This window comes from Mizuhopecten yessoensis, unplaced genomic scaffold (assembly GCF_002113885.1).
Source record: "Mizuhopecten yessoensis strain PY_sf001 unplaced genomic scaffold, ASM211388v2 scaffold2347, whole genome shotgun sequence".
Classification (NCBI taxonomy): domain Eukaryota; kingdom Metazoa; phylum Mollusca; class Bivalvia; order Pectinida; family Pectinidae; genus Mizuhopecten; species Mizuhopecten yessoensis.
The window spans coordinates 58,506-130,594 of record NW_018404501.1 but is presented as its reverse complement, the minus strand read 5'-3'; the positions used below and the strand labels follow the sequence as shown (position 1 = coordinate 130,594).

General features: G+C 35.8%; 4 protein-coding genes across 6 annotated transcripts in view; 3 read left to right on the top strand and 1 right to left on the bottom strand.

Moving 5' to 3' along the window:
• The window catches only part of LOC110445757 (heat shock 70 kDa protein 12A-like), an 18,948-nt gene extending 12,555 nt beyond the window's left edge, over positions 1–6,393 (top strand). For both annotated transcript variants that reach the window (XM_021490530.1, XM_021490531.1), the window contains exons 4-5: positions 3,540–3,696; positions 4,083–6,393. In XM_021490530.1, the coding sequence (XP_021346205.1) occupies positions 3,540–3,696; positions 4,083–5,152 (1,227 nt within the window). In that variant the 3' untranslated portion in view covers positions 5,153–6,393. The remainder of the gene's footprint in view (positions 1–3,539; positions 3,697–4,082) is intronic.
• Positions 6,394–9,534: 3,141 nt separating this feature from the next.
• LOC110445756 (heat shock 70 kDa protein 12B-like) lies at positions 9,535–16,591 on the top strand. The gene is made up of 5 exons (XM_021490529.1): positions 9,535–9,665; positions 11,855–12,180; positions 13,278–13,496; positions 13,876–14,032; positions 14,410–16,591. Exons 2-5 carry the CDS (start codon positions 11,875–11,877, stop codon positions 15,477–15,479), a joined length of 1,752 nt encoding a protein of 583 aa, XP_021346204.1. The 5' UTR covers positions 9,535–9,665; positions 11,855–11,874; the 3' UTR covers positions 15,480–16,591.
• Positions 16,592–18,379: 1,788 nt separating this feature from the next.
• On the top strand, positions 18,380–26,492 carry LOC110445755 (heat shock 70 kDa protein 12B-like). Of its 2 annotated transcripts, none has more exons than XM_021490527.1 (5): positions 18,380–18,572; positions 21,049–21,373; positions 22,321–22,539; positions 23,280–23,436; positions 23,783–26,492. In XM_021490527.1, the coding sequence occupies exons 2-5, from the start codon at positions 21,053–21,055 to the stop codon at positions 24,853–24,855; spliced, it is 1,770 nt and encodes a 589-aa protein (XP_021346202.1). In that variant the 5' UTR covers positions 18,380–18,572; positions 21,049–21,052; the 3' UTR covers positions 24,856–26,492. The 2 variants fall into 2 exon arrangements, with proteins under 2 accessions (XP_021346202.1, XP_021346203.1); XM_021490528.1 differs by lacking the exon at positions 18,380–18,572 and adding an exon at positions 20,166–20,252.
• Positions 26,493–28,237: 1,745 nt separating this feature from the next.
• Positions 28,238–47,468, bottom strand: LOC110445754 (L-ascorbate oxidase-like). Its single transcript, XM_021490525.1, has 16 exons — positions 47,227–47,468; positions 44,938–45,188; positions 42,678–42,778; positions 42,201–42,346; positions 38,289–38,406; positions 37,315–37,415; positions 36,300–36,406; positions 35,167–35,291; positions 34,442–34,609; positions 34,080–34,204; positions 33,494–33,633; positions 32,560–32,627; positions 32,186–32,309; positions 31,315–31,599; positions 30,720–30,899; positions 28,238–29,518 (listed from the first exon to the last, which is right to left on the bottom strand). Exons 2-16 carry the CDS (start codon positions 45,179–45,181, stop codon positions 29,208–29,210), a joined length of 2,343 nt encoding a protein of 780 aa, XP_021346200.1. The 5' UTR covers positions 45,182–45,188; positions 47,227–47,468; the 3' UTR covers positions 28,238–29,207.
• Between the last annotated feature and the right edge of the window lie 24,621 nt (positions 47,469–72,089).

The following is a 72,089-nucleotide window of genomic DNA, read 5'->3' as shown; positions in this document are numbered from 1 at the left end:
AAAGTCAGATTTTTTCCCAAAAGAATGTTGTCAAACTAATAACGCATTGAAGGATCATTATTTATGCAACCAAAACTACGGTATACATGTAAAAATATATTGATATGGTCAGTTATCAGATATTTACAGACAAATCAACAGCCGGAAGCCATCTCAAGTAATGATATTCCAGCCAAAAATGTGTTCATATTAGAATAAAAGTAATTTACAACTTTTGTATACCAAATATATTTTGATTATAAAAGGACTAGGCCATGAACTACCGGTTACAAAAATATCAATCCAAAACATGTGGTGGAAAATATTCAAAGAGGGGATCAAATGCCCCTATGGTCTAGACATCAGAATTCATGGCTTTGTGTATAGTCTATACATTATGACTGAAACTGACATAAAAGAAGGTAAGATTTGTTCCAGTTTAAATGGAATGAATATGTAATCAACAAAGAACATGTTTCGAAAATATTTTTTGGTTTATTTCTTTTGAAGACGGCCACCAAAACATTCATTCTACTGCCTAATCAGTTGTCAGAGTCCCAAACAATTTTCTCGCAATATAAATGGTATTCATAGATTTTGCGTTTGTTCGATATTTTGTTTTCATATATTTATTAAAGTTTTATGCCGTATTAACAGCTGATGACATTTACAGATAATGTTTTGCAACACGCAAGAGTATGATATGTGTTCGATGGCAGACTTGGAAAAGGAAGAAAGAAAAACAAAGATGCGAGGTTTTGATTTTTTTTTAAACTGGTGATTCTAGATTCACAAGAAAACAACTTGTTTCAACTTTGGTACAACTGTTTTAGATTTTAAAGAATCCAAAATGGCCAAGATGATAATGTATATTTGATGTATGAGCACACATTCCCATAGTTCTTTGACCAACTGGGCATTGGCAGTAGTAATTTTTTATTGGATTATTATCATTTGGTGTCGTAATGTACTGAATCCAAACATTATATTTAGTCTTGCTTTTGTGTCTGGAACAAATTTGGCAACAGATAAGGTCTTGATAGTGCTGATTCACCCATATTTTATAATCTTCTGACTCTGCTCATATGGAGAGAGCTGGTTGTTTTCACCCTCTGAGCCAAAGAGTTTGTTTCTGTGAGTAGAATCTTCATTTGATGTGCGAGTTCTCTGTCTTTTCTGTCAGTGTCCGGTGATCTTTGATAAATTGGTTCCCGTATCCAATTGAGACATGCAGTCACAATCTTTAGCACTCCTATAAATATATCAATGAATAATTTGATATCAATTGAGTTCAAAAAACTATCCAATGCTTAATACGGCAATGAAAAGACTCTACAATCCATAGGGATTTAGTAACTGTTCTGTCAATGTTAGCCTGTAGATCAGAGTATTGTCTCTGACCAGTCTTAAAATATGCGTGCATACTGGTATTAATACCAGATACCTCTAACATTGGCAGGACATCTCTAAAACTACGACCAACGACTACATTGGCGTCTTGCTCCAACCATTTGAGCTTGTCTATGATTTTTTTTGTAATGCTTGCATCATTTTGGCTTCAAGAGATTGATCATACTGTGTTCAAAATGTAACCATACGGGTGAGTTATGCTCATGAATTTAAGATAATGATTCTCCTTCTGGCCACCGTAAGACAGCCCCTGAAGCTTATTGAGAGCACCCTTTTAAATATAAAAATATATGGGCCATCTAGTATGGCAGTCACTCTGTCTCACAAGCATGTTTCTGAGAATACAGGATTGTATGAAAATATGTTCCCTACTCAAATGGTCAGGACGGAGGAACACTGGAACTATAGATTTATTCAATGATTGTACTACAGACTGAAAGGTTTTTGGAATACTAGGCAGAGAAATGTCAAGAGCGGAACACTTAATTACCAGAGATATCAGTTTTTATCTTAACCCAAAACAGTAAAAGAGCATTTTGTGCAGTTTTGGTATATACTGAAGAAGAAAAAAAAAATGGCAAATTACATATGGATTTGGAGAAACTATTCTTTAACCAACCTGTTCTAGCTTTGCAGCCAGGGTCATCCAAGAGACAAAAATTGATGTACGACACTTCTAAAAGGTCACCAATTGTTTCAGATGACCATTTTCATGATTGAGAGTTCAAAGACTCTCTTCTTTATAGGATAACCTGTGTACAAGGGTTTAGGTCATTGCCAATAAGATGAAATTAATTCATATTGTTAAAACAAAGAGAACATTTTATATGTGAACAGGATCCGTAAAACAGGTCCTTGATTGTTAAGAAAAAAATACTACGAGTGGTTTCATCATCAAAACGTTCTGTTTCAAATTCTTTTTAGTCCCTTTAAGTCAGTATATCCAAAAGCCATTATATATTTTATTTTTACATTTCGTGTACCTTTACATTTACGAGATTTCGCGAAGATAGGATGGCGACCTTCACCAATACAGTTACTCTTCATTATGAGATGAATATGAACAACTGAGTATGAAATATCCCCTAAAAGCAACGTAAAAACGAAAAGTCTGATGATAAAATGTATAAAACATTATAACAAAATGTATAATAACAAATTCTAAAAAGTGACAAGAAAATTACATTTGATCTCAAAATTGATTGTTAACAAAATGTTTATCAATCACGCCAAGTGATGAAATAACTGGAATTTGGAATTGTTTGTGACCTAACATACACTGGAAGATTTATTGTAGGCTTGCAACAATTTCGTATCCAATTACCTGTAATCAGGTACATTGCTTTTAAGTGGACGCCAGGGAGGTGTCTTATGCCCTCACCTTTTTGGGCACACTGGGTGCATTGTTGTGCGAAATGAATTCTTTCCACCACACATTTTGGAATGAATTTTACAAACATATTTGAAATAACACCACTTATTCATACTATGAAATGTTTTGGTATAATAGAATAATAAGAATGAAAAATCCTATATTTTACATTAAAATTTTCACAGAATGTTCGATTTAACTCACATTCTGGATGATAAATATATTATTACAGCACTACATGAGAGTAAATATCCTTTCCCAAGTAATACGATGCAAAATTACGATTATTTTTCAGAAAAAATAGTTTCAGGCTGATATTCCATTTATCTACCCGCATCCTGTAATAAGGTTAATTAATCATCTCAATAATTAGAAAAGTGATTCAAAGTAATCACATCGGATGTATAAGGGATTGAAAAAAGTTAAAACAACAGCATAAACTTTGTAGCATTTCTGAAACAAAATGTATGAGGTGGCAGGCTCCTATGTAATTTTAACATAGCTGGAAATAGTCCCTTTATAAAAAGCCTAAATATACCACAATTGCCAAAAATCATGATACCGGATAATATGCCTACTCCTAACACGATTTCTCACCTGGGTGATAAATCGTGTCGGGGTTAGAAATCGTGTTGCGAACGTAGCAATTTTAGCACGATTTCTCACCCGGGAGAAAAATCGTGTTGGGGTGAGAAATCGTGCCGTAACAGGGTAACATTCTGATCCGGTTATGCCATTAGGAGGGTGAACTTTACTTATCAATTCATACGTTTTTCAGGCCGGTTTACCAAGTGAGCAGTTGATTTTGGCGCTGGAACCAGAGGCTGCTTCTCTTTTCTGTAAACATCAACCCGTTCAGAGTATGGTGGACGGTGAAGGCAAGAAGATGGGTGTCTTTAGACATGGAACCAAATATATGGTCCTTGACGCAGGAGGTTAGGTCACAAAATACATTATACATCCATGAATAATAACCTTGACGTCAGTTGCTTTATCAGATAGGATTGAGCCAAATACAAACAATAAGGGTATGGTAGTGGCAGTAACTAATGCGAGCTGTCGAGCTGGTGTTTGTTGTGTAAAATTTATTCCAAAGCAAGTGCTATGGCTGACTTGATTAACGAAACGTACAAAAACATTGAAACACTGATAATGTTGTTATTTAAGATTTTGACAACATATATATAAAGGAGTTTCCAACATTCTCGAAAGAACATTTTCGTCCTAAAATCGTTCGACCTAGAACAGCTTACTAGATGTGAATATTTTTGTATGAAAAGATCATTTTCAGAAATGTTGAAATGTTTGTGTTTATCTTTAGGTGGAACAATTGACGTTACCGTTCACCAAGTCCAAAAAAACGAAACAATAAAGGAAATCCATAAAGCAAGTGGTGGAAACTGGGGAGGTACCAGCGTTGATGACGAATTTGAATCCCTGCTGTCTGATATAGTAGGTGAACAAATATTCAGGGAGTTTAAGAATGACTCCGTAGAGGACTTGCTGGAGTTGTATCGCAGTTTTGAAGTGAAGAAAAGGTCAATATCAAAAACAATGGAGGGAAAGATCACATTCACTGTTCCGGTTAAACTACTGGAGATATTCCGGAAACACCATCCCAATGACAAAATGGACAGGTTCATAAAGGGCAATCCGAAATACAGCTCTGATGTGATCTGGCGTGGGGACAAACTTCGAATGTCTAAGGCGCTCACAATCTCCCTGTTTGATCGATCTCTGCGGAACATCACTGATCATTTAGACCAGATTGTATGTCATCCAAACGTCCAAGACTTATCAGCCATACTTATGGTAGGCGGATACTCGGAATGTCCAATACTACATGACGCCGTGATAGAGAGGTTCCCAAACCTGAAAGTGATAGTTCTACGAGAGGCCGGCCTGGCTGTGCTGAAGGGAGCCGTCATCACTGGTCACTGCCCAAACAACATCGCTGAAAGGATATGCCGTTTCACTTACGGAGTTAGTTGTAGAATGAAATTCAAAGAAGGAGTTCACAAAGAAGAGTACAAATGTATAGATGAGGACGGTGACACCCGTTGTGGAAAACTTTTTGGATATCATGTCTCAGTTGGCGATTCTGTCACATTAGGAAAATCATGTCAAAAACACAGATATCGTGTTATGCGTTCTACGGATACGTCTATAACCATCTATATACATGCGTCCACTGAACCGTCACCAATGTACATTACAGACAAGTCTTGTCAAGAACTAGGTTCCCTGAAAATCAGCATGCCCGACACATCCCTAGGCAGAGACAGACAAGTCGATGTTTCCATGACGTTCGGTGGCACGGAGATAGAGGTGGAGGCCGTAGACATACACACTAATGAGAAACACACTGCTTTCTTTGACTTCCTTGGATAATATTAACGCAATCATCACAAGGATCACACGGTGTCATGTAACTTCAGCGATGGTTAGTGTTAAGCTGGCACAGCTGATGAGATTTTCCTCAGTTTTTAACTTTCACATACTGTAACATACATGTACATCTATATTTTCTTCTCATCCGATTATCGACTTGCATGTGATCCATATGGTAATCGAAGGTCAACACGACAGGTTATTGTGGTCAGACTATAGCTGCGTTTACTTTTCATATATACTGATCTATTGATGGTGAACAATGCAAGATCAAGAGATAGGGCCGAATACAAATGCCCACTTTTTCCTTAATTGCAATAATTTCATTGATATGTAGTCGCTAATGTAATGCAATGTAAAACTGCTATGTTATTGGGGTTATAAATACAACGTTTTAAAAACCATAGGAGAAAACGACATTTAACAACAATGGTATTAAGTCGATACTATTCTGAATATAAATCTCACTAACCAGGAACATGTCTTTGATTTCGATTATCAACTGTTTTCTGTGGTTTTGTATTTATCCAGAGTGAATAGATAACATTGTTTGATCTTGTCTGCGTTGAGGCCATCGCCTATATCATTGATAACATCTATTTCTGGCAAGGAACATTAAAGGTTAATTATAACTCATTACACAAAATATCAATCTTTATAAAACATACTTTAAACTGGGATGTTTTTTCGATGACGTATTTGTTAAAGACTTACAATAATTTAAAAAACTATATATAGTTTGCCAAACAAAGAGAAAAACTTTACATAGGGCCAGATTAAATGATGTTATTTTTCTGGGTTCTTCGTACCCTCGGGACCTAGTAATTATGAATATATTTGGTTTTCATAATGCAAATAACCTTTAAGATAGCATTTCTAAAACATAATTTGAGTTGAACGTTAAGGTTACATGGTAATGTTTTCTAGTAGTTCGTCTATATTTTTTTCTATTTATACTTTTAACAAGACATTTGGTCAGTTCAAAAGTTTTGTCGAAGAGGGCAGCGAATGTTTATGAAGAGAGTACCGTAGTCACTAGATAATAAATAGAAAATACAAAGTCATTGAACATGTTTGTTATAAGTATCACCGTCTTCAGTCTAATTTTATCCTCTTGATCGAATCGAGCAGGAACAACATTACTACAAAGCGGGATTCTACTGCGGAGATAGTCAGAAACGTGTTAGTTATTAAGTTACAGTTAGGGAGTTGAGTAGTTAAGACATAGAAACAGGGTTAAGTGATATAGGAAGAGCAATAACTTACCTCCACCCCTCCCCCCTTTAAATTGTGGTAAAAAATATTATTCTATTATGGCCCTTTCCCGAGGGAACTGTTCTCTTATAGTGTTGTCTGGGGAGGTATAGTGCCCGAGCCGTTAGGCGAGGGCACTATACCTCCCCAGACAACACTATAAGAGAACTGTTCCCGAGGGAAAGGGTCATAATAGATTTAGTACATCACATGACTGTACTAACTGTGACTGCAAATTGTGTCGCCTGCTTCGTTTTCATACATTGCTGAGCCTCTGCAAAGCAATCGGCATTCCCGGTCCCGAATCTCGAAGCCATTTTGGCAGACGACAACAATGAACACTTGTATATTTTGTAGATATTTACATGCATTTATATGATTACAAAATACTAAAACAATATCATTAGTCAATAATGGTACAGATTTGGACGAAAATGTATAGGTATGGAAGTATTACTCCACTTTTTTCGAACTGACTTGAAATAACGGTGTTTTTTTTTCAAATATATTTTATTGATTAAACAAAAGGATTGACCAACAGGCTTTGCCTATATAAGCTCTCTCCATGGCTTCCAGCATACTTTTGATATTTGAAGACATTGAATAATAATAATAATAATAATAATAATAATAAACTTTATTTATTGAGGATACAAAACCTGTTTAGCAAAGCTAATCTTCCACAGGGTCCTCTGTTAGTAAAATTGGTTAGTTAAAAGACAAAGTAGTATCACAGCAAATAAATGTACATAAAATAATTGTTGGTCTACTAAAACAGCAATTCATATCACGGTTCTTTCATAATTTAAACGGTCGTTCAATACAATTACAATAAAATTATCACAGAAGCACGAAATATATTCCGTGCTTAACCCATTATGGTTTTCATTAAAAGACAAATTGTCTAATTTACATATATGCTAATGTAGCCAAAGCTAAAAATTGACAGAATACACGCTAATATAGAATACAATATTTACATACATACATTTTATTTTATTTCAACTCATCTCATGACACATGGATACATTTATTGCTAGGTAATATACATTTAATTAGGCTGGCTTAATATTTTCATGTTTCTACAGAAAAAGAAAAAAAAAAATCCTTGGATTTTTTTTTACAAACTTGCGATATTGATATTTAATATAGTTGTAAAATTTGTGTCAAGAAGAATTAAATATACCATTATGAATATACACAGTATTCATATCGAATTAAATATATGGATATACATCTTGACCTTGAGCAACTAAAATTTGCTACGGCAACATGAAATAAAGCAAAACTGATACATGCATGTATGCTGATAAAGAAATGTACCAGGACTTATTTGAAGTAGACATGTCTTGAGATGAGTTGGAAAATCAAATAGAAAATTAACTAAAAGAAAACAGAAAAAAATAAAAAATAAAAAAAAATAAACAAAAATAATATGAAAACACAAAAAGACATAAATAATTATATAAGAACACAAAATAATCTCAATCACTCACTCATACACTCTAACACCACATTTGTTTCTACTGGCATGGGTTTGTTGGTTTATTTAATGTAATTTATATTTGTTTTAAATGAATGTGCAGTTGGGCATTCAATATGATAACGAAGTACACCAGTTCACAGGATACAAATATGTGGCATTTTGGTATTTCATAATAAATTATTAGTTTTTCAATATTTAAATAAATTATAACTATTGATTTACATTATTCCATCATACCTTAAGTGTCATGACCACATAAAGTTCCTGGAAATTTGTTGCCCTGTGATCAATCAACCTTATATGTAAATATATATATTCATTATCCACTATCAACAGAAATAATGAATTTATCTTACAGAATACGAAGAATACACCAACCACATACAGCTTGTATATTTATCTATTTAAACCGTCCTGTAGCATTAATGTATTTATGCACACACTCCATCAATTGATTGTTCTGTAAATCACTATTACTAGTGTTTCCATTTAGAATAGTACTTAAAGGTATTGTATTATGGAAATCTTCATCATTTAATATAAGATCCTGCATAAAAGTTTGTCGTTCTTCTGTATAGAGAGTTAAACGGTTAATTGTTATAGATAGCAGTTAACATTACAGCATCATAAATATGAGGTGGTTTCACCTGCTGTAGATAGGTTTACCGCTATAACAACATATGCGAACAATCATACTTTCCTATTCTACGTTGTTCCTATTCAGGTTTGTAACTATTTATATAAGGTTTGTAAAACACCCCTGCAGGTTGGGGATCGGGAAAAGAATACACCTGCTGTTACCCAATGCATATATCGTAGGAGGCGACTAATGTCGGAACACCCTGCAGAATTGGGGATTTGCTTTGGTGTCCTCTATTTGGGGACACAAAAGCAACTAAAATAAATCTGCTGTGCCCATTGCAATATTTGGGATCTTTATCCTTCTTTCTACTTCTAACTACCTTTTATTTCCTAGCACCTTGCTTGGCTACACCTCACTTTTGGCCTTAATCTTGAGCGTTCGCCAAGGTGAGGAATGTAATGCGAAGAGTTTAAACTGCGGCGAAAATTTTCTTGTTTACAGTACTTGACGGGCCTGAGGTTTATAGTACCATCAACAATGAATAAATACACTTATTATAAATCAACTTTACGGAAAAAAACAACATCTTTATATACTTTTTCTCGTATAAATAAATTCCTAACCTCATACAAACGGCTTCTTTTAGTGTGTTTACATGAAGTATTATACTATTTTGTTGTCTGAAGAACAAAATAAAGGCTAGTATTTCAGAAGGCCATATACATTTGCCATTGATGCCGGTGCCATCTGTTTTACATCAGTGCTTCCTAAACATGACGAATTCAAAAGAAATAAAATTCCTAAATGATGTATATGTTGATATACCCCGTTTCGAACCCTGTTTTTTTTTTTTTATCTACTTTCACTTTACAGTATATGTAGTGTATATTTATCTAATAAATAAGATATTGAGATATAAAAATTCCGTTTATTAAATCATTCAATTTCGCTGTTGATTTAACAGTTTTAAATAGCAGTTACATTCTTGTGCAACCTGGAGGTTTTATCGTCATAATATAGAATTTCCTTTCGACGCCTCTTTCTCAGAAAAGACGACACCTACTGATTGCAAGAACAAATAACGTTCTGGTCAGAGCCGTCCTAGTCAGCCCCGGATTAGTTGAGGGCACCTCACATGTTTTGTACCGTTAGATTGGAGAGAAAATGTAAAATTGCTTGTTGTAATTAAGGTAAGAATATTTCATTTCACTTCCTAAAATCCATAGCAGTTTTATTAATGAAGGAAACACACATTCTTACAAGTAATTGAATTATACATCCTCATTCATTGACCATTCAATGAGTTTCTTTGTATTTTTTCCCCCGTCAAATGATGTTTCGCGAATCTACCGATATCGTGTAGTATAAGATTCAAGTCTAAAATGAAAATGTCACTGTATGCTACATGTGTAATCACTCAAGTTTGTTTGATTGGGGTTTAACGTCCCCGCAACAGTCAGTGTCATACGGGATAGCAATCACTCAAGTAAACCGGTTCTCTGACTGGAATAATAAAACGATTTAACAAGGAAGTTAAAACGACGTTATATTTTTAGATTGAACCCTAGACTTGGACAAGTCTGAAATTTCCTCTATCTATTTTATTTTATTTACCATGCATAAATAGCAACTGATACGAACCGTTTGAAGTTTCCGGTCGCGGATGCTAATCTCCTAATTGTTATCAATGCAGGACAGGCATATTTTTTATGATTTGTTGTGTCAAAATCCAGCCTATTAATTTTGCCTTTTTTCATAACTTTAAACAAATTTTAAGAATTTATTTTATACTGTAACTATTATCTTTTGTTCTTAAATTTTGATTTCATCAAATTACAAAGTTACATATATAACTTTGCTTTGGACTATATTGCACCGTCAGAATATGTTGTTTTGACGTAATTATTGTGTTATATTGTATAATCTTCACATGGTCATCAAACACATTTTACAATGTTTTACTTATCAATAGATGTTTAATTTTGATTAACATGTTAATTCGCATCTCCTTCGTTTGATTTTGAGATTCGTTTTTCTTACGATGTAAAAATCACTGGCGTTGTCAGTTAATGCCATCCTTATAAAAATGTATATCACATGGCTAAACAATAGCCCCTAATGTCAAAAGTCCGAATCACGTAACGGAATTAGGTGTTGCAAATATTCACCAAACCATCCATCCATCCATAACGAAATAGAAAACGATACAGGTTATTAAACACAATACAGTATGCGTATACAATACTAAAAATATTACAATGTGTCTGTTAATCATTTGTCTTTCCTCGTTTTTGAAAGGTTAAACAAGACCCACGCCAAACAAATGATGTTATAGTCACCCATATTTCCAACCCCTCTGATAAATCATATTCAAAGATTCAAAGGTTGCAATGGAGCTTTACATGTTTTAATTCCAGTGAACTATGTTTAGGGAAAAACATCCTTAATGTCTTAGTATTGACTAAGCTAACCTCGCTAGCAACTTTTTAATAGTTAATGTACAAGTTTAATATATTCATATTGCATATATAAATTACGATTTTTAATTTATCGGTAGCATGATAACCACATCCCTACAACTAGAAACTGACAGTTCCATCACATCCCTAAAACTAGAAACTGACAGTACCACCACATCATTACAACTAGAAACTGACACTACCACAACATCCCTACAACTAGAAACTTACAGTTCCATCACATCCCTACAACTAGAAACTGACACTATTACCACATCCCTATCAACCGTCTTTAGATAGGCTAAGTGTGACATGGCTCTATGTCAATATATTTATTAAATCATTTAAAGCACAAAGAGAGGACGCAAAAGAGATGTCTTGATATGTAATAGAGATAACTCATATAATAAGGATAATATAAGTCACATCTATTGTTAACAATTAATATAAATATCTTCATAGGGTGTTAAAAGTTTCGTCTTGCCGTTTTGATTGGCAGCATGACGTCCCATCCTGTTTTACAATACAATAAATAGTTTTTAATTTATATTATTTTAATAAACAACCTATATAGTAGGAATGTCGATGTTGTTATACTAGACCAAAGGTGATTCCTATTAAGTCGAAATTCGCGTAAACTTAAATTCCCTTTTGAGTGTCATTATTATTGATAATGTTAAGAAGTAATTTTCTTGTATACATACATGATATTATTACTTTATTATACCATGAAACAAATGTGTGATAGTAATTAGACACAAGAGAAAGAAATGCATTATAATTCTTAGACAAAAAATATCAACTTAAGTACATCGCAAATGTATTTATTTATTTTTGGATAGGAGATTTCTTTATTTAAAACAATTAGTCTGTAGTTGTCAGCAAGAAAATCCAAAGAGGTTTTTGCTATTAATTAACAGGTATATCTTTCTATCCTGACATGGCAACAAATAATTATTTGTTCTCGGCCGCCATTGATTTTGGAACAACGTACTCTGGCTATGCGTTTTCCACAAGAAATGATTTCCAAACGTCTCCATTAAACGCATCCTGCATGACATGGACGGCGGGATCAGGGCGCCTCCAGTCCCTGAAGACGTCCTCCTGCGTACTATTCAATCCAGATGGGGAGTTTGATTCTTTTGGATTTGACGCAGAGGATAAATACTCTGAACTAGCATTCGAGGATGACCACAAGGAATGGTATTTTTTCAGAAGATTTAAAATGACACTTTACGAACAAGGAGTAAGTATATATTAACTGTCTTGACGACATGTGTGTTGAAATTAATACGTATCATATGCTCATTTCATTCCATTGTTGAGTTAAGCATTGTTTGTATTTTAGTGGCTCGCATCAAATCATCAATATTTAAACAGTTATTTACTAAAGTGAGTATATGTGACGTAACATGTACCTGGAATTTTGTTGAGGTTGTTGACCTAGTGTGAAGTGAAAGGCAATGCTTGACCCGAAACTCAACTAATGGAAGTATATGATTTTATAAACCTGACACCTATAAATTAAATATTCTGATTTTCTACTAGAGTTACTCGTCATACATTGGAGATTACATTTATGTATGTAGTGCTTTACTGATAACGATGTGAATCAACCTGTTTACCAAAATAGGGACCAAGTTCATAAAAAAATCTTTCAAATTATTTATTACTTAAGAAATTTTATATATCGACCTCACTATGACAAAAAGAGGATATCGTTTTGATTAATACAGTATTTATAATTTTGTCAAAATTTGGGATATAGAGGATAAAAACTTATCAATATTTCATAAGCAGATTTCTTATATGTTTGTTATGATATCTTTAACGCATATATTTGTCCTAAGTTTAAGACATGTTTTTTATTTTCATTTTAATTGTTTTTTTCATCCTGTCCGTCAGTGATACGTACAAGTATTAATTAATCAAATCTGAAGAATCTGATGAGAAACTTAATACATATTTATATGTTTAACGCAAAGTCTCATTGAGCTTGTTTACATCTGAAATTGTATAACATCAAACTTCTTGCTAAACTGTTTAACTGAAATTACGTCTCATTAATAAAGTTCTTCAACATAAGCAAAACTATGTTGATTATGGTTTGTGTTATGACTTGTTTTCTTTGTATTTTGACGCTGTGATACATATCTTATTTACTGCAAAACTTTGTTACATTTTTATCAACTTGCTTCAAGAGATATCGTTTACTATAGCGTCTTTCTCGTGTTTAACAGCAGGTGAAATATATTCTTCTTCTAAACAACTAAATACTTTGATAACATACGAAACAGTGGAGAGCTTATAATCTTGATGTAGCCATGATGTTATATTTTTTAGGATATAAAGCGAAATTTGGAGCTGAAAGATATGAACGGAAAACAAATGCCAGCTTTGAAAGTGTTTTCAGCCATCCTTCGATATCTGAAAAATCACCTACTAGGCGAATGCGCGAAACAAGGTTTTGAAAGCGTGGAAACAGATATACAGTGGGTGCTGACAGTCCCAGCTATTTGGAGTGAACCAGCCAAACAGTTCATGCGAGTGGCAGCAGTGGATGTAAATATAAAAGATAATCAAAAATAACTTGATTTTCGTAAATGATTAAACATCCTATTTATTTACAACAGAATGATTTTCACAATTGAACAATGTTTAAGAAACACATTTCATTCTTTGTTATATTGAAGAAAAATATTGCTAAATACAGGTTTGACTGTATGTATATAGACCACAGCTTAAGATTTACTACACGATGATATCTGTCGTAAATAACAAGAGTTTATTTTACAAACGAATCGATTGCACGTAACGCACGAGTGGATATGTACGTCGACGCGATTTATTATGTAATATCAAGACACTCGGGTTATTTTTTTTTGTTACAAGCCCGCAGTTGTTATAACTCCTGCAACATCATTTTGAATTTATATTTCAGGCCGGTTTACTAAGTGAGCAGTTGATTTTGGCGCTGGAACCAGAGGCTGCTTCTCTTTTCTGTAAACATCAACCCGTTCAGAGTATGGTGGACGGTGAAGGCAAGAAGATGGGTGTCTTTAGACATGGAACCAAATATATGGTCCTTGACGCAGGAGGTAAGGCAACAAAATTCATTCTACATCCATGAATAATAGGCTTGACGTTTGTAGCTTTATCATATATGATGAACAATAAGGGTATGGCAGTGGCAATAACTTATGCGAGCTTTCGACCTTATGGAAATATATGCAAATTAGTTTGTTAGACCAAGTGCTATGGCTGACTTGCTTATTGAAGAAAGTGCAGAAATATTGAAACACTGATAATGTTCCTTTTTAAGCTTTTAACAACCTATGTAACACTTTCAAAAGATCATTTCGGTTCTAAAATCGTCCGACCTAAAACGAAAAAGAAATGCCTGCTTACCAGATGTGAATATTTGATATAAAAAAGACTGTTTTAAGAAATAATAAATGTTTGTGTTTATCTTTAGGTGGAACAATTGACATCACCGTTCACCAAGTCCAAAAAAACGAAACAATAAAGGAAATCCATAAAGCGAGTGGTGGAAACTGGGGAGGTACCAGCGTTGATGACGAATTTGAATCCCTGCTGTCTGATATAGTAGGTGAACAAATATTCAGGGAGTTTAAGAATGACTCCGTAGAGGACTTGCTTGAGTTGTATCGCAATTTTGAAGTGAAGAAAAGGTCAATATCAAAAACGATGGAGGGAAAGATCACATTCACTGTTCCGGTTAAACTTCAAGAGATATTCCGGAAACACCATCCCAATGACAAAATGGACAGGTTCATAAAAGGCAATCGGAAATACAGCTCCGATGTGATCTGGCGTGGGGACAAACTCCGAATGTCTAAGGCGCTCACAATGTCCCTGTTTGATCGATCCCTGCGGAACATAATTAAACATTTAGACCAGATTATAGGTCATCAAAACGTCCATGATTTATCAGCCATACTGATGGTAGGGGGATACTCGGAATGCCCATTACTACAGGACGCAATGAAGGAGAGGTTCCCACAACTAAAAGTGATAGTACCACGAGAGGCCGGCCTGGCTGTGCTGAAGGGAGCCGTCATCACTGGCCACTGCCCCAACATCATTACTGAGAGGATCTGTCGTTACACTTATGGAGTGTCATGCACAACGTCCTTCAAAGAAGGAGTTCACAAAGAGGAGTACAAATATATAGATGAGGCCGGGGATGTACTTTGTAATAACTTTTTTAAATGTCATGTTTCAGTTAGCGATTCTGTCACATTAGGAAAATCAGGTAAAAAACAAACTTATACTATCCATAGTTCTACGTCTAAGTCAATAAACATCACTATTTTTGTGTCCACTGATCCGTCACCAATGTATATTACAGAAAAGTCATGTCAGAAACTAGGTACCCTGACAGTCAGCATGCCCGACACATCCCGGGGCAGAGACAGAGGGGTCGAAGTGTCCATGTCGTTCGGTGGCAGGGAGATAGAGGTGGAGGCCGTAGACATACACACTAAAGAGAAACACACTGCCTTCTTTGACTTCCTTGGATAATATTAACGCAATCATCACACGAGTGTGTGAAACTTCCGCGATGATTATAATTAAGTCGGCACAGCTGATGAGACATTCCTCAGTTTTTAACTCCCGCACACCTGTAACATACATGTACATCTACATTTCTCCCTATCCGATTATTGCCTTGTCCTTTATCGATATGGTAATCGAAGGTCAACCTGATAGGCAATTGTGGTCAGAATATAGTTAAAAACTGCATTTACTTTTTGTATATATTTATCTAATTATAGTGAACAATGAAAGAACAGGATATAGGGGCAAATACTGACTGTCATTGATATGTAGTCGCCAATGTAATACAAGGTATGCGTAGAACACATTAAAGGGAGTGGCAACTGCTATATAATGGGGGATATAGATACAACTTTTTCTTCGTGATCTCGTGACATAGTAATTATGAATATATTTTGTTTACATAATGCATATAACATTTTAGAGATATTTTCTAAAACTGGTTTTTGAGTTGAATTTTTTATGGTAATGTTTCCTAGTAGTTCGTCGATATTATTTTCTATTAATATTTTAGACATTTGGTCAGTGCAAATGTTTTGTCGAAAAGGCCATCGAATATTTGTGAAGAGAGTATTGTAGGAACTGGATAATTAATAGAAAAAATACGAAGACAGTAGATCATTACTGTTATTAATATAATCGTCTTCAATCTAGTGTGGTAAGTCTACTTCACAACGTCAGTTGCTTGTTTCGGCGGCTAATTGTATCCTATCAGTCAAATTGAGCAGGAAATAAAGACAGGTTGTCATTGTATGAGTAGCATGTTTAATGTTGCAGCATTTTGAAAGTATCAGCATTTATATAAATAGGGATTCAACTAAAGGATATATATAGGAACGTTTTGGTTGTTTAGTTAGAGTTCCGTAGTTAAAACAAAGGAATAGAGTTAAGGGATGTAGTTAGAACAGTAAGTTAACCCTCTTTACCGAGTGGTATGTAGTTTTATGCTTATAGACAGAGATTTGGGTTGAGTTGGAGTATCTATAGTGAGACTTTGAGTCAATTGACAGAAGACTTGTATATTTTGTGATGGATTTGCTATATAAGTATGTTGTGAATAAAGCAAAATATATAAATGGGTCTATTGTGTTTGTTCAATGGATAGTGAGCGTGTAGAAGCACTGGCCAGGATTGTCAGTATAAGATATTACTAAACAATAATGTTACCATGGTATATTTTAATCAAACGGGGAAGTTCCTTTATGACGGGTACTGCGCATGGGGAAAAGTAAGCGCCATGCAATTGTTTGTACAATAGATTAAAATGGGTCGTTTTTAAATTACACATTGAAACACAAATTTGAAGCATATTTGCGATAGTAAGATTCCCTTAAAGTGCATGCTGTAATTTCAGCAGTGAACAATGCTGTTTCTAAGTTTTTTAAACTGAGTAATAAGATAGTTACATGAAGGTACATATTAACCACTCTGTTAGATAATATGGTAATATTTCGTACATTATTGGGTATCAAGGTGTTACCTTCAAAATTTATTTATTTATTACAGAGTGTTAGAACATGTATCAATAGAAACGAGAAACAAACACTGTTTATGTTTATGACGGTGCTTAATCAGGAAAAACTATGAGGAACAAGAGATACTTAAAACGGCAGTGTTTTGTCGCTGCGCAATTATGAGGTGCAACGGGGAAACATTAGTTTGAGATATGCATACATTTATATGAATACAATATCATTTTTCAATAATGGCACAGATTTAGGCAAAATTTTATAGATCTTATAGTTTTCCACCACTTTTTTTAGAACTGTCCTGAAATAATGGTTACTGGTTTTAGATAGCAGTAAACCGTACACCATAATAAATATGTGGTAATGATACCTACTGTTGACAGTTTGCCGTTATATCAACACGAGCAATTATTTGTTCCCAATTACCGTTGTTGCTGTAAATTCAGCCCTTCACGTGTATTTGCTATATATGGTATACCGTGTGCTCGATATCCGCTGTCATAATAATTTCGCCCTTTTTACAGAAGGCAGTTAAACTTCGGTGAAAATTTCTTCGTTTACAGTACTTGAAAGGCGCGAGATATATAGTACCATCAAACAACGAATGCAATGACTTAACGGTAAAATAAAACATCAGGAAACTTTAAATCTTTTTCGTATAAATCTATCAACAAATTTCATTTTTAGTACGCACACTTCAATGATAAACTCATACAGAGGTCTGTTTGTGTGTTTATAGGGGGCACTATAGTAAAATTAGGTCTTAATCGATTAAAAGAACGGAGTAAAATCAGCTACTATTTAAGCAGGTCATACTGATACAAATATATCTTTATGTGCATCTCAATGTCTGTAAGTATTGTTTCATGAAATATGATAAACTCGGAATTAATAAAAATCCTAAAATGGGACGGGTTTTTTATCCGAGGATAATTGTTTGTAATAAAATTTAAACAAAACAGAAATTATCGAAAATTGATTGGTCTTTGTCAATTTACTAATATTTAATACTTCACTGTATACAAGTTTTGAACAATCAATCTCATATAAAATGCAAAACTTAGTTATTCAATAACAATTTCATCTGGTTTTAATAATTCTGTTTTGTTCAAGTAACTTATTTATCAAATAAAATGTAAAAAAAAAAGCATTACAAACCGTTAAGGATTATGCGATCTTACTCTTTAGTACTGTAAGTATCTATCTCCATTTCACACTGAAATTACTAGATCATTATGAGCGTATATTGGCTATAAACAGAACTGCCCTAACCATTGACAGATCCTATATTGAACCCCATCTTGTTTATCTACTTTCAGTTTACCATACATGCAATGTATCCTTGCTAAATATATAGCATATTCACAAATAACTTTTATTCTGGTATTAATTGTATTCAATTTTCGTTGGTATTTATATGTATACTGATTTATCCTTGTGCACCAATGCAATTTCTCGTTATATTACTTCAAACATTTCCTCTCGTCGCCCCTTTCTCAGAAAAGGTGATAACGTCTGACTGTATAATTAAAGTAGCTCTAGTGATGATACAGGTAGGAACGTTAATGTAACTCTAGTGATGGTACAGGTAAGAACGTTGATGTAGCTCTAGTGATGGTACAGGTAAGAACGTTAATGTTGCTCTAGTGATGGTAAAGGTAAGAACGTTAATGTAACTCTAGTGATGGTACAGGTAAGAACGTTAATATAGCTCTAGTGATGGTAAAGGTAAGAACGTTAATGTAGCTCTAGTGATGGTACAGGTCAGAACGTTAATGTAGCTATAGTGATGGTACAGGTAAGAACGTTAATGTAGCTCTAGTGATGGTACAGGTAAGAACGTTAATGTAGCTATAGTGATGGTACATGTTAGAACGTTAATGTAGCTCGAGTGATGGTACAGGTATGAACGTTAATATAGCTCTAGTGATTGTACAGGTAAGAACGTTAATGTAGCTCTAGTGATCGTACAGGTAAGAACGTTAATGTAGCTATAGTAATGGTACAGGTAAGAACGTTAATTTAGCTCTAGTGATGATACAGGTCAGAATGTTAATGTAGCTCTAGTGATGGTACATGTAAGAACGTTAATGTAGCTCTAGTGATGGTACAGGTAAGAACGTTAATGTAGCTCTAGTAATGGTACAGGTAAGAACGTTAATGTAGCTCTAGTGATGATACAGGTCAGAACGTTAATGTAGCTCTAGTGATGGTACAGGTAAGAACGTTGATGTAGCTCTAGTGATGGTACAGGTCAGAACGTTGATGTAGCTCTAGTGATGGTACAGGTAGGAACGTTAATGTAACTCTAGTGATTGTACAGGTAAGAACGTTAATGTAGCTCTAGTGATGGTACAGGTAAGAACGTTAATGTAGCTCGAGTGATGGTACAGGTAAGAACGTTAGTGTAGCTCTAGTGATGATACAGGTAAGAACGTTAATGTAACTCTAGTGATTATACAGGTAGGAACGTTAATGTAACTCTAGTGATTGTACAGGTAAGAACGTTAATGTAGCTCTAGTGATGGTAAAGGTAAGAACGTTAATGTAGCTCTAGTGATGATACAGGTAAGAACGTTAATGTAACTCTAGTGATTATACAGGTAAGAACGTTAATGTAGCTCTAGTGATGGTAAAGGTAAGAACGTTAATGTAGCTATAGTGATGGTACAGGTAAGAACGTTAATGTAACTCTAGTGATTATACAGGTAAGAACGTTAATGTAGCTCTAGTGATGGTACAGGTAGGAATGTTATTGTAACTCTAGTGATGGTACAGGTCAGAACGTTAATGTAGCTCTAGTGATGGTACATGCAAGAACGTTAATGTAGCTATAGTGATGGTAAAGGTAAGAACGTTAATGTAGCTCTAGTGATGGTAAAGGTAAGAACGTTAATGTAGCTCTAGTGATGGTACATGCAAGAACGTTAATGTAGCTATAGTGATGGTAAAGGTAAGAACGTTAATGTAGCTCTAGTGATGATATAGGTAAGAACGTTAATGTAGCTCTAGTGATGGTACATGCAAGAACGTTAATGTAGCTATAGTGATGGTAAAGGTAAGAACGTTAATGTAGCTCTAGTGATGATACAGGTAGGAATGTTATTGTAACTCTAGTGATGGTACAGGTCAGAACGTTAATGTAGCTCTAGTGATGGTATATGCAAGAACGTTAATGTAGCTATAGTGATGGTAAAGGTAAGAACGTTAATGTAGCTCTAGTGATGATATAGGTAAGAACGTTAATGTAGCTCTAGTGATGGTACAGGTAAGAACGTTAATGTAGCTATAGTGATGGTACATGTTAGAATCACACTGAGAGGTCTGTGGTAAGCAGTTCTATTTAATTGCCATAGTTTAAAAGATATGATTACATATTGAAAGATACGTTTTTTTAAATTTAATTCATTCACATCGCATACGACTCAGTATGTAAATATCACTAACGTTATCAAAGTATATACTGTATAATCACATACCTGAATACCACAGCTGCCACTGTCAAAGTCCGAAACAGATTACGTAATCAGATGATGCACTAAGCCAACATACACATATAACAAAAACTGATAATCGGTAACACTAAGAAAACGCATTTCATTACAATATGTGTATATTTTATAATAAATATTACAATATCGTCGCTTATAGTTTGTTATTAAACATCGCACGTATGTTACAAGATACTGTACGAAATACATTGATGAGTGGAACATTATTGGTTTCTTATAAAATCGCCATAATGACACAAAGCTGACAGTGCCATCAAGTGTCGTAATGTAGTCGATGGTTAATGAAATTAAGCTTATAAAACAGAGCGATGTCTAGTATACAACTAAATACTGCCTCCATGTCTACGGAAGGAAAAGGGAATTCATATCTGGGAACTGAAAGTGTTATCACCAGTGTCTCTAAAATATCAATATTGTATTAAAAGTGTTCCAGGGAGTTGCATGCCTACGTAGGTGGATTTCCCCTACTCAGCAGATATGCATGAGTGATGTAAGTATGACCAGTGTGTAGTTTCAGAGATATTGAATAACGTTTATCGTATTAATTGACAGGTGCATGTTTACAACTGACATGGCCTCAGATAAATATTTGATTTCGGCCGCCATTGATTTTGGAACAACGTATTCTGGGTATGCGTTTTCCACGAGAAACGACTTTAAAACGTCTCCACTAAACGCATCCTGTTTGACCTGGACGGCGGGATCCGGACAGCTCCAGTCCTTTAAGACGTCATCCTCTGTCCTATTCAATGCAGATGGGGAGTTTGATTCTTTTGGATTTGAAGCAGAGGACAAATACTCTGATCTAGTTTTAGAAGACGAACACAAAGAATGGTATTTGTTCAGGCGATTTAAAATGGCACTATACAAAAAGAAAGTAAGTATTTATTAACTCCAAGCTAATTAATATCACATCATCAATAGTTTCATTTTTTGAGAAGAAAATAAAAATAGATGCTTATTACGTTAACTTCGTCTGTAATATTCCGGGGTGGGTGAGTACTGTAAAAGTTGTTGTAAATTCCCATTTTCGATATTTACTCAAAAATACTAATTTCTGAAAAATAATATAGATCCGAAGAATGCTAGAAAATGTATCCTTCCTTACTGTATCACACTGTTCCGTAGCAACCAGACTTTAGTTGGCCCCTAACACGCTGACGGGTCGTACAAGGACGAAACAGCTGTATGATGCAGTGTAATGCCTTTCTGGCATACTTTATGACTACATTTAAAAGCACATTTGTGTGTTTCGTTTATCTCTTTATATCAAATTGACTACAATGATTCCTAATGATAAATTGAAATGACGTTTCAAACACTTTCGAAAAACATTAATTCGTTCACTTTCACAATATAAAACTACCTTGTCATACTGCTATTAAGCAAAAATATAGCAATAACGAAATGAAATGATTTTTTACACAAACGATAGTTTGCGTCTTCGTCATCACCTCCACAAGCTGGACTCCGAAATCTACGACACCACCTAGCGAGCAATAGTTGCATTATTCCCATTTATGAATTGGACAATACTTTGCTTTGATTGGTTAAATTTGGGACGGCTATTTATGAATGAAATTTTCTTACTTCTTATTGCCACTTCACAACCGAAGCCCATTCATGAATAAGTGGCCAATAAATGCTGCAGAAATAGTACATAAGGATGAGGTACAAATTTAGGTCAATAGTAATATTTTAGGGCGGATCACCACATTCTGATACATGTATATAAGTTTGATGTCCATTCTGTCATGTAACTATATCCAGTGTTTGGTGCATATTTGTGAAACAACAGCTGTTACAATAATGTTATTTTTTCAGAATATAAAGCGAGATTTGGAGCTGAAAGATATGAACGGAAAACAAATGCCAGCTTTGAAAGTGTTTTCAGCCATCCTTCGATATCTGAAAAATCACCTCCTAGGCGAATGTGCGAAACAGGGTTTTGAAAGTGTGGATACAGATATACATTGGGTGCTGACAGTCCCAGCCATTTGGAGTGAACCAGCCAAACAGTTCATGCGAGAGGCAGCCATAAATGTAAATACATAAGTGGGAGAGATCATTTTTCGGTTTTCTATAGCATTATGTAAATGATTTAACATTTTATTTATCAAAACCAGGCGGGTTTTAATCACTGATGTTATTAATTTGACATACCGAATGAAACAAAATATCGAACAGACCACCAGACGGCAAAGGATATACAAATTTAGCTGAAACATTGGTAGTTAACGTTAAAACGGTCAATGGGCACACTTGTTATCTTCTTTCAAATGGAAAGTGGTTGCCGTAGACCGCTAATTGAACCACCACGAACGTTTGCTAGTGGCGTGTCCAAATATAGTAAAATCGCTCGGGACCGTTTCGAATAGAGTGTTTAGAGTGAGTTGGTTACTGTAGAAAGATCTGGTTATAATGCAGGCTTGACTGTATGTATACAATTACAACTTCAATACACAGGGCCATAATTTAACTAGAAAATATCTGTAAGAAATAAATGCCCCCGCTCATGGATGGGACGGGACGCGACGGGACGGGACGGGACGGATATGGGCAACACTATATGCACCCCCCCCCCCCCCCGCCCATTTTATGGCGGGGGCACAAAAATACCAAACGCTTTTGTCTGGCACCGAAAAGACACCGCAGACGGAATAATGACGTCACGTTACCAAGGCGTAAAATGGGGTCTTACTATTTGTGAACAGGTTTTGTTTTTATTCACTGATTTCAAACGTTTGTAACGGTATCCATATGCCTTAACATTTGTATTTCAGGCCGGTTTACCTAGTGATCAGTTGATTTTGGCGCTGGAACCAGAGGCTGCTTCACTTTTCTGTAAACATCAACCCGTTCAGAGTATGGTGGACGGTGAAGGCAAGAAGATGGGTGTCTTTAGACATGGAACCAAGTATATGGTCCTTGACGCAGGAGGTAAGGTCACAAAATACATTCTACACCCATGAATAATAGGCTTGGCGTTTGATGCGTTATCAGATAGGATGTTGTCAGATGTGAAAAAGAAGGCATGCCAGTGATAATAATCCATGCAAGCGTATGGGAATGTCAGTGGTTGTTGTATATCACTTGTTCTTAAGCAACCAGCCAGTCAAAGATGATGATTACTTGTTATGGCCAAATGCAACGGCTGATTAGGTTAGTGAAGAAGTGCTCCTACCTAAAATTTAATAACCTATGTAAACGCGTTTCTTACTTTCTAGAAAGAACAATTCCGTTCCAAAACGTAATATATAAACGTGCATATGTGTTTGATTGTTAGGTGGAACAATCGACGTTACAGTTCACCAAGTTCAAAAGAACGGAACAATAAGGGAAATTCATAAAGCAAGTGGTGGAAATTGGGGAGGTACCAGCGTTGATGAAGAATTTGAATCCCTGCTGTCTGATATAGTAGGTGAACAAATAGTCAGGGAGTTTAAAAATGACTTCGTGGAAGACGTGCTGGAGTTGTATCGCAGTTTTGAAATGAAGAAAAGGTCAATATCAAAAACAATGGAGGGAAAGATCACATTCAATATTCCATCTAAACTACTGGAGATATTCGAGAAACACTATCCCAATGACAAAATGGACATGTTCATAAAAAGCAATCCGAAATACAGTTCCGATGTGACCTGGTATGGGAGCAAACTTCGATTGTCAAAGGCGCTTACACTATCCCTGTTTGCTCGATCTCTAGGGGATATCACTGATCATTTACAGCAGGTCGTAAATCATGCAAGCGTCCAAGATTTATCAGCCATACTGATGGTAGGGGGATACTCGGAATGCTCATTACTACAGGACGCAGTGAAGGAGAGGTTCCCACACCTAAAAGTGATAGTTCCACGAGAAGCCGGCCTGGCTGTGCTGAAGGGAGCCGTCATCACGGGACACTGCCCCAACATCATCACTGAGAGGATCTCACGGTACACTTACGGGGTAGCGTGTAGAACGCTCTTCAATAAAAGAGTTCACAAAGAAGAATACAAGGTTGTAGATGAAGTCGGTGTCGCACGGTGTGATAACGTTTTTAAACGTCATGTTGCAGTTGAAGAATCTGTCACTTTAGGAAAGTCCTGTGAAACAAATGGGTATTATTGCGTATCGCGTCCTACGGATACATCTTTAAGCATCAATATATATGCGTCCACTGAACCGTCACCAATGTACACTACAGACAAATCATGTCAGAAACTAGGTACCCTGAAAATGAGCATGCCAGACACATCCAAGGGCTTAAACAGAGGGGTCGAAGTGTCCATGTCGTTCGGCGGCACAGAAATAGAGGTGGAGGCCGTAAACATACACACTAAGAAGAAACACACCGCTTTCTTTGACTTTCTTGGATAACAGTATCTCAAATATTATTTTTCAACGAAATTGTTTCAATGAACAACTGAATCAAGGAAAAAATGGCATCAGTAAATCATTGATTTATGTTATTGACCAAAATAAAAGGATATGAACAGTTTATCCATTCATGAATTATAATATATTTGTTACCCTGAAATAATTACGTGCAAATTAGGAAGATGTGAAACTACTCGTACAAGAGGAATATGGTATCTTACAGGGGGAATATGGTATCTTACAAGGGGGATATGGTATCTTACAAGGGGGATACGTATGCAGTTGACCCTAAAAATGCTGCGTAATGTATAGTTGTTTATATACTTCAGGCAGTGTAAACATATATCGTCAGTATATCAATATGTATCAGTTTGTATCTCAAAGACATTATAGACAATACAGCATGTGAAACCTGACAATAAATGAACTGCTATATATGTCGTGTGATTTCCATCAGTCATCACATCGATTGTCAAAGTAATACGTGAATAACATTAGCGGAAATTAACTAAATATTACATTAATATATTGCATGCACATTGATACAATAGCATGAATTAATTGGTATACATTGTTATGTAAACCTTACTAAATACTCCTGATATTCATCCCATACATTGTTATACCTTTTTATATGTTTTGCATAATGAGTTGTTTCTGGATCAAATTACGGTTACGAGGAAAAACGTAAATTGATGATATTGTGATGATTTTACTTATGCTAGTGAAAATAAACCTATATCAGACAAATTCCCTGTGAATATATTTGTTTGAAAATGTTATCAACATGGTGAGCGAACATCAGTTTACTTAAAATTGAATTGGAGTGATACTTTGCTACTTATATTTTCGTGTATGAATGATGCACTAGTGGTGTCGTAAATGAGGAATCAACGAGTATACTATCTTATTCAAACATAAATACATGTATTTAATTATGACAAAATCAGGATTTTACAATCCTTTGAATTTCTGTTCTAATGTTAGAAAAAAGACGTTTAAAGAGTTGCGCTTGGGTGTGACAGTGTTTTATATTCAAATTGTTTAACTGTTTAAATCCGAGGCTGCATTCGTCCGCTCCTTTGCCATGGTATAACGTTTTAACGGGCATGCAGTTTTTAGTGAAGCGGACGTAAAACTACTCAAACAAACAGGCGAGTACTGTACGTGACTGATACGTATGGAGGCATACATAGTACTTATTAGAATAGTTCCAGACCTAAACTCTAGCCATTTCCTGCTCATGTTAGAAATATCTTCCTTGTAGTGTTATTACTGTACTTGTATTTATTGTAATTGTCATCAAGATTTTCTTTAGACTTGTTCTGTTCTCTGTATATATGTACAAATATTTCTGACTTCAAGGTTTCAATCATAGATCTCTCTTTATTGCTTCATAGGTATTTTTTTAGTTTATTCAGGTCTAGCAAGGCATTAGGTCGCGTGGTTCGGAAATATCAAATATTTTCATTGGGGTTGGTTCAATACCAATTACAGAAAGCGTTAAACAGTTATGCTCCCATTGTAAAAGGGTTATCAAACGATGACAAAGTTAGTATTGAATCACATTGTTTTCTAACTGAATGACCTGATTTGTATGACCACTGAAATAATTCCTTAACAGCAGTTAATAATAAAACGATTGAATATTTCGAGTATGGTTTTCTTTGTTGGTGTTGCAGGATATTGTGTAAAAGCTGTTTTTCGCATTTAACCAGCAATTTTAATATTGTCAGACCTCCAGTGAGAAATGTGACGGTGTGTGTTATGAGACTACCGTTTAATGCCTTCGAGATTACCCCTAAACGATACGAGAGGTCCATATCCTTCTTCTGACGTTGTTGACGACCCAATCTACCTCTTTGGACCGAGCATGGGGGATATCCGAGACCTGGTATTGTTGTGTAAATAGTCCTGAAGCAGTTTTAATACATTGTCTGTTTCTTGTTACTGAATATTTTCACTACTGTTAGTATTTATTGGTATAAGAAACATGTTACGAAAATTCATATGATCAGCCAAAGGGGCTATATTTGTATGTATGAAGATCGCATTCTTGTAAAAGTTCACCATTAACAGAACTCAACATGGAGCCCGACAACATAAAATTGGAAATTTTATAAAACATTAAAAACATGAACATACACATAGTATATACAAAAATGGTTTTACATGTCGTGTAAACCTGCAGGTTTCGGATATTTTCTGTAAATGTTTCATATCAATCTTCTAACATGAAACAAATATGTACTTTTATCACATCCAATTAGTTATGGTGCACGCTTTAACTGTCCATAACATATCTGTTTGTCAACGTTTCAGATTGACAAAACGAGAGTCGGTCATTCTACACATGTTGTTGTTGTTCGATGGTAAGAGTTTTCTCCTCTGGGCTGCTGCCAATATAAGACATATACATTTTTGCCAACCAGTAATGTTGAATACAAAAATGTTTATGACAGAAAAAAAAAAGAACACATGGGACACAAAATCGGTGTCTGTCCTCGTATAAATCTTTATAAATCAACAACACATACACAGACAAGAACTACACAAGAACATAAAATAGGTTGCTCTCATATTGTCATCCCAAAATAGCAACACAGTTATTGACTACCTTACCCCTTCATTTGAATAGCAACCTGTATGGTAAAGATAACACGAGACACCAATGTGACCTCATATGAATCATAAACAGCTTCAAAGAAATTAGGGATGCATGATAAACCATGCCTCGTCATCAGGACGTACCCATCAGGACGTACCTATCAGGACGTACCCATCAGCACGTACGTACCCATCAGGACGTACCTATCAGGACGTACCCATCAGGACGTACCCATCAAGAAGTACCCATCAGGACGTACCCATCAGGACGTTCCTATCAGGACGTACCCATCAGGACGTACCTATCAGGAAGTACCCATCAGGACGTACCCATCAGGACGCCCATCAGGACGTACCCATCAGGACGTACCTATCAGGACGTACCCATGAGGACGTACTTATCAGGACGTACCCATAAGGACGTCCCTATCAGGACGTACGCATCAGGACGTACCCATGAGGACGTACTTATCAGGACGTACCCATGTACCTATCAGGACGTACCCATCAGGACGTACCTATCAGGAAGTACCTATCATGATGTTCTCATATTTCGAATAGGTTCTGGCTTAGTGAATCAACAGGGTTAAGTATGGGGTAACAGAGGTATAAAAATATGTGTAAGCATTAATGAATAATGCTAACAAGGTAAATTGGTAACTAGATTTCTATTGTATGTTGTTTTAAAATCTATCAAAAGACAGAAATAATGATAAAAAACAGACAGAAATAAAAATGTTTTTTAATAGATTAGCATTTAAAAACGTACATTTTACTGAAGAACATATTATTATAGTTATATAACTTGTTTAAAGATTATAATTTTCTCGTCGAGAATTTAAATGCGCGGATACAAATACAAAAACGAAATAAATTTAACTATTACATACAGGTTGGTAGGGATGGGAGCATTGTACAATTTCCTTTTCATTTTTACGGATTATAATGTCCGTATCTGAATACAATTTCTACCAGCAAAACAATATCAAGATACTTAATATGATACTTTAGCCGTTTTTCTCGATCTTTACCATAACGTGACCAATAGGGGTTTCGATTTAAATATCTTGAACTTTCACCTTTAAGCATTACTACGTCCCTTTTCTTCGATGCTAACATCCAACAGTTGATTCGGTATTCAAAAAAATCTTGTTCCGAATATCATGATTATCATTATAGATGTTAACTGCTGACGGACAAACTCACACATCAGTGTTCCAAATATTTATGTTAAAGAAGGCTGTGCGAACGTTTTATGGAAACCGTCATGACCCCATTGCTAAATATGCTATTAGTTTGAATAAAATGAATGTCATTTATTTTGCTGATTTTCATTAGTGTTCCTTTTTTAATTCGTTGTCATTCACCAGGTTCTCGCTATTAAGACGTGAAATTACTTGGATTTGACCAAGATTAACATGGCTTATGACGTTGATAAAGCAAATGATGCTTATGTTTCCGAAACACCTGGTTTAACTCCACTCTTACTTTTCAAAAGCCTCCGTGTTAATCTTTCCTTTGTAATATTTTGCACATTTTTCTTCGATTTAAATTCTAATAGCAGTTTCAGGGACACTTCGATTTTAAAGAAAGATATTTTGCCTATCAAGATAAGGTATGCATGTTACATTTAAAAAAAACTTTGATTGATAATATGCTCGATCATTCGACATAAATAATTACAGTATTATGTTTACATTGTTATAACATCAATAACGTTTAGCTCAGAATTTGAAATGCTAGAGTTATGTAAGTAAGAGCTTTTCTTTTGAGCTACAAAGTTCATCATTTTTAGAGAAGAAAACTTCCGGTTCCGGTTTATCATTGATTTCAATTGGTCGTCTGTAAGACGGAGCTTTAAGAACAAAGCTTATTTTAGTACGTCTGCGCTTCCCCACACACGCGACAATGAGCGAGGCAACGTTGGTGACCGCGAGGATACAGATGAGGAGAATATAACTGGTCCTCTGGTCCACAGCGCTGATCTTATCAGCCTTGTTAGAGGTGACACACGCACTCCCGTCATTGTCTGATGCCGATACAGACGGCCTGGAACCTGCAAAGTAAATACTGCATTATCACACATGATGTTAATAGCAACAGAGGTGTTAAAGTGGTATGGTAACATCCAATAAAACCTATTCTGGTCCCACACCCGATTATCACTCCAGTCACATCTGATCACACACTGGACATACCCAGTCACCGCTCCGGTAACACCGCGTCACCATGGAACACCTGTTTCCAACTTATGTTTCCTTTGTCCATATTTTGCCCTAGTTTTATCGATTTCGAGTTCGAATTATGTTGTTGTTAATGCTGAGACATTTTCTCTCTGTGTTTTGTTTTTTGTAATGTCCTTGTGTTATCTGATACACCCCATCACAATTCATGTCACACCCTGACACAATACTGTTACATTGATGTACCATCTTGTTACACCGGCCATGTCACACCCTGGCACACTACTGTTACATTGGTGTACCATCTTGTTACACCGGCCACGACACACCCAGTCACACACTTGTCACATGCTTGGTCAAATCCATTCACACCTAGTCACGGACACAGTTTACACCTGGTCACACTCTTGCGATCACTTTGGTCGTACTTCTTCACATTATTTTGGCAACAGCTTCAAAGAGGGAAGCAATTTATAATTGAGGCGAAAGCAATATGAAGTCATAATCTTTCTCCTCGTTACTTTCCCCCTGCTTTTGACATAATACACAATCTAATACAGATCTACTTTAAGTATTGTCACCTGTATCTTAGAACCATTTGAATAAAGTTTTATTTTGAGGCCATTCCTTTATTGAGCATTTGTACTTGAACAAAACATGATGTCGATGTTAAACTACAAATCGAATTAAACATTAAATACCACATCAGTTTCTATATAGAACACAGAGGTTAAACAGGTTTAACAACCTCTGAAGTTTTACAACTGTATATATAAGATTACACCAGCGTTTGTCGTGACTTTGCTTTGCTAGCCCTCTATCAGTCGTGTGTTAGTCTAAAAACTAATCACTCCTGCAGACTCATACCCTCGACAATTTCCGTTCCTTCCTTACGGCAATGAGGAGACAGGATTGTAGTTTGCAACACTTGATCGATCTGGCATGCCCAGAAGCACTCCGGACATTATGACAAACGCAATATCGGAGGTGCAAACGGAGTGAACATCTACAATTGTCTCCAGAAATACCTCCGATGGAGAAATAACTTTAGAACCAATTTAAACTTAACTGTACCTAAACGTGTCGAAAGACTGGTATTATCAGTCAACTTTGTTTCAGTGGCTGGTCTGTAATCTCCACAGGTGGGAAATCCCACGGGTAGAGCTGGCATGTCGGTAATCTCTCCATCCTGCAAAACCAGGGTCATTCCTGCTGTCTGATGGACTTCAATATGGCAGTGCAGGAACCAGTAACCTACAAATACATAAACAAAACGTTTGCGAATATCGTTAAAAATGTTGATAGTCTTCTTGATATCTTCTTTAACAGTTTTATTGTCTATTGTCGCATCTAATAGATTAATGTGAACAACATGTTAAATAACGACCATTGATACTTAATATAACTTTCTCGAGTATGATATACATAGTAAAAACTCAGACGACATAGCTGGTGCATGTACAATTTAATGTTGAAACAGATGCTTGGAACACTATATATTGATTTCTTACATGCTCATGTATAGGAAGCACTAAGACGTCATAGGTGGCACATGTATAACCTTAGAGCAGATCAATTCAAAACGTCACTTCTTGTGGCCACGAATGAGGTACGATTTATGTCAAATATTCCACGAAATCTGTGTACTGAGTGATTTTGATACACATACCCGGATTGTCTGCAGTCATACGCATGACAACATAGCCCTGTCTGGGTATGCTGACGGTGTCCTTCTGGGGAGGATTGTCTAGATTAACGCCTGGGACATTACCAAACTGCCACGAGGAGTTACTCCACGTGGCGTTATTACAATTTGGAGTGTCACACCGGATGTCCTGGCTACGTTCTAATATCTTTCCATTCTGTTGATCGTATTCCGGATACACCACTTTTATTATGTGTGCATGATGACCGTGGATGTGGATCGGGTGCGTTAGGCCATAAGGACTATCGTCTGTGAGGCAAACAAAACAATTTTAAACGTCTTATCGTTCTTGTTTGATTATCTCGTTACAATATTGAAAATATATGCTTTCAATTCTAACGTTTACACTCAACACAATATTCGTTCTTTCGGGGTGGTTGCTGTTGGCTCATTTAAGGAATTGTTTTATTAAATCGTGGAACATTGTTTTTTTTGGAGGATCAATGTCATGTGTATTTGTTATGTGCGAATGGCGACACACGTCAATCATAAAATATGTATGTTTGTATTAAAGCCATTACATCATGCCTACAGTTTAACGGAAAGACGCGAACAATTTCCGAATTGAATAAATTCATGTGTAATAGTTCTTTCATGGGGTTAAGAAGCATGTTAAGATGGAAGGTTCATTCTCAGGACAGCTAGGGTTTAATTTCCCATCTCGTGTTGCGTGTATGATCATTCTTAAATAGTACCAGACACTTATTAAGAATGAAGAGGATAAACTCTCATTAAAGTGAATAACAGTACTATATGTACTAAATGTAGTTCTCTATTTCGCCTTCACTACAGCATAACGTTTTATAACCACAGAAGCGTTATATGTTACACTTACTCATGTTGAGAAGAACTAGTTGGACCGTGTTACCCATGCCCAGTTTGATCACGTGCGTACACGTGCAGTACTTGTCACAGTGCTCCGGACACTCTGTGAACACTCCGTCACCGACAGGGTACGTCTGTTGACACAAGAAAAAGTGAATTCCCTATTATATTATTTTACTTCATCTAGTTACATATTGCTAACAGGCAATATTGGCAGCATTACATGGATTTTAACCATAACTACTAGTAAAAGAACGGAGTACAAGATGACTATTTCGGGAGCTGTCATATAATATTATCATATACATTTGTTGCAAATGAAGATCTATTCATTGATAGTTATGATTTAAGCTCTATCAGCGCGTTATACAAGAGGAGGCTCACCTGGAGTGGTACAGAAGGCCTCACAAAACCCTTGTTGTTGACAGCCGCGGATATAGGTGTTCTACTCCCTATAAGACAATACCAGGCATGTTTAATATGATCTTACAGCATACTTACCTTGTTATATTTAGTTAATGGTCTTTAATTGAAAGTCTTATCATTTCCATTACAATAGAATTAAACATTGTTAAGATTGGGAGAAGGATGTCATCAACTAGTACACAGACTATCACGACATACGATTCAGACTGAATTGTAATAGTTTATCTAAAATACCAGCACGAGGGATTTAAAAACAATATAATCAACTTATCTTAAATAATAGTAACATTCTATGTTCAACGTTTGATCAGAGAGATATGTTTCGTCAAGTGCGAGAGTAGTAGGAAATTGAAGTCATAATATAAACCTAACCTATGTTTAATGAGATACTGCCCTATGTTTATCATATTATTTACACAAACATAACTCCAGTCATAGTTTTGCAGTACATTGTATGAGTCAAACATCGATTTTCTCTTATCCTTAATTTCTTATTCACTTATCCTCAGTTCTCATTCACTTATCCTCAATTTCTCATTCACTTATCCTCAGTTCTCATTCACTTATCCTCAATTTCTCATTCACTTATCCTCAGTTCTCATTCACTTATCCTCAATTTCTCATTCACTTATCCTCAGTTCTCAGACAGAACAATTTCTCATTCACTTATCCTCAGTTCTAAGACAGAACTATTCCACAAATTCTCAAGCTCTAAAAGGTTTGTTTTTCGCATTTCCTCGATTTCTGTAAAGAATTATTTTCATATATCCTCAAATTAAAACAAAATGATAAAATGACTATGTGTGTGTTTCATCTATCTATATATAAGTGCCATTTGTGAACGTGCTTTGACTCGTTGAACATAGCATGTCTTCATGTTTGTATTACTTACTTGCATAAACAAAGTTAAGGAAGAGTTCCTGAAACCTCTCTGTCGAGGTGACAGTAGGTACGGGGTTGATGGTTTGTCCCTCTGGTGTGGCCCTTAGATCCGCCACAGACGTACACTGTATGTTATACTTAGAGCTGTACCTACAACCATGATATAATACTGAGGACACAATGGTTCTGATTATAATATGTATACATAATTGAAAATGATGAACATTTTAATATTTTAAATATTTAACATCGTATTTTAGAACTTTAGTTGGAGTGTTCAAGTAGTCAATAACGTATGTTAACAGTTGATAATTGGAATTGTATACGGTTTCATGAGAAAGCTATCATCGATTCACAGTTAAAACAGCTCATTTGTTAACGTGAGGAGATATTTATTAATTTTATCGTCAACGTTTAACGTTTGTTTATGCATGTTAGATATCCGTAGGGTAGATGATATGATGTTCATTAAAATTTAGATATATCACTCTGACCAATCTCCTGTCATGCTATTTACCTACAGTACTGAGTGCTAAAAATTGTGTTTTTGTTTTGGAATAAAAACGAGGGTAATGTGACGTCTATGGCCCACTTACAGGAATAGGCAGTTGACGACCTTACACGGACTGTTCTTCTCACAGACGGCCTTCTGTGATTGTGGCAGTACAGGATCGGCGTCCTGGTACTGTAGCACGGCTAAGCCTGAGCTAGGGGACGATGTCTGTCAAGTTTAAATTTAAGAATGCTTTACACAAGCATTAAATCATTATTCAAAATATCAAGACAACTTTGAAGTTTTTTAAAAGTAATGCATATAATTCATACACATATTATGATCCGTTGATAAAGATAAATTTCAATAGAGTCAGTCTTTGGTTTGACCCTGTTTTAGTTTATGATGGTTTGCACTCTTTTATACTGCCTGAACAATGTTACTGGTTCTGTTTCCTAACTCTACCTCTCCTTTCAATGGAGTATCCAAGGTTTCTGTGCGTATCCAGTAGGAACCCGGTCGCTGGTCTGCACGGATTATGACGTCAAAACGTTCACCACTATGCACCACAACAGATTCGGCTTCGAATTCTGTGACGTCATTTCCGTCAGTAGATATCACTGTCAAAGGGTGCTATTGATTGAATAAAGATAGTAACATATCAATCTGGAACCGACAGGCAGCGCTTGATAAAGTGGAGCTTAACATATGGGCGCAATGGAGTCTTGTGTTCAGAATTACCAAAAGGTTTTATAAGGAAAATTCCATTCATTAGCACACTCAAGACATTAATAGTGTATATTTTCAGCTATCTAAAATGGACGCAAGCAAACAAACAATACCGCCGAATAATTACCATTTTCAAAGTAAAAGAGAAGTTACCATTAGCCTACATTATAAAACTATTGAAATGCAAATTTCTACGTCGTGAACATTTAGTTCAATGCTTTTAAGCGAAATTATAAAATATTTTACCCAATGAGGATAACCCTCTACATCACAATGACAACCTGTCTTTGCCAGTATGATGTTAAAATATACTTGATTTTTGCCGAGTTCACTGCTTGTTCAATGGAGTTATCAAAGCAGATAATAATCTTTGGCCTAGTATATTGAATTGAGATTAACACCACAACAGACCCATAAAACTGAACGTTATGTTTTATTTAATAATCTGTAATGTTACTTACCTGGTCTACTGACACTCGGAAGGCATAAACCATGGCGGCGTTGATGATACGAAACTGATACACGCCACCAGTTTTTACGGTGAACGATTCGTAAGGTAGTCCACCAATACTTTCGTTGTATCTTCCTGCATGTAAGACATGAAAATAAGTGTTTATTCTCTTATGTCGAATATCCTTGTGACACACACATAATGACTGATATACAACTCATTAAGGTCGTAGGTTCGAACCAAACAGACTTTGGGAAGACGATTACAGGATTGATCAAAAGATCTTTTCAATTCTTCAAAATCCACATTTCATTTACTCACCTTCTGGAGTAACAGTATCACAATCAGACTTTTACACTGATAGCCCTGTAACACTGATAGCCCTGTAGCACTGATAGCCCTATAACCCTGATAGCCCTATAACCCTGATAGCCCTACACCACTGATAGCCCTGTAGCACTGATAGCCCTATAGCCCTGATTTAGTGTGATTAATAGCTTGATTGACCAACAGGTAGGACCGGTGATAAAACGTTGTTTAAAACTATTTCTGTGAAATTTCGAAATCCAATACAAAAAAGGGCAGCTCCTTATCATTACAATAAATGTGTATTCGGCAAGATTAGCTGGTGTATCGTTTGCCGCAAAATTGGAAAATGAATAGATAGGCTTTCTGAATTAGCAAGCAAGCCTAGCTTTATTTTGCAGGAAGCAATATAATTGTGTTTGCAGACAAAGATTAACTTGGTTTGTTTGAAAACAAAACTACATACCTATCTTGCATATCTTTGAGTATGGTCTTGACAACGGGGTCAGTTTATTTTATGTTGGATCACAAGCAGCTAACCCTTTTTGAATGATAGACCTGATAGTTTTAAGCCGCCCAGAGAGTGATTCTACTTCTGCACTCTCTTATAGTGTCCAGTCGGAAGTTCGGGCATCACAAGACGGTCAGCTTAGTTACTGTACGTAAGATATGTAATTAGGACACGACTGACATTGGACTGTCCAGTCGGAAGTTCAGGCATCACAAGACGGTCACCTTAGTTACTGTACGTAAGATATGTAATTAGAAAAGGACTGAAATTGGACTCAGTTATTGGGTATTTCCATCAAGACATAGTTCAATAACATCACGGCCTACCTTTTCCGTTGATAATAGCAGACTCAAATGGAATATCTCCAATTATTTCCCCATTCTGACCATTTCCAGGTTTAGTGCAACCTTCTTTGTCAAGTCCATTGAAGTACCTTGAAATATATAAAATAGTAATACCCTACCGTCAAAACATCAAAAATAATCAAGTAGTTTTCACATCTAATACTAATATGCTGTTTAAATATCAAACTGAACAGTAACTTGATACCATAATCGGTTCTACAGTATAGGTTCACGTGGACCAGAATTAAACAAAAAATATCACATTTGTATGTACATTCACGAACACGATTTGAAGCTCGGTATGATGACTTGCTCTTCAATAGAAAGACAAGGCTAAATTCGTATATTGACTCGAACCAAAGCTGTTATATTCATGCCGACAGCGATCATGTAACGGGTATGTGAACGCAAGAAATTGAAGAACATGTTATTCATACGGGTTAAGATAGGCGTTGCAGTAGCTGGTTGTATACGAACGGGTTAAGATAGGCGCTGCAGTAGCTGGTTGTATACGTACGGGTTGAGATAGGCGTTGCAGTAGCTGGTTGTATACGTACGGGTTAAGATAGGCGCTGCAGTAGCTGGTTGTATATACATACGGGTTAAGATAGGCGTTGCAGTAGCTGGTTGTATACATACGGGTTAAGATAGGCGTTGCAGTAGCTGGTTGTATACTTACGGGTTAAGATAGGCGTTGCAGTAGCTGGTTGTATACTTACGGGTTAAGATAGGCGTTGCAGTAGCTGGTTGTATACGTTCGGGTTGAGATAGGGCTGCAGTAGCTGGTTGTATACGTACGGGTTGAGATAGGCGTTGCAGTAGCTGGTTGTATTCGTACGGGTTAAGATAGGCGTTGCAGTAGCTGGGTGTATACGTACGGGTTAAGATAGGCGTTGCAGGAGCTGGTTGTATACGTTCGGGTTGAGATAGGGCTGCAGTAGCTGGTTGTATACGTACGGGTTAAGATAGGCGTTGCAGTAGCTGGTTGCATACGTACGGGTTAAGATAGGCGCTGAAGTAACTGTAGATGTCCTGACCTGACATATAGAACCAGTCTTGGACGAACAGTATGTACTGTTTATCAACAGTGGCAGTCGCCTGTAATAAATATGGACCACCGAGTCATTGTTTTACAACAGTATTCTCAACAATTGCAAATAGGACAGTGCGCATTGATTATAACACAATTTAGTTTAGTTTTTTATTTGTATAGACATTCGTTTTTACCTGATGAATTCGCATTTATCTAGGTTTTAATGTAGAACACCCTCACCCCTGCCCCCTGCCCCATCGATCTTCTTGACCATCCGTCTTTTCTATTATTGTACACATCTGGACTAGCACAGGATTTGGTTCCTCCACAAGAATAGGACGTTAAGTCAATAGGCCCCTTCCATATCTGATCTTGAAAAAACTGTTCCTATCCCTACACTGGAACGGATTAATGCCACCCTGTCTTTTACCTCTCTCTTTCCTATCTTTCTTATCATACTCATACCATTTGAAAAATATAATATACAACATTTGATTTAGCGCCCTATCTAGTTAACATAAGCCAACACACAGATATACAATTGTATACAATCAATACAATTAGCATATACATTAATCAATACAATATTGAGGAATTCACAGGAGCTGCCTTATCAGGCGCTTACTACTAGTCCTATGCCACCTAGCTAATATCTCCCTATGTGTGTATGCCTGTGTGCTGGAGATATAGTGGTTCTGTGTGTACTGGAACCGTGCTTTCAAATGTATCATTTATAGTGTCACCTCACCTGAATGCTACAGCACAGATACCGCAACACCCACCACAGACCATTTTATACCCCACCTGGGTTGTTGGAGTTGTGTGGGCAGGAGAATAACACTTGTTCTGAATATTCCATGCGTACGACGACTTAAGTCGATATCCTCTAGTGTTTAGCTGAATAGACCCTTCCCCTTCCTCTGTCCTTTATCACTTACGTTATCGGCCCGCACGTTATCCCGAGGGAGGACTATTAGGGGACCGGCGAGACCATCGTTCCTCATCATGCCGTGGTGGGCGTGGTACCACGAAGTTCCTACGTCGTCCGCCATGAACCTGTCAACATAATCAGTTGTAGGTGAGGTGTAGAGAAGATCTACCAATATCTGAAACTCTTTGGCATCAATTTTAAATTAAGATAACTGTTATGAACAAGCCACACCGTCAACGACATTTTCTCTTTATTTGTTTACTGCATTTCTGTTTTGTTTTTTCTACGATTAAGATAGCATACTGACAATCGAAGTGACAAGGCTACGATGTAGTCAGGACAAGGTAAGAGACATATATTACACGGAGTACACAATATTGCAGTGAATGAAGCAAGTGATTTAGAAATGTGTCCTAATACAAGGACAAAACTAAACATTTAACCGATACGACAACTACAGAGACTACGGAGAAACAAACACAGAACAGACAAAGGTATCATAATACCCCCTTAAAACACCAGAACAAACAAAGGAACCATGATACCCCCTTAAAACACCAGAACAAACAACAGTAGCATGATACCACCTTAAAACACCAGAACAAACAAAGGAATCATGAAGCCCCCCTGAAACACCAGAACAAACAAAGGTAGCATGATACCCCCTTAAAACACCAGAACAAACAAAAGTAGCATGATACCTCCTTCAAACACAGAAAAAACAAAGGTATCATGATACCCCCTTAAAACACCGGAACAAACAAAGGTATCATGATACCCCCTTAAAACACCAGAACAAACAAAGGTATCATGAAGCCCCCCTGAAACACCAGAACAAACAAAGGTAGCATGACACCCCCTTAAAACACCAGAACAAACAAAAGTAGCATGATACCTCCTTCAAACACAGAAAAAACAAAGGTATCATGATACCCCCTTAAAACACCAGAACAAAAACAAAATGTATCATGATACCCCTTTAAAACACCAGAACAAACAAAAGAAGCATGATACCTCCTTCAAACACAGAAAAAACAAAGGTATCATGATACCCCCTTAAAACGCCAAAACAAACGAAGGTATCATAATACCCCCTTAAAACACCAGAACAAACAACAGTATCATGATACCACCTTAAACCACCAGAACAAACAAAGGTATCATGAAGCCCCCCTGAAACACCAGAACAAACAAAGGTAGCACGATACCCCCTTAAAACACCAGAACAAACAAAAGAAGCATGATACCTCCTTCAAACACAGAAAAAACAAAATGTATCATGATACCCCTTTAAAACACCAGAACAAACAAAGGTAGCATGATGCCCCCTTAAAACACCGGAACACACAAAATGTATCATGATACATCCTTAAAACACCAAAACAGACAAAGGCATCATGATACCCCCTTCAAACGCCGGAACAGACAAAGGTATCATAATACCCCCTTAAAACGCCAGAACAAACAAAATGTATCATGATCCCCCCTTAAAACACCACAACAAACAAAGGTATCATGAAGCCCCGCCTGAAACAGCGGAACGAACAAAATGTATCATTATACCCCCTTAAAACACGAGAACAAACAAAGGTACCATGATACCCCCTTAAATCAGCAAAACAGACAAAGGTATCATAATACCCCCTTAAAACGCCAGAACAAACAAAATGTATCATGATCCCCCCTTAAAACACCTGAACAAACAAAGGTACCATGATACCCCCTTAAATCAGCAAAACAGACAAAGGAATCATGATACCTCCTTCAATCACAGAAAAAACAAAAGTATCATGATGCCCCCCTGAAACACCAGAACAAAAAAAGGTATCATGAAGCCCCGCCTGAAACAGCGGAACGAACAAAATGTATCATGATCCCCCCTTAAAACAGCAAAACAAACAAAGGTATCATGATGCCTTTGTTTGTTTTGCTGTTTTAAGGGGGTAACATGCTACCTTTGTTGGTTCTGGGGTTTTAAAGGGGCATCATGATAGTTTTGTTTTTTCTGTGTTTGAAGGAGGTCTCATGCTTCTTTTGTTTGTTCTGGCGTTTTAAGGGGGTATTATGATACCTTCGTTTGTTTTGGTCTTTGAAGGAGGTATCATGATCCCTTTGTCTGTTTTGCTGATTTAAGGGGGTATCATGTTACATTTGTTTGTTGTGGTGTTTTAAGGGGGCCTCATGATACCTTTGTCTGTTCTGGTGTTTGAAGGGGGTATCATGATACCTCCTTCAAACACAGAAAAAACAAAAGTATCATGATGCCCCCTTAAAACACCTGAACAAACAAAGGTATCATAATACCCCCTTAAAACACGAGAACAAACAAAGGTATCATAATACCCCCTTAAAACAGCAAAACAAACAAAGATATCATGATACCTCCTGAAAACACCAAAACAGACAAAGGGATCATGATACCCCCTTCAAACACCAGAACAAAAACAAAATGTATCATGATCCCCCTTTAAAACACCAGAACAAACAAAGGTATCATGTTACCTCCTTCAAACACAGAAAAAACAAAATGTATCATTATACCCCCTTAAAACGCCAGAACAAACAAAAGAAGCATGAGACCTCCTTCAAACACCAAAACAGACAAAGGAATCATGATACCTTTGTTCTGGTGTTCCAAGGGGGTATCAGGTGTTTGAAGGAGGTCTCATGCTTCTTTTGTTTGTTCTGGTTTTTTAAGGGGGCTTCATGATACCCTTGTTTGTTCTGGTGGTTTAAGGGGGTATCATGGTACCTTTGTTTGTTCCGGTGTTCCAGGGGGGGCTTCATGATTCCTTTGTCTGTTTTGCTGATTTAAGGGGGTATCATGCTTCCTTTGTTTGTTCTGGGGTTTTAAAGGGGCATCATGATAGTTTTGTTTTTTCTGTGATTGAAGGAGGTATCATGATTCCCCCTTGGAACACCAGAACAAAGTTATCATGATACCTCCTTAAAACACCACAACAAACAAAGGTATCATAATACCCCCTTAAAACGCCAGAACAAACAAAATGTATCATTATACCCCCTTAAAACGCCAGAACAAACAAAATGTATCATGATACATTTTGTTCGTTCCGCTGTTTCAGGCGGGGCTTCATGATACCCTTGTTTGTTCTGGTGCTTCAGGGGGGCTTCATGATTCCTTTGTCTGTTTTGCTGATTTAAGGGGGTATCATGTTACATTTGTTTGTTGTGGTGTTTTAAGGAGGTATCATGATTCCCCCTTGGAACACCCGAACAAACAAAGGTACCATGATACCCCCTTAAAAAACCAGAACAAACAAAGGTATCATGATACCCCCTTCAAACACCAAAACAGACAAAGGTATCATGATACCCCCTTTAAACACCAAAACAAACAAAGATATCATGATACCTCCTTCAAACACCAAAACAAACGAAGGTATCATAAAGCCCCCATGAAACACCAAAACCAACAAAGGTATCATGATACTCCCTTAAAACACCAGAACAAACAAAGGTATCATGATACCCCCTTTAATCACCAGAACTGAATCATATTCGACCGAGCGTTGTCTCCTGTCACAAATGCGGTACTACGCATCATTCTAACGATTGGCAATAAGATCCTGATGACGATTATTACAGATCGTCAGCAGAGATCGTATTATCTCCGGTGGATAGACACACTTTTGAAATATGTGCTTCCTCACTTCGAATGTCTAGCAATTCTTTTATTTAAGAAGGTAGCTGACATTTAAATGTTCTTAGAAACTTCCCACGCAGCGTAGGTCCAAGGAAATAATGCAATACTAAATGTTAATATACACATATAACAGACAACTAATGTGACATATTGTGAAAGCTTGTAGCAAGCTTATAGTACATGTGTCCTTATTATATTTAACCTTAAAAAACCGGGCTATAATGATAACCAGCATGTGATGTATGTCGTTACCTGTATACAAACGTGCTGTGTGGGTCTATGGGGCACTGGGAGATAGAGCCCGTCCCATCCATCCAGGGGGTGCCCTTCTGGGTAAGGCCGTGCCAGTGTATAGTAACACCATCGGACAGCAGCTTATTATGTACATGTACTACGACCTGTGAGAAAATAACAGCCCTGTGAACTTTCATAAAGCGAAGTGGAGACGTCGGGAAGTGAAATTAGTGGAATATTGCATAGCAAGAAGTTATTAGAACACACCTATGGAAATAATGCTGTACATTTTGGAATAGAAAAATCTTCATAATACCGTTAAGCTATATTTCTAACTTGACTTGTCAGTATACATATCATTAACATAATGTAAATATAATTATTTTATTTTCAACACAAGATTACGATGAATGCTCAATGCTTATAGAAAAACACATATATGTTATCAATTAAAAGTTCGCTTATCCCTGACCAATGTCTGAGCTGTCCGTGTACCTGTTGACCTTGGTAGACTACTACAGGAGGTCCGGGCACCTGTTGGTTTATGGCGTACACCGATTTGTACCGTCCGTCTGCTGTCGTTACGTTCTGTAGCTCTGAAGCAAACCTCATGGATTTAATACATAATTAATTACCAATAGTGGCATCATCGTTTTTTTCTGAAATTAATGTAACAATGATATTCAATTAAAGTGACATTCTGTTGTTCTTCAATAAATGATGTCATACTTTACAAAAGAGATGTTCGGGAGTATTGTTGCAAATGTCTCTTCATCGCCAGTCTTCTCTAAAAACGATAACCGTTGATGTTTTTAATATCGATACTATTATTTAATATAATGACGTGATTGTGTGTCGTTGTACTTAGTTATGTAAACTGTACGTCACATATCTATTTTTATGTTTATGTTATAATTATTAAAATAATGACAAGAACATTTTAATTCTGCTTACATAAAAGCTAAAGGGATATCTTGTACATATAAAAGGTAAACGGTAACCTAATAATAAAAGCCAATTTGGCTCGGCTGTGTTCTAGATAGAGTCATTGTTAAGTCGCTAACTTGATATAAATTGATCTGGAGACGTGTGGTAACGGAATTAAGTGGTATGGCGATGGAATGACGAATACGCAATGAGAGCAAATGTATTAAAAACTAACGAGATAGTATTTGAAACAAACTCTTCCTTAATCATCAGACTATAATAATGGAATGTTAATACTTCTTGTTCATATAACAACATCAAGGTATGCAAACAACATAAACCTTGCAATGAAAACTAAATATCTACTGACAAGTCAGTTTAGTGTGTTAAAGCAGCGAATAATATGTAACGTTGCTATTCTTAACATTGACGGCATTACTCCCTAGGTATATGTGTAAGGTTACTATTAGGGCGTCGCTGTTTCTAAAATGACGACATTATTCCCTAGGTTTATAAAAGAATCATAAAACTTTATGACTCAGATGTAAATGGAAACTGTGACGGTGTTTTGTAACCTCAACCTCTCAATTTCGATACTAAGTGCACACGCAATCAGGTATCAGTCTCGTGACATGCTGCCTTAACGTCTCGTGATGCGTGACCAGTAATGAGTTTTTTTCCTAATAGACATATGGTCCAGTTGTAACTTGATCCCATCGTCATGTGAGAATAAATCATCACATGACCTTTAAATATTTACATTTTTCTTTGCGATATTCTTAGCGCTCCGGTACAGTGTACCAGAAAGTCAACATGAACATGAGTGCGGTTTTAGTGATATCTGTAACAGAAAACAAAGCTAACTAGAATATCTTGATATGGCAGTATACTATGGCACCGGATGTACTGAATATAGGCTACTGGAGATACAAGTGAAAACTAATTTGTGTATTTTTAAGATTTTCGAAGCCACTATTATACTGGGTTTAGACTTGAATTGGCATTGCTGTTTGCTGATTCGGGCTCTCACTGTAGCCGACATTGTTTGAGTTGTAAAGAAATTAAATGTATACAAAGTTTTAAGAGACCTGTGCCATATGTATAGCCTCCCTTCAATACTGTATCGTCATTTATCAGAAAATAACATCAGATGTGAAATAGTATGAATGCTTTGTTTACAGTTTTGCCTATCACAGTGACCAATAATACCGGTTGACTTGCTTTACGTTATAACGCAAATACAACAGACTTAAAAGAACAATAGTATTTGACTTTTTGACCTGCGATCTTTGATTTTGTTGTTGTTGACATTTTGTTAATTTTAAATTGTTCATAGGTGTGAAAACAAGTCATATTGATAAATGATAATAGCAAATTTGAATTTTGACCTTTGGTGATCTATATTTTGATATTTAGTATAACTACATTGAAACATTGATGTAAAACATGTATTAGTACAGAACATGTTAGCGGGGGTTAACTATGCAACAGTTCAGCAAAAGACATACTATCCTAGACAGCTACGTGACCTTTAACCTCTTGTTACTGGACGTTCGTAAACTAACACACACACAGGCATGACGTACAAATTTAAAGATAGTATCAGAAGAACTCGTGAAACACACATATCCTTTGTTAAATGTATAAAGAAAGAAACCTAACTGACAGAGATGTTACGGGAGAGCCCTAACAAAAGTAGCACTAATATATTCCGTACTGACTTCATACAAAGTATGTACAGACGTGTGTACATTATTACTCTAAAATAGATGTGCCACGTGCGTTTTAACCCACTTTATTTCTTACAAATACAAACAACTGCCCATACCTTCGTCCGATATAGGTTCGAGAGTGTTGCATGATGTCCGTTTGTAAAGCGTTTCGTTTACAAGGACAACTGGTTCACCTACGTGACTGTCTCTTTTAAAGTAAACCATGGTTTCCTTGTAGTCTATTGTCCAGTGAAATTCGCATAAATCCTCTTCTGGTCCACAACTCGGGACTACTTCCTTTTCAAAAGCAACACCGCTGACCGCTACCACCAAGTATAGGAGGTATATCGGTGTCACCATAGTGTGCCTGTAAAGTATATTATACCGGTGTCACCATAGTGTTCCTGTAAAGTATATTATATCGGTGTCACCATAGTGTTCCTGTAAAGTATATTTTACCGGTGTCACCATAGTGTGCCTGTAAAGTATATTATATCGGTGTCACCATAGTGTGCCTGTAAAGTATATTATATCGGTGTCACCATAATGATTTGCTGTGAGCAAAGCTGTAAGGAAAAGTATGTTAATCGTATCGTCTGACAAATTAAGACTTGAATTCCAATTCATAAAAAAACCCAAAACACACCCGTATGTACATGAATCCCGTTATAGTCTTGAAATGTATATTAAAACACACTAAACTTAGAAACTGATTCAGGTAAAAAAAGGCATACTCTAAAATCTCAAAAAATAGTACGGATTTCCTTGCTTTTTTCGTTGCCATTTAGACGTAAACGTGTGTACTACTTTTTAAATACTGTGTTACTTTCGTGATCACCTGTGTCATCTTGCGTTTCTGTCAGTTGTTTTAATTGAAAGCTGATAATATGTAATAAGGTATTATGTGAGATCTATGAGGATTTTTTATTTTTTTATTTCAAAATAATATTTTTTAAATATTTTGTAGTTTCTTATTTTTGATGCCGGTTCACTTTTGGGATAACCTGTGTCATCTATCGCTTATTTAGTTGCTTTGGTTTTAGATACCAACATACATATTGTAGAAATTACCGAAGCGTCCCAAATAATCTTTTTGTGCAAGTTAAACCTTTATACAACCAGTACTTACCAACCTGTTGAGAAAAACTTTGTATTTTATTTGAAATTATCAAGTAGATTGTAAAATTGTCTAGTATTGTGTTATAAATTCGAAATAAATATACAAAAAATGTAATTGAATTATGAGTATAAAGTGCTGATTTAATTTTTCTATTATGATATTTAAGTTAATGTAAGTTGCGATGTTACTGAAAATGATATGATAGCTTGTACAGTACATTTAAAATATTTTGTAATGAGTGTGTGTTTGCTGATATTGATTGCCTTTTCATCTTTGCTATTCGCTCCAAAACCTTGCTAAGTTTTGATATACGAGATGCATGCAAAATGCGAAGACAAAGTGTACTTTATGACACCACCAGGTAACAGATCTGACGGGTAAAGCTCCAGGTATGTCTTGTCTTTTTATAGTAACATTTGTTTTTGTTATAAAAAGTTGAATTGGAGAACACGCTGATGTTTCGTTGAGATATATTTTACTTCTAATTAATACAAATCATATTTTCAAAGCCAGGTCGTTTTTAAAGCCAGCTAATATTCGTGATATATTTTACTGCAAATGTATCTATGCTTATTTTCAAAATCGACTAATTTTTTATTTTTTATTTGATCTCTTTTCGGCGTTTGGGGAAAAACAATGTTTTATTGTTTTCCGTTTTTGGAGGAAACAAGATATTAGTATATAATCTTGTAATTTATGGGTTGAATTCTTGCAAGTTCTTAATACGTGGAACATATACTGTACCCAGTTTAAAATAAATATTAACATATGTAATCCTTCAAGGTACTCAGCTTTTCTAGTCGTAAAAACAAATAGTAGCATTTTCCTAAGACCATATTGACATGCCGCTATATTCCAACAATGCAAAACATATGTTGTGCAAACTTTGCGAAAGGATCTTCATGTCGTTTCATAAAAAGATCAGGTCTGGGTAGATTCCGGGAAATAGAACATTGTGTAATCATGATTTACAAACAGATAGACCCTGCTTTTGTGTAAATTTAAAATGGTCCCCCTTTCCGTATCAGACGAATTCTTATTAATTTAGTTTCATTAGCGATTCTTCAAACCAAACAGGTCCAAAAGAAAATGGAGGATAAAATGAAACACATATCTTAGTAAGTAGGACGAAATACGGCAGGGGTCGATGTTGAGCCCTATGAAACGACATATATAACTGAGCTCAGAAGTTATAGAAAGTATCTCATTCAAAATTAAAAGGTGAAATAGAGAAACAGTTACCATTGTATGAATAATATGTATATATTTGTGTGTTTAAACTTACGTTTAGGGAGGACAAACAACACAGACGGTCCGGTAATCCCGACTATAGATCAGATGTGCGTCTGCCGACCCCGCAGTAGATGTACACATACGCAATAGAAAGACACAGACACGAGATGTTGTTTTTTTCTGTTAAAAAACTCTTTATCACGTGGACACGTCATTAACGTGTCTTAAAATTATTTAAATAAACTAACATCAATCATGTGATTATGAAGAATAGAATACACGCAGCATGTGAAAAAGGACATGTTATGGTCCAAAACATCATATAATACATCTTAATAGTTTACCTGTCGCTGTGACTATATATAGAATAAGTTTAGAACAAGGAAATAAGAAAGCAACTATAGATATTAAGTTGATTCAGAAAACCACACAATGTTAACAATTTCCGGCGCCTGATATCCATTTCGTCCATTTAGGTCTCAGCAATGGTACTAGAGGTCAAAAGGTTAAGCAATGTCTAAAGTGTTTCGAAATGTACGTATATTACAGCGGGAGGGGAAACGTGCCTGTCCCTTATAACGTTACAAATTAACGTTACAGACTTTTGAAAAAAACAGGAAATCCATACTAAACTAGTTTTTTATGTAAACTGACTGTGCATACTAAATTCCCGCTACAAGGTCACAGCTAACCTCGGGGACCAATTGTTCACCAGCATTGCTTCAGAGTAAATAATCTTGTTACCTAAAACAAATACCAGGAATACCAAGGACGGAGGCACCGACTATAGATGTAGGTGTAGAGAGTCAACCATGGTATCAATATTACTTCCACATATGAATGTTTTAGCCATAGGTTAAAAGAAAAATAAGATGTAAACATGTGTCGTGAAATTTACTAATTAACAGCAAAAGGAACGGTATGGTCACACCTTTTGGCTACAACAGGTAACAGTCAATTAAAACTAAGGAAGTCTTTCATGTTTAGTGCTAGCAAAAGAGGATAGGCACACATCACATGAAAATGTTTCTAAGATGGGTCACTTTCCAGTAGCAAAAGGAGGCTCGGAAGTCAAGTTATTGACTATATTACCAAACAATGTGAAATATAATAAAACCATGTGCAATATGACATCGATGATATGGACTTGACAAAAATTGTTGATCAATGTATTATATAGTCAGATGAGCCTCCTCCCTAGTACACCGACAGTAGTCTGGTAGACTGTTACTCAGCCATCCCCTATATATTGGAGGCCTTTATCATCATACCACACACACATGGCTATATAGAGTGTAAACAATGAGCCTACAAACATGTCATTATAGCTATAAATTGTAAAAACAAATATGTTTATCTTTCAGATTTGTGATAAGTATTGCAAGGGTTCTTTCAAAAGAAGTTGAGGGAAAGGGGTATCAAATACAATTCAAATAATATTGATATTATTCTCAAATATTGTATTTCTCTAATACTGTTATCAATCAAATAATTTCTTACAAACAAATGGGGTTTACCTTCACTGCGAATGGAAAACGGACTGACATGTTTCTGATATCTGTGAACACAGAGTAGACATGTTTCTGATTTCTGTGAACACGGAGTAGATATCTGTGAACCCGGACTGACATGTTTCTGATATCTGTTAACACGGAGTAGACATGTTTCTAATATCTGTAAACATGGAGTAGACATGTATCTGATATGTGTAAACACGGAGTAGACATGTTTCCGATATCTGTGAACACGGACTGATATGTTTCTGATATCTGTGAATACAGATTAGACATGTTTCTGATATCTGGGAACACAGAGTAGACATGGTTCTGATATCTGTGAACACGGAGTAGACATGTTTCTGATATCTGTGAACCCGGACTGAATTGTTTCTGATATCTGTGAACACGGAGTAGACATGTTTCTGATATCTGTGAACACGGAGTAGACATGTTTCTGATATCTGTGAACACGGAGTAGACATGTTTCTGATATCTGTGAACACGGAGTAGACATGTTTCTGATATCTGTGAACACAGATTAGACATGTTTCTGATATCTGTGAACACAGACTGACATGTTTCTGATATCTGTGAACACGGAGTAGACATGTTTCTGATATCTGTGAACACGGAGTAGACATGTTTCTGATATCTGTGAACACGGAGTAGACATGTTTCTGATATCTGTGAACACGGAGTAGACATGTTTCTGATATCTGTGAACACGGAGTAGACATGTTTCTGATATCTGTGAACACGGAGTAGACATGTTTCTGATATCTGTGAACACGGAGTAGACATGTTTCTGATATCTGTGAACACGGAGTAGACATGTTTCTGATATCTGTGAACACGGAGTAGACATGTTTCTGATATCTGTGAACACGGAGTAGACATGTTTCTGATATCTGTGAACACGGAGTAGACATGTTTCTGATATCTGTGAACACGGAGTAGACATGTTTCTGATATCTGTGAACACGGAGTAGACATGTTTCTGATATCTGTGAACACGGAGTAGACATGTTTCTGATATCTGTGAACACGGAGTAGACATGTTTCTGATATCTGTGAACACGGAGTAGACATGTTTCTGATATCTGTGAACACGGAGTAGACATGTTTCTGATATCTGTGAACACGGAGTAGACATGTTTCTGATATCTGTGAACACGGAGTAGACATGTTTCTGATATCTGTGAACACGGAGTAGACATGTTTCTGATATCTGTGAACACGGAGTAGACATGTTTCTGATATCTGTGAACACGGAGTAGACATGTTTCTGATATCTGTGAACACGGAGTAGACATGTTTCTGATATCTGTGAACACGGAGTAGACATGTTTCTGATATCTGTGAACACGGAGTAGACATGTTTCTGATATCTGTGAACACGGAGTAGACATGTTTCTGATATCTGTGAACACGGAGTAGACATGTTTCTGATATCTGTGAACACGGAGTAGACATGTTTCTGATATCTGTGAACACGGAGTAGACATGTTTCTGATATCTGTGAACACGGAGTAGACATGTTTCTGATATCTGTGAACACGGAGTAGACATGTTTCTGATATCTGTGAACACGGAGTAGACATGTTTCTGATATCTGTGAACACGGAGTAGACATGTTTCTGATATCTGTGAACACGGAGTAGACATGTTTCTGATATCTGTGAACACGGAGTAGACATGTTTCTGATATCTGTGAACACGGAGTAGACATGTTTCTGATATCTGTGAACACGGAGTAGACATGTTTCTGATATCTGTGAACACGGAGTAGACATGTTTCTGATATCTGTGAACACGGAGTAGACATGTTTCTGATATCTGTGAACACGGAGTAGACATGTTTCTGATATCTGTGAACACGGAGTAGACATGTTTCTGATATCTGTGAACACGGAGTAGACATGTTTCTGATATCTGTGAACACGGAGTAGACATGTTTCTGATATCTGTGAACACGGAGTAGACATGTTTCTGATATCTGTGAACACGGAGTAGACATGTTTCTGATATCTGTGAACACGGAGTAGACATGTTTCTGATATCTGTGAACACGGAGTAGACATGTTTCTGATATCTGTGAACACGGAGTAGACATGTTTCTGATATCTGTGAACACGGAGTAGACATGTTTCTGATATCTGTGAACACGGAGTAGACATGTTTCTGATATCTGTGAACACGGAGTAGACATGTTTCTGATATCTGTGAACACGGAGTAGACATGTTTCTGATATCTGTGAACACGGAGTAGACATGTTTCTGATATCTGTGAACACGGAGTAGACATGTTTCTGATATCTGTGAACACGGAGTAGACATGTTTCTGATATCTGTGAACACGGAGTAGACATGTTTCTGATATCTGTGAACACGGAGTAGACATGTTTCTGATATCTGTGAACACGGAGTAGACATGTTTCTGATATCTGTGAACACGGAGTAGACATGTTTCTGATATCTGTGAACACGGAGTAGACATGTTTCTGATATCTGTGAACACGGAGTAGACATGTTTCTGATATCTGTGAACACGGAGTAGACATGTTTCTGATATCTGTGAACACGGAGTAGACATGTTTCTGATATCTGTGAACACGGAGTAGACATGTTTCTGATATCTGTGAACACGGAGTAGACATGTTTCTGATATCTGTGAACACGGAGTAGACATGTTTCTGATATCTGTGAACACGGAGTAGACATGTTTCTGATATCTGTGAACACGGAGTAGACATGTTTCTGATATCTGTGAACACGGAGTAGACATGTTTCTGATATCTGTGAACACGGAGTAGACATGTTTCTGATATCTGTGAACACGGAGTAGACATGTTTCTGATATCTGTGAACACGGAGTAGACATGTTTCTGATATCTGTGAACACGGAGTAGACATGTTTCTGATATCTGTGAACACGGAGTAGACATGTTTCTGATATCTGTGAACACGGAGTAGACATGTTTCTGATATCTGTGAACACGGAGTAGACATGTTTCTGATATCTGTGAACACGGAGTAGACATGTTTCTGATATCTGTGAACACGGAGTAGACATGTTTCTGATATCTGTGAACACGGAGTAGACATGTTTCTGATATCTGTGAACACGGAGTAGACATGTTTCTGATATCTGTGAACACGGAGTAGACATGTTTCTGATATCTGTGAACACGGAGTAGACATGTTTCTGATATCTGTGAACACGGAGTAGACATGTTTCTGATATCTGTGAACACGGAGTAGACATGTTTCTGATATCTGTGAACACGGAGTAGACATGTTTCTGATATCTGTGAACACGGAGTAGACATGTTTCTGATATCTGTGAACACGGAGTAGACATGTTTCTGATATCTGTGAACACGGAGTAGACATGTTTCTGATATCTGTGAACACGGAGTAGACATGTTTCTGATATCTGTGAACACGGAGTAGACATGTTTCTGATATCTGTGAACACGGAGTAGACATGTTTCTGATATCTGTGAACACGGAGTAGACATGTTTCTGATATCTGTGAACACAGACTGACATTTTTCTGATATCTGTGAACACGGACTGACATGGTTCTGATATCTTTGAACACGGAGTAGATATGTTTCTGATATCTGGGAATACGGAGTAGACATGTGTCTGATATCTGTGAATGTTTCTGATATCTTTTAACACGGAGTAGACATGTATCTGATATCTGTAAACACGGAGTAGACATGTATCTGATATCTGTAAACACGGAGTAGACATGTATCTGATATCTGTAAACACGGAGTAGACATGTATCTGATATCTGTAAACACGGAGTAGACATGACTCTGATATCTGTGAAGACATGTTTCTAATATCTGTTAACACGGAGTAGACATGTTTCTGATATCTGTGAACCCGGACTGAATTGTTTCTGATATCTGTGAATACGGAGTAGACATGTTTCTGATATCTGTGAACACGGACTGACATGTTCCTGATATCTGTGAACACCTACTGACATGTTTCTGATATCTGTGAAAAGACATCCAAACAAATATGTATCACTTATTGTATCAAGTAATTGTGATAGATCAACATAAATAGTAATTAATATTTTGTTTCCCAAACTTCTATTTAAAATTTAAGGGAAGCCTCTTTCTCTACCACCAATAATGCCATCTGTCAACTGAGTGTCTTCTTAAATAATCCTCTGAACTCCGAAATTTTAATTATTTACTCATTTTAATTCACTCATAATTATCTTTTATAGTAAATTACATATTCCTGGCAAACTGTCTAATCCATCTGTATAAATTACTAATGGAGGAAAACATATTGAAGATGAATGCAAAACCTCCCTGTTCTGTAAGTGTAAGTGTAAGTGTTAGTGCTACCATAATCAGAGTGCTGTTGGTAACGGCGGCTTGTCTTATCCAGTATGACATATCTGTACTACTCTAAGACATAACCAACATGAGTGTACACAATCATGATAGACACCTAAATCTCATAGTTTGTTCTATATAACAATATCAAACTTTCTACAGCGTATGTATATTTAAGTCTGTGATATAATCTATCATTGATTAACATCAATCAAAAAGATTAACACAACTTTTCAAAACTTACTGGGCCCTCTCCCGATAAGCCTTTATTCAGGCGGTGCAGTGGATAAATGACAAGATGGTGTTAAGGAGGCGATATTTTGGCATCAACAATGTTAATGGAAGTAAATGAGGAAAACAATTACAGAAGAAATACATTATTCTAAATAAGCAATTTTTTAATAAATAATTAAACAATGGTGCAGCACACACTTTGTAGATCGTAAAGTTAACGCCTCAGAAAAACGATCAGGGAATGACATTGGCATCGACCAATGAAAACATTGATAACTTACATTATTATACCTTCTGTTAAAATCTGGTAATCTGATTGGTTGAGAAAGATGTGAACATTTTTAATGTTACTTGCTCGTTTTACAAAGATAAAGAAGACAGGGTGACATTCCAAAAAATATCACATGCGCCAAACGTATGCGTGCACGGTTCGTCCCAATGCCAGGGTGTTATTCCAAAAATTGTTACATGCGCCAAACGTATGCGTGCACGGTTCGTCCCAGTGCCAGGGTGTTATCAAATCACATTCATGGTTGGTTCATTCGACAACTGTTGAGATGAAGTCTTGGTTTATGACAAATCAACACAAGGACCTTTAAAAATGGTGAAGTGGTGAAACACCTTAACATGACACTCGGTATAATAAAATAAAAATCATTTATATAATGTCAAATGGGGAGGGGATCTGAAAAGCAGCTGTAGTATCATTAAGAGAAACTTGGCTTGACGACTATATTACCGATATTGAGATATACTAAGATAGTTCATTGTTTCCTGTCTTTGATAGAAACGTTTTAGTCAACTCTAACTTTTTGATAAACGTTTCACAGACAGTTCACTTTTTCAGATCATGCTGTAAATCTAGGTAAGGTACGTCCTGGTGGCAAATTAATTACTGAGCTATTATTCTCTACACGAGAAGCTTCATTTAACGTTGAAAAATGGTCGTCATATTGACCCAATTTCAACTATCTTTTTCTTATTCATTTTTTGTTGTTTTCTTTTCGTTTCTATTCTAAATGGAGATCAGTAAGAAAATCTCTTAATACAACATATCACTAAGATAAGTCAGCAGAATATGAACAATTATATTTCATGAATCGTATTGAAATACAAATCGGAATTGATAATATGCAGAGAAAAATGATCAATTTACGTATTGCATCACTGTAGTGTTGTATCAATAGCACCGTGTCTGTTGTTTTATCTTACTTTGATTCATTGCTATCATTGACATTGATTTAGAGTTTTCATTTTCATTTTTTATCTGCATCAGTTTCTTATATTCAAATTTAGAAACGGTTTGATTTAATTGAAAAATTGAAAATAAGAAAAATAAAAAACACAGCATCAGCACACATTTCGAAATTGTGAAAGTACGAGTTGTCCCCCTTTAACTAGTTGGACACCTTTTTAGATAAAATCCTTTAAAAATTTTGGGGGTGTACCGGATTAAATGTTTTAAATTTATAATTCATGCTGGTTAAGTGTTGAAAATGGTACTAGGGAGTACAATCAAAATCAACATTAGACATATATATATGAACAGAATACATAAGATACAAGGATTAAACGGGGTTTTTATTTTCAATTTCATACCGGCAGGAATAAATATTGAAGTGTCTGAGCTGTCAGTAGAAACGCGGTTCCTGTCGCAGCTTAATGTCACCAAAATGTTTGCTTTTAACCGTGGCTCATGTTATTAAAGGCGGGATGAGAAGCTGGAGAATGACGCTGAAAAAAATGTGTACATTGTACATAGCTCTATGTACGCAAACTCTTCTGGTAATGTAAATGCGGAAATGTAAAATTAAATTAAATTAAATCGACTTTATACATACTTGTTAAATGAACTCAACAATATACACATGTGTCACGTTTATCAAAATTTTTACATTTGTGTCACATTTAAATTGATATCACACGATTTGTTACACCAAATCAAAATTAAACATTTATGACACTTTAAAATAATTTTACAAGTCTGTGTCACATAAAAATCAATATTGAACATATCAGTCACACTCCAATTGACATTTTACATCCGTGTCAAATTCGAAACAATTATTTTCAAAATAATACCAAACGTTCCTCAGAATAAAGACAATGTTTTTAATTTGCTGCCACTTCCGTACCTGCATAATGGATCGCCTTCTCGTCAAATCTCTGTGTTATGATGTGATGGGGGTAATAACAGATTCATACACCATAGAGTATAATTATAAGCCTTGCTATTTTTTCTTTGCTAATTATTTCGCTACGACATAATCAATCTTGCTTGTCACTGCGTGTATCCGAGAGATCTGTGATCCGTGTTCTGTCGTCTGCTCACAAAGCTGCTGTCTGAAGCAGCTTACAATAGAGATGACCAGCCTGCATACCACTACGACCTTTATAAAATCTTAACAGCAAACAAAAAGGACGATGTAGTTCTTCCATGACGCCTTTTATAGAGTCAAGCAGGTAATGCAAAGAGTAAAACAAGTGTTTGCAAACGGTATGTATTAACGTGTAATTTATTATAAATCTCAGCAGTCAAAAACTTTACAAGTATAAGATATTCTTAGATGTGATGTAAAACGGATGTTCAACCAATGATGGTTTATTATAACTTATATCAGATAGACTAAGCTTATTCTGAGCTTCAACGAGTATATTATATTGAGAAATGAAATCACGACATTGAATATAAAAACCTTATCAACGTTATATATCTAGTTTTATGAATTGCCCGTGACGTAAAGAGAAACAAACGTTCGTCTACATCAAACGCATGGCTTTGTTCAAATGTAGTAATGTTAGACTGATGCCAAACTACATACATGTGGTTTCTTGCTACATATATTGTACCTCATAAATGGCTATGTTTATCTAACAAATGCAATTTTTGTTGCCATTTAAAAAAAATCGATTTTCATGATTGCCATTTTTCATTGATATTTAACGAGACTGTCCTATTTTGATCTTCCAATAGCTGTTTATATCGACAATCACGCCCGTGATAGTAAAGGACCATGACACCTTTGATATCTTTTCCCGCTTACTTGACATCGTTAAAATGTTGAAACTCAAATAATTTCCAACACCACCTATTGGTTACTTGGTTACCACTCACAAATGGTAAAACCTTTCTGTAAACACGTTCTACCCTTATATCATACATGGATCATATGTGTGAAGTTTAAACCATGTAGGTCATAGCTACGGCAAAGACGATGAACTGCTAATAAAGAAGTGTGATGTCGCTCTACCAAATGCTGTTTCACATTTGATTCAAATGTCATTAACAGAAGGTTATATATTTAAATTGTGCGACAGCTTTCAAATGATTCGTGTTAAGGAGGTAATGCAGCAGAAAAAAAAGGATAAAACTGTTTATGATATTATCGTCCAAGTTTAAAGACGCATTAGATAAAGAAGGTGCCAAAGTTTTGTATAAAGCCCGAAATTGCAGGGCATTATGTGATCATATAAATAGCCGAGACGTATGTCCTGGTGACAGCGCTCGTGGTTGGCCCCGGAAGGAGACGTATATTAAATATTACTTATGTATGAAATTTCATTTACAAATCACAAAGGGACACATTATTGTGAAAATTCCAGGTTTCTGTAGAATCGTGTTTTCTCCTATATGATGATGGCGTGTTTGTAAGGATCATGTAACTACTTTAAGTGGCTGAGAGCGGAATTCCATTGTTTTTCGGTTTATTTAGGTGACGTTCGATATGCTATTCAACAAATACAAAGCTAAGCTGTTAGTATAAATCCCCCTGTAAATCCCGTGAACATGTGAGGAACCCATTACACTTGGCATGTTTTACTGTTGTGGGCATGCTGGTGACATGTCGAGGCCATATTTCAGATACACATCCAGGGTCATTACGACCTTGTACACGCCAACAACTGAAACGTCTTACACATCCAGAAAATTCTTCTTAACGAACAATTCCGAACCACTGTTTTTGATTTGACAGAAATTAGTACAATAAAGATTATACAAATATGATGTTTTGAATGCTGGATAAATTTGTTATTCAAATTTTCAGGGTTTTTTTAGAGGCTGTCATTTAAACATTATGTAACAGTCGATAAAACAGACGCCTAACCCTAATTACGATTCAGCCCTTTATTGATAGTAGTTTTTTACTTAAGTTTTAAAATAAAATAAAAACTAAAATTTCAAAAACGTAATTTTGCTGTTTCTTGCAGCAAAATTATCTCAATTCTTTATCAATGTAGCATGCCTGCCGAGCCATATTCACAAACTATGCGATTCTTGTTAACAACATGTTCATACACTTATTTGGCGCCGCTGGTTGGCGTGCCGTTGCTATACAAAAATAAGTGGGAGTGGCCTCATCAGACATGATATGTCAATCAGTTGAAGTAACGACCTTCACATCACGTCAGTTTCAAATCGGAACTCACATCGACAATTTACAAAATATTGACATGACTAATTCCATCACTTGTGTTTCCTCTATTATGAATGGAAACTTCGAGAGCTGATATGATCGACGAGATCTTGGTGAACATATGAACTGCACAAATCTGGGCTATCCCATATAATCCATATGTCTGAGAAATTGTATCTGCCTGGCTTTATATACATTTTATTGTAAAATATAAATCACTATTTTAGCATAAACTTCTTTCAGACGCGGTTTATAGACAATATGGATGCCAACTGCATTTCGTGGAAATGTCATGAACTGCTTATGAGGTTTTTTCCTGTTATGCATTATTTATTAACCGTATCTGAAAGTAGTTAAATACTTATCTTTACATGTCCTTCCCCTTTTTTAAATACAACATTCTCTAAAATTCTCTGTAATGTTTACCTAGAGGTACAGACCCATAGCACGAAACTGACTTTTAAATATTTGTTGATATTAGAGAAAAAATTGTTACATATTGAGGCAACAAAGAAAAAAAAGTACTCTCGATAATGCTGGTTTACGTCACTGTGAATGCGGGAAAGAGATTCGAGTTATTCTAGACGACGGGAGTTGGGCATGGCGGACATTGTATTAACTTACAGTGTAGGTTAAAGATTGCATCTGTGTTGACCTTTTTGCAATGATTTGAAACGTGTTATTTCATTTCCGTCTAAAACGTTATAAAGTATGGAAACAATAAGACAAATATATATCATGAACACAATTTCGTACGGGAATAGCCAAGTTCTCGTCAAAATGTCATCAACAAAAGAGAAACGTGTTTCCGGATTGTTTGTTTACACTTTTGGTTACGCTTGTACTACAACTATTGTGTTATGATCACAAACTGTGAAAAAAGACAGAACTTATATGTGTTATGTTTGTTCTCGAACACATTTGTAATGCTACAAACTTTCATACAGAATAAATGAAAGGTTAAGTCTGAGTCATGGACTCTTCAGAGATAGAAAACCAAACGAATCAGCAGTCCTTATATCTAAATAGAAAAAAAGGACACACTAGGTGGCGCTTCATCATGGTCATTTGTTTACATCCCCCAGAGGTGGCGACAGGATCCGACACATCATCAGGCTTTCGTTTGACAAAATGAACATCATCAAAGCGCTGATTCAGCTGCATTCTTGAGCAGACGACCACAGGACATAAGGCGCAAACTCATCATAGCCGTAGACACATAGACAATCGAGATTGATGTTGTCATGACAACTGATGACACTAAGGAATCGGGTTTATCATCCTGTTTGTAGATTTGTTATTACCTTGCCCTGGTCGATTGTCTTATACCGATGTCTGTAGCCCACGCATACATTAACATACTTAGTCCTTGAAGTGATATAAGTTTCTCTTTTGGGATAGTCCATTCAAATAGCCGAACTCATGATGGGGAAGGTTAATTTAAAGGCAGATTTAACGCCACTCTTGCCGGCTATTTCTATGCTTTGTTGTAATCGCCTGAACAAGCTACTCGTCAATAGATTTTTGAGAAAGTTTTAAAAACGTCCATTGAAGACAGAGAGTGTTAAGTCCACATGGTCAAGCTGAAGACATGCCGATTTTGGTAATGCACTTCGTCGGCCATCTGTAACATAAAACGAAATGATCAGGGTTCAGGACATTCACACCTTTCTGATTTTGAAAAGTGATCTTGAAGATTAAAACATTTAAATGAGTTTCTAGTTTATCATCTAATTATATTGTTCCATTGTTTTCACACTTTCCTTTAGTTGTGATAATTTAATTTTACAGTTTAAGTACAAGAATGTGTCGTTTGAAAATCTGGCAGTGCAACCTCCTTCGACTTCCTCTACGTATCGCCCTTGTTGGCGACTTCAAAATTATATAACCATGCTAACATCTCAAACTCTATAAAAATATTATATCTGAAAAATCTATTAACATGCATGGCATGTCGACACTTTAGCCAGATTACCAGCTTTTATTAAACGTGGTGTATATTTTTCAGTGATTCTGAATGATAATGCATTTATATTTGTCTTTATTTCAGAACAATTATTAGGTTACAGTACTTGCGTCAATTTTAACGTACGCTTGAGTGCAGAAACTGGTTGTTTACTGAACAAATCCACAAAGTGCAGCGAGTCTATTATTGCCTGTAATGTTTTGTTACATTGAAAATCATTAGTTCTTAAATTACACAATTCACTTTGAACACTGTACGGTTGTTAGCTTTCAAAAAACGTTTACAATTCGAAAGTACAAATAAGCCTCATGGCTATAAACTACAAAAGGGAAAAAGCAAGAGTCTCTATTGGAGGAAAATCATGCTTTGGAATGTGATTCTATGTTTGTTCCTGCATTCCAAATAAGAATGATTTAAACCAGTTTATCAGCATGAGAAACATACAAATAGTGAATTAGACCAGCATAAATAAAGAAATGTATCACCCATTGCGGAATTTAGTGCTCATTTACCCCTGCTTGATGAATAGCGAGTGGTATTGTACAGCGACAGGCCGACATACTCTCTATAATTCCTAGTCTGTATTATTGTCAGCATACTGCTCCGTTTCTTCCATTGTCAGCTTGATCCTCTTTAATGGTATTGCATGGCGTCCGGTCTATTATATTTCTTTTGACTTGATCATGAGATCATAAACATATCTAGTTATGTGTACCTGTGAGCCAGTCGGCCTCTTTAGTATGATCTACATAATGAGGAGGGAGCGAACCATGATTCACCCACAGACAGATTAACACGTAAACAAAATGACATCACTGTGGAAGTTATATTTAAAGATGGACTCCGAAATATTTCAATGATGATGATGGGGGAAATGAGACACTAAAGTTTGTTCTGTGTGATTCAGTTTCCAAAATGTGCATACTTCAGCAAAATTGTTTAAAATGTTTCGTTTTGGGGGTTAACCGTTTGCAATTGAATGCGGGCTGTATATACGGGTCTGACAGAATATTTATCATTTGGTCGGTACCAGCATAGAAATGTTACGAATTAAATTTGAAATTCATTTTAAAGTACATTAAACCCCAGAGAATGTTGAACATTGCAAATAGAAGAGATTAAATATTTCTTTCGTGGAACAAATACATTTTAAGATTAAATCTTTAATACAGAAATCACTTTTGTTACAAAAAGATACTGTTGTTGTTTAGATTTATACTTTTCCGATGTTATCCCATATTCACACATTTTCCAACAATCCAAAATAGTCTTAATCTATTTGCTACATCCGCGACGAATTCAATGCAATTGAAAATACACGACATCTAGATATAAAATCATGAAACGAACCTGTTAATTTTCAGATTTCTTGTGACCAATTAGATACAGGGATGTTACATCTCACATCATACATCGAGGAAGACGTAAAACATCATACAATGTAAAAGTGCATGTTTTACGCAGGAATCATTATAGTGACCATGTACTCGAGAAACTCGTCTGGTTGGCACGAGGGTCCTACAAACTTGTCTTCAAAACCTTATTTAGAAATATATGTCTGCTCTATGTAATATATCTATATATAGATGGAACCTTCGATCATCATACATCATACAGCACGTCAACCATATTACGCTGAACGTGTTCAAGTGCGCGGCGCACCGACGTATCTGATGACTGTCACTGTTGAAGGACCTTTGGACCTGCCACAGATCCGTCAAGCCCTCCACATCCTTACCAGAAAACTGTCAAGTTCCTGATGGATTATAGATAAAGAATGATTTTGTATGAGTCCCTCGGTCATGTATGTTCAGCCATGTTCATGTCGTGTAGACCGAATATGATGTAACTGGGGTTTGATAAAAGGTTTCTAAGTGTCGTGTATCTGACGGCGTGGCCAAGATGAAAGCCAGTACCAACACTTCTTACCTACTCCATGTATTAGCGCAACTCCGTATGTTTAGCCACGCTTTGTGGAGAAGAATGTATCGCGTTGCCGTGTTGTCAAGTCGTCTGTGAGATCTGTAGCGTTTTGGAGTCTTTGTGCTGTTCACACTTTGCACATGTCCTTCATAGCTAATCATGTCCATGAAAAGATATTATCGTTTTGACAAAACAGCGAATTGATACGACATTGACCACTTGCGGATCATTTCAGATTATATCTATTGGTTTTGTCTAGTCCCAAATATTGACTAAATATGTTTTGCATGAGTGCATGTATTGGCATTTCAGTCAACTCCTGTCAAATCATAACCCGACTTGGTAAATTCTGGACGCTCAACAATCAGAGGTTACATGTCAACAAAGCTTCATAATTTTGATACGACTATAGGCCGTCCAGTTGACTCTTGACATTTAGAAACTTCAGAAGCCAAATTATACTTTCCCAGAAATTTTGAAGATCAAAACACACGTCAAATGGGTTTTTTCAAACCCAAGAGTGAAAGCTCATTTTGTGGAATAATTTGAGGGTCTACTAAAGCCATGTGACCAGTAATCAAAATTTAAACCTCTTCATACAACTCATACAAGTTAATAAAACATTTCGAAGTGATACGATGTAGTTTCCCTGGAACTGTATTATCCTAGCAACCACGGCTACCGTAGATACCATGGTAGCAATCGCTTTGATTGCCTTTTTTTCTTTGTATAACATAAGGATTGACTTTCATTTTGACGGCGTATACGGTAGTATGAACGCAATAGGCAACACACATATTCTTTATGAAGCTTATACGCATTCAAAATGAAGGTCAATCCCTAAATAGAAACATTTACTTTTTGGAGTAATTTTCCAGTAACCTTCACTGAAATGTATTGTTGTATTGCTAGAGAAACAGAAAACCAAACAAAGGAAAGTGTTTGGAATACCTAAGAAATGGACGACAGACGAAGACATAGGCTTCAGACGTCCTTCATCAGGGACGGGAACAGATTTGATAATGCAAGTAACTTGATTCGTCGCTGACATCATCACACGTCTAACATTCTAATTAGGATAATGGGGTCTACACCCTTTGGAAACAAAGACGTATTGCAAAAGACGACCAGCGCTGCGATGTTTTGGCGACAATGATATCATGCCACTTTCTGCTTCATGTACTTAATCTATATAATGGCCATGTTTCTCTTTTCTCTTTCATTTATTTTTTCATTTTTGATGGAAAACACAATGATTCAAATTCTAGCCATCCCTAAATAAAAAATAAGGTGTTTAATTGTTTTGATGGCGCCTTGCATCTTAGTTTCATCTCGTTAGGTAAATGCTCGAATTAAGATTTAAAACGCTGTTTGATTAAAACCGTGATACAAAAGAAATCCATGACGCGGCCTTGTCCAGCACATTAACGTTGAGGATGACGATATGTGACATAAAAGAACAAATCTATTCAATTCCGCGTCCATAAATAGCTAGGGAGCTTACAGTACTCCCGAACACTTATACCAGTAATTATACCGTCCAGTCTAATTCAAACTACGAATAATCGTCAATGCATCCTTATATCAGCTGCTAGCTTTCCTCGACGAAATCCGTGACTGAAACATTACAAAATATGCCACTCGCTGTTCCAATTATTCCAAAAATAGCCCTTCTTAGGAAAATAACCAATCCTCCTTATCTACATGTGCGGACCTTTGACATCCGATCTGCCAACAAGCACAGGAAATCTATATCCCATCATGTTACTGGGTCCGTACCGTTGACATCAAAACCGGATATATGTTATTTATACATGAAACTGTTAAAGAAAGCCTTCCGATCAGGACCAATACACACGGTGTCTTCAGAAGACGTGAATGACACTTCCCCTGCGTTCATGGGTTATATTATTGGTTCAATATGTTTGTCCTCGGTTAGGAAGCATTTTAACTCCAAAGAACTGTTCACTAAACCTCTATCGGCATTGGCTCTCAAAGACTCTCTGCTGTAGTGACAGGAGCGTTAGTACCGTAGTAAATAGTCATGGAAGTTGCAGCCGGGGGCTAGGTACGTTCCCAGATGATTAACTTTCACCACAAAGATGTGAACTATGACAAGAAATACATCGAAATGTATACAACTAACTAACCTTCTATTGGCCAGCAAAACATTAATCACACACGAAGTATTACCTAGAACTCCCATTGATTATCATTATCTAGTTCAATTTTAACATTCCCGTGTTTAAACTTCCGATCTACCGATATACTTTTCTCTCATAAAGTAACATCTGATGGACCCTAGATACTACAAACACTGAAACCATTTAGTGACTTAGAATCCTGTTTATTCTTATCAGAACCTTATGAAATATGTACCATGACACGCGTTTAGACATACCAGGAGATGTGAGGGATAGTGATATGCATATCGAATATAAACTGTGTTATCATAAACACGCTGTCGGTCTACCTCAAACTGTATACGACAAATGCTTATATATTTAATGATTACTTTTATGTCGATCTAAATTGTACACTTTACCTGACTGATCAGTCTACTATCAGACAATTTCACTATACAATGCTAACATGTTCACTATTTTGTCATATTTGTCCTTGAATGTCTAAACTGGATACACTGTTTGTTTAGTATTGTATTCAAAACCACAATCTGACGTCGAAACGATTGAATAACTGTATTTATGAACGGTCAAAAACTCCGTGCACGTGCTACATCAGACGGCGGTTACGTAATAAGGTTGTGACGGAGAACTAACCACGACTATCGACGAGGACACGATACGGTCGAGGCGATCCCTTTCACCACGCCCTCACGATTACGCTACATCGTCTAATAGCCGGTAAGATGGCGAACGTAGACCTTGGCGATTACAAATGGCCGGTCTGTCATCCAGCTATATCGTTTAGCCGCGACAGACACCCCTCACCCAGGCGTCTGTACACACATACACGTATATATACAGACGCCTGTCGTTTCCCTCACGTCCTATTCTGAGAGTAATGGTTAATCAATTTGAAGTCTGTCGGAGTAAAGCGACAAAGCACCGTTTTCCGTAAAATTCGAAATGGACCAAAAGCGAAAACTTTGATACTAAGTAGCTAATTGGGGTGGCAACATCTGAAATATTAAAGGAATGAAAGTTATTTTTTCAATATTCATGAGGTCATAACAACATTGACCTTTTGGACATATTCCATGAATCGCGTTAGCGATTCTTGGTAAATATGTCTAGAAAGCCAATGTTGTAATGACCTCATGAATATTGATAAAATAAATGTCATTTCTTATATTTATATTTTTAAGTACTTTGAAATTTTCGGTGCAAGCATAAATAACAATAATTCTGGCATTGTAACTATATTTGTGCTTGGGGCAACGCAGTAGAGAGAACAGCGTGTTTTCACGGGAAATTGTAAAACTTCCGGTGGGGTCCTACCAACAGCATGGCAACACAACAAACAGGATAAAGTTCTATTTTCAAATTTATTTTGTAGAATTTACACAAGTCGGATATTATTATCATGTACCTTACACACCTCATTTGAGAATTTAAATGAAGCCTAAAATGTTTAATGTTAATCATATTAGCATAACTAAACTACACCTAGGGCTGTTTCACGGCGGACGTGTAACAATTACGCCCTGTGCTACGTCATTAAAATGTATCAATACGCAGTGATGAGGTCATCGTTTTATTAACACCGTAAAATTATATCACGATTATGTACCTAATTGACAACGTGTTTATGAACTTATATATAAATTTAAAACGGAATCCAAGAAGAATAACCAGACAATCAAAGCTTTTTCTGAATTAAAACTTGGAATGTTGAACAATAAAACAGTTTTTTTCTCGGCTGTAAAGAAGATCGACATGGTATTAACGTATAAATTGACGTTACGATAACGTAGGAATAAGTCGTTTACTACACAAAGAGCTATAGACGAAATGGAATCCTATTCGACTGGCTAAATTCCTTTGTACGTCCAACCCAACAGACAATATAACAACTTTACCGAAACTTTAACCTTAATTTTATTCCATCGAAATGCACGCAGCTAAACTTAACGACAAAGTATCAATGACTAAGAAGATAAAAAGCAATAAGCAAAGAACCAATTATTGACAAGTGTTCGATTCAAAACTACTCCACAGAACAGAATTTAAAAAAGTTAAAACAGAGTATGTGACATATTGAGATAAAGTTTATAACACAATCAAACGTGTTAAGGAATTATTTTTCGGCAACATAGATAAATAGATCTAGGTGATGTGGGTGATAGTACGAAGCATATCGAATATAAACTGTGTTATCATAAACACGCTGTCTGTCTACCTCAAACTGTATACGACAAATGCTTATATATTTAATGATTACTTGTATGGGGATCTAAATGGTAAACTTTACCTGACTGCTCAGTCTAATATCAGACTATTTCATTATAAAATGATAACATGTTCAATATCAAAAAAAAAAAAAAAAAAAAAAAAAAAAAATAAAAAAAAAAAAAAAAAAAAAAAAAAAAAGTAAAAAAATTAGAAATATTAAAAAGTTAAAACATGGTATGTGACATATTGAGATATGGTTTATAACACAATCAAACGTGCTAAGGAATTGTTTTTCGGCAACATAGATGAATAGATAGACAAAACTTTGAAGACAAATTGAACTTGAGAAATATTAAACACATATTACCAAATGTTACACATCCATTTAGTTATCTTCTCCTCTCGACACTGACGTTATCTCTTTGACTGTCAAATACATTCAAGCATTTGAAATCCTTATCATTCCTTTGCTGTCTAAAGCAAACCTTGGCGACGATAACGACTATCTGTATTTATTTATGAAATAGCCTCCCCGTACATTAACAAACCAGTTGTAATGTAACAAAAGAATTTGACATAGCTACCATTCCTTATCATCGGCGACTATTTTGAAATCCACTAAGGACAAATCTAGTCGTTGCGCACTTTGATATAAGGATTGTGAAGTTTGGTTAAATGTTTTGTCCAGTTCTCAAAATATTATAATTAAATGTGTATGGACTAGGCGAAACACAGAGCAGTATCGAAATGATCAGGGTGTCTTGCACTGAGAGTTGCGTGACAACTGAATCTCCTCATAGTTCCCGCACACATTGCAAGCCCCACCACGTAGTGATTAAAACGATTGACAGCCAGATTAACTACTGTTCTCGTTGTCCTTGACTTAAACGTTAAACCTATTACAAACCATTAACAATCTCCATGCCATAATCAATTACGCAGTCCTCCCATACTTCAAACAGACAATGACGCAATCTCGAGACACTGATTTCTGACGGCTAAATTAAATAGTTTCTGATTCTGATGCATCACACGTTGACATTTTATCTAATAAATTTGACTGAAAATTTAATCTTAACAGAATAGTGAAGAGATTTCTTTGCTTTTTGGAAGGATTTTCTTTTCGGTGTAAAATGTCGTTTACTCTATGGATACACAATTTTTTAAAAACACTATTTGAAATTTTTAATAAGCAGTTATCGTTTCCAGTAGGCAGCATTCATCAGTATTTCAAGGACTCCTAGAAACTTGTCAAGGTCACGGGGTTAAATGATCTTCCCGTAGCAACCTCCCGGTATTAGTTTGAAAGGTAAAATGTTAACGAAGAACAAAGTAAAAAAACCCGAATCAAAGGCATCCCCTCAATTCATTTGTGCAGCTGGTAAATCTTTGTATTCAAGGTGTGTCACGTGGTAGCCTAAGTAACCTGACCAATTTTGACGTTCGAGTGTAAAACAAGTCCATTTACATAGGGATTGCATCTGGATTTGTCCAATGTTCAAGCATGAACGGAAGAAAATACTTACACACCACATGAACGGCCGTAGCTCATGCAGTTGTTACAACTTCATTGGAAATGAAGCAGATTTTACACTAAAATCTATTATACAAGTATTTAAGTCCAATGCCAGGTGGTAATTATTCTTATAACAATAATTTTGAAATTAAGGTGAAAATGGAAAGGAAAGATAGCCGTTGATATTGAATTAGAAGGTTCACATGTTACATTGATCACGCTATATGGCCCAAACACAGACACACCAATTTTTATATATATATATTAACTGACACAATTGACGCCTTTTTCAATGACAAATGTATTATATGTGGAGATTTCAATTTAGTATTAGATCCTGAGTTAGATTATGACAAAAGCTATAAAAACATTAATAATAAAAGCATATTTTTAGAGAGTTGCATCAAGATAGCAAACGATATACCTGGAGAAAGAAGAACCCATTAAAACAGTCTCGTTTAGATTATTTTCTTATTTCAGAAAATCTAGTATTCATAAATCAGCTATTGAGTCAGGTTACAGGTTCGACCACTCATTCCCTATAATTGTTTTGAAATGTAATGAATTCAAGCGGGGGAAGGGATTGTGGAAATTTAATTCATCTCTTTTATATGAGGAAGAATATCATCAAATGGTGAAAAATAAATATTTTAGAAACAAAAGCTCAGTGCTCTTTGCCAGTGTATAATCTGAATGCTATAATGAATATACTAGATACAGAAATAGAAATTGTAATTGATGACCAGTTTTTTCTAGAAACATTATTAATGGAAATCAGAGATAAAAGTATATCTTATTCATCTTATAGAAAGAAACAGCAAAGAAGGAAGGAAGATGATCTTAAGAGAAAAATACAAACTATTGAAGAGCAGGAACATGTAGACATAGAACATTTAGAAATTAAGAAAAGGGAATTGGAAAATATTAGATTAAAGAAGGTAAGAGGTAGTATAATTAGGTCTAGGGCAAGATGGCAAGAGGAAGGAGGAAAAAGCCAACAAACCATTTTTTTCAATTTAGAAAATGGGAATTATATTTCCAAGAGTATACCAAAGATACAGAAAGGTGATAATGTTATTATTACACAACAGGATGACATTTAAGAAGAAGTTCGTTTATTTTATGAAAAGTTATATGATGATAATACTGATATTGATGATATAGATTTAGCAAATTTTCTTAATACATGTGATGTTTCAAAATTAGATAATAACGATTATTTTGGTCTAGAAGGGTTAATTACTTTAGATGAAGCAACAAAAACTTATAAAAAATAGACAAAAGTCCTGGTTCTGATGGGTTAACTGTGGAATTGTTTAAGTGTTTCTGGAAACAGCTAGGGGGGTCCATTGTTAGATCTATAAATTGTGGGTTTGCTATCAGTAACACAAATGGCCAGGCATTATAACATGTATTCCCAAGGGAGATAAACCTAGGCAGTTCATAAAAAAATGGCGACCCAGAACATTATTGAATATAGTCTATAAATAGCGTCGGGATCGAAAGCAGGTAGAATTAGAACAGTTTTAGATAAATTAATTAGTGAAGATCAAACAGGATTTCTTTTGGGTCGTTATATTGAGATATTGAGAAAGCATTTGACTCAGTCTCATGGGAAATTGTTGATAAAGTTTTAAATTATTTTAATTTTTGTTCTGATATTAGATGCTGGGTAAGACTACTACACACCAATGTAAGTTCAACTATAAACCAAGGTGGTAACCTTTCATCATTCCTAAACATAAAAAGAGGCTGTCGCCAAGGTGATCCAATCGCCCCCACATTTTTATTTTGTGTATTTAAATATTAGGCATAAAAATTAGAAATAACAACAAATTGAAGGGTATAGAAGTAAATAAAAGTACAATCCTTTTTTCTCAGTATGCTGATGATACTTTTCTCATTTTAGATGGTTCAGAAAGGTCTTTAAAAGAATCTAAAGCAGAATTAAATACTTTCGCTAACATATCTGGTTTGAAATTAAACCCAGGTGGTTTGGAAAGAGAGCAAAATACAAAGTGAAGATACATGCTTACCTGATATAACCTTGCAGTGGGGAAGGACAAAATTCATGCTTCTAGGAATAGAATTTAGTGTCAATCTTCCTGAAATTCCAAAACTAAATTTTGATAAAAAGTTATTAAACTGAAAGCACTTATCAAGACATGGAACAGAAGATTACTTACTCCTATGGTATTAAAATGGTTGATATAAGGTCATTTATAGATTCCTTAAAACTAGTGTGGAAACGAAGATTATATCAGAAGTCAGGCAATTGGCAAGTTATCTTAGAAACACATATTGACTTACATATGCTATCTCATTGTGGAAGTGATTACATTTCAGTATGTCGTAATAACTGCACAAATTATTTTTGGAAAGATGTCTTTAAAGCATGGAGAAGGTTTAATGAAAGGGAGCGGATGAAAAAAAATAATGAAAGTTGTATCTGGAAAATGCCATTATGGTACAAAAGGAATTTTACTATTGGGAGGAAATCAATATTTTTCAAGACATGGTATAATAAAGGAGTGACTATAATTAATGATTTAATAAAAGACATTTAGACTTGTACTTTTTACACATTTCAAGAATTTGTTCAAATTTATCAGGTAAATACTAATTTTCTCCAATATCATGTTGTATTAACTACAATAAGGACATATTTAGCAAAAAATGATTGTAAAAAGAATGCTTTTGTATACCCTATCATACCCTGTAATGTTACATTTTTCATAAAAAGAGTAAAAGGGATAAAACATTTTTATAATCTTATGGTAGAAAAAGATACTGTTGCTACTGGGAGGAGAAAATGGGAAGAAAAGTTAGATTTGAATAGTTTTAATGGGAATGATATATATAGACCCCTTTTAGAATAACAAAAAATTCCAGACTACAATGGTTTCAGTATAGAATTGTTCATCATATTTTGACAACAAATTCATCCATGTTCAAAGTAGGATTAGTGACGAGTCCATTAATTTGGTAATTTAGAACAAGAAACAATCATTCATATTTTGTGGGAATGAAGAGAAGTACAGAGATTTTTACAAAGTTTTGAAATATTGTTAGATGCACTTTTTATCCCATTTTCATTTAATAAAATCAGTTTTTTTTTTATTCTTGGTACCAACTCAGAATATGACATATAATAGAATTGACGATGACATTTTAATTATCATTAAGTTTTATATTTATAAGACAAGATGTCGACATCAAACGTTGAGCCCAAATGCCTTAATTAACACGATTAAAGAACATTATACTTGTTTAAAAATATATTGCAAACAGTCAAGTTGATTCTGCACAGGATAGGTTTGGGTTAGAATGGAGAAAAATGGATAAAAATATTAGACTATGCAGAAGTGTAATTTTAAAAATACCAAGGTAAAAACAGCTTTTAACATTTTCCATGTTCTCCGTCTTTCCTCGATTCCTAGATATTTTTTCTTAAATAACTTATCAAAAAATATTATTCTACTGGCCCAGATATCTCCGACCCTATGCTTCTATTTTGTCTCTCGTGTGTTTGTGTAAGATTGAGTGTATGTGTTAGTATATAAATGATATACTATGTGAAGTATATTGTTTTAGGCAGAGCATGGGTGTGATAGATCCTCTATCATGATGATGATGATGTTTGTAACTATGCGTAGATGATGATGATGATGATGATGATGATGTTATAGAGGATGATGATGGAGAAGATGCTCATCATGTATAGATTATGATGATGATGATGATGATGATGACGGTGATTATGATGATAATGTTGATGTTCGTTATTGTGTATAGTTTTGATTATGATGCCGGTAAAAGTGTATAGGTGATATTATGATAATGACGACGATGATGCGCCATCGCTTATATATGACGATGATGATGATGATGATGATGATTGAGAAACGCGTGCTTAAATCTACAAGTGAGAGTTTGTGTGTAATGTCTGTTTGATGTAGATGTAAAACAAACAAAAATGAAAAATTATTTGATTCATTGCAACATTTATTTAACCAACATTTACCTGTATTGAGTATAAGCTGCAAATAAAGACAAATAATGTTGTAATCCAATATTAAGATAATAAGTCATAACGTGCCGATATTCAAATATCACCAAGGATATAGACGTGGCTGCATCCTGGCTTTAAGATCGGATGTGCAAAATCAGCAAAATGTGACTGAAATTATGGCCATATGCGCAAACACGGCTTTCGGTCCCTCAGCTAATTAAACGTCAAATATTCACAGATTTGAATATTCACTCTTTCTATACAAATGTTGTATTTATTTAGACCAAGACTTGATTAAAACGCATTTTAAAGGTAATTAGCATTCAAATGTTATGCATAATGTTAGGTATATAAAGCGATTTGCAACATACAGGCAATTTATATGTTTTGGAGGCATTACAATTGTATTTTAGATGTAATAATATACGCCAATTTTTGTATAACTGAAGTTTGTTTCAAATAAAAGATATATATGCATATGCAGATGTCTAAGGGATAGTAAACCTTAAGGAAAATGGCCAGAAAAAAAAAATGAATTTCTTTCAGTAGTTTTTGTATGCACAGTTTCACAAAGTGACCAGATATTGACTTTGTGATCTGCTAATGATTTAATGACAATTTTACT

Excerpts from the sequence above, each read along its gene's own strand:
- LOC110445756 (XM_021490529.1), top strand. The coding sequence starts at position 11,875 with ATGGCAACAAATAATTATTTGTTCTCGGCCGCCATTGATTTTGGAACA. Across the intron at positions 13,497-13,875 it reads TGCGAGTGGCAGCAGTGGAT|GCCGGTTTACTAAGTGAGCA; the intron begins GTAAATATAAAA and ends TTTATATTTCAG. Across the intron at positions 14,033-14,409 it reads TATGGTCCTTGACGCAGGAG|GTGGAACAATTGACATCACC; the intron begins GTAAGGCAACAA and ends GTTTATCTTTAG.
- LOC110445755 (XM_021490527.1), top strand. The coding sequence starts at position 21,053 with ATGTTTACAACTGACATGGCCTCAGATAAATATTTGATTTCGGCCGCC. Across the intron at positions 22,540-23,279 it reads TGCGAGAGGCAGCCATAAAT|GCCGGTTTACCTAGTGATCA; the intron begins GTAAATACATAA and ends TTTGTATTTCAG. Across the intron at positions 23,437-23,782 it reads TATGGTCCTTGACGCAGGAG|GTGGAACAATCGACGTTACA; the intron begins GTAAGGTCACAA and ends TTTGATTGTTAG.
- LOC110445754 (XM_021490525.1), bottom strand. The coding sequence starts at position 45,181 with ATGGTGACACCGATATACCTCCTATACTTGGTGGTAGCGGTCAGCGGT. Across the intron at positions 38,407-42,200 it reads CACAGCACGTTTGTATACAG|GTTCATGGCGGACGACGTAG; the intron begins GTAACGACATAC and ends TTATGTTGACAG. Across the intron at positions 31,600-32,185 it reads ACTAGTTCTTCTCAACATGA|ACGATAGTCCTTATGGCCTA; the intron begins GTAAGTGTAACA and ends TTTGCCTCACAG.